This window comes from Panicum virgatum, chromosome 1N (assembly GCF_016808335.1).
Source record: "Panicum virgatum strain AP13 chromosome 1N, P.virgatum_v5, whole genome shotgun sequence".
NCBI lineage: Eukaryota > Viridiplantae > Streptophyta > Magnoliopsida > Poales > Poaceae > Panicum > Panicum virgatum.
The window spans coordinates 8,359,450-8,430,987 of record NC_053145.1 but is presented as its reverse complement, the minus strand read 5'-3'; the positions used below and the strand labels follow the sequence as shown (position 1 = coordinate 8,430,987).

The following is a 71,538-nucleotide window of genomic DNA, read 5'->3' as shown; positions in this document are numbered from 1 at the left end:
CACTTGTGATCTGTAGGTTAGTACATTTAGTTTATGTATTTTTCCATTGGTATTGTAGAGTAATTTAACTTAATTAGTGCTATAGTAGAACCATTTAAGTAGGAGTTTAATGATACTTTAGTTACGTAGTAGTAAATTAGTTTAGAAAATTAGTACTACGCATTTATTATTACAATTGCAGTACTATTAGAGACGTATTTATAAATTAATTACGATTTAGAATAGAATTTGACATATGTAGTATAGAATTTGAGTGTCATCATGTAGTTATGAATACTTATACGTTGTAGTTGAATTCCATACTTAGTTTTTACGGATTATTGAATAAGGTAGTGAAGTAAAGAGTATAACTCGATAAGTATTCTGTGATATACAGATATGTCGAGCAAGATACAGTTTCAAGTATTTTATGGTGACTACAATGTTTTGTATGGGCCAAATGGAGTAGACCTTTCTGCCTTTAAGTGCACATCTAGCGCCATAGATAAATCTCTAGAAAGGAGTTTTGGTTCCATATGTAAGTGGCTGCAGCGTGGGTTCCGTGTTGATCCGTTGACACATGTGATGACCGTCCAGTCTCTTGTTAATTGGGAGGTAGAAAGTGATTTATGGGAATTGATGATGATACACAGCACTGATGACTGACAGAAGTACATGCAAACAGCTTTAGAGCGTGGGTGGCATCTGGCCATTCTTGTTCAAATCCGGGAGAAGACACAAAATGAAATCCAACATGGTGCAGATCAAGCAACTCCGAGTATTCGAAGAGAGACCAATTATATTGAGCAAGATGAGTCAGAAGAGATAGAGAACCAAAATATGGGACCACAGGGCCTTGCTGATAAGGGAGAGAGGATACATAGCATTGTGGACGAGATGGAGGCAGAAGACCAAACCGCAATAGAGATGGAAGAATATGAGGGCTCATCTGATGACGAGCAGTACTCATTGCCAAAAGAGTGGAAGGAGAATGGTTTTGGCAGTCATGTCGCAGAAGACGTACGAAATCAGGAGTGGGAGTACAGAGGGAATGAGGTAGTGCAAGGTGTAACATATTCAAACATTGAATCCGTAAAAGATGCTGTGAGACTATGGGCAATATCATTGAAATGAGAATTCAGAGTCGTAAAGTCTGGCAGTAAAGAATATGAGGTGAAGTGTGTGAATGATGGATGTCCATGACGAGTACATGCATTCAAGGGAAAATGGAAGTTGAACTGGAAATGTTCCATTGTGACATAGCACACTTGTTTGCTGTCAGAAGTTCTTCCCTCGCATCGCAATATATCATGCGACTTTGTTGCAAAGCAAATATATGGGTTGATTATGGACAACCTAAATTATGAGCCAAAAATGATTGTTCGACACATTGAGCAGACTTACCAGTACACCATTAGTTATTTGAAGGCATGGCGGGCTAAACAAAGGATGTTCGAGATGCGGTTCGGCACATACGAGGCATCATATGATAACCTACCTCGTATGTTATCCCAGGTTGCTGCTAGAAATCTTGGAAGCTTTTATGACACATACCTCGTACCAGCCGTGACTAGGGGGCAAAGAATTATGCAATGAGCCTTCTTTTTCATAGGTGCTTGTGTTAGAGCATTTCAGTGTTGTCTTCCGGTGATCTGCATTGATGGCACATTTCTGACTGGAAGGTATAAATGTCAGATACTCACCGCAATCGGGGTAGATTGCAACAACCAAATAGTTCCGCTCGCATTTGCTTTTGTTGAGAATGAGAACTTAGACAGTTGGTATTGGTTCCTTGAACGAGTGAAGGTTCATGTTGTTGCTGCATGTCCAGATGTGTGCCTTATTAGTGATAGGCATACAAGTCTGCTGCAATCAATACTTAAATTGCAACGTGGAACTGCGACAACGCCTCTATTGTGGGCCGATGTCCAAAATAGGTGGTGCATTAGGCATATGGGTGCAAACTTCTACGACCACTTCAAGAACAAGGATCTTAAGAACCTATTTAAGAGGTTGTGCACCCAAAATCAATAGAGAAAATTCAATGCATTATGCAGATGCTTGATCAGTTGACTGCAGAGCTAGTGAAGGTAAGGGCATCAGGAACCGGCACGAGTCAGGCTGCAGAGGCTAGGGATTCAATTGAGAAGGCATTTTCACACTGGATTCGAGGTGCACCTAAGGAGAAATGGTCATTCTTTTATGATACCAACGGAATACGGTATGATATTCAGACAACGAACCATGCAGAGTGTTTTAATATGGTTATGCGTTCTTGTCGTGCATTTCCTCTTGTGTGAATTGTTGAGTTCATCATGTATTGGTGCATGAAGTATTTCAGAGAGCGTTACATGGCTGCAAGCATAAACATCAGCAACTTCCAAATTCAATTTTGCACAAGAGTGACACAATATATGCAAGAGAAGATTGAAAAGGCCAAACTGCACCGCGTCATATCGACAGGTATAATGGAGCATAGATTTGAGGTTCTATGCAAGGATAGAACTGGTCGTGGTATCCGTAGAGATAGGGTGGTACATGAGAGTTTGATTACAGTAGATGGCAAAGCCTTCTGCTCCTGCATGAAGCCTAAGTTATTGCATTTGCCATGCTCGCATCTCATTAAGCCATGTGCAGAGTCTGGATTGCAGCCGGGTGTATTTGTTTCACCTTACTTCAGTAAGGAAGCAGCTGTATCCACCTGGAGACACGAGGTATACGGGATTGGAATAGTGGGGTCTTTCATTCAGGATAATGAGAATAAGATATTTATTCCTGATCCAGCCACTAAGAAAGGCAAAGGCCGCCGTCAGACACGTCGTATTCGGAATGGTATGGACGAGTCCGAAGCAAGCAAGACACAAAAGCGTTGCAGCCAATGTGGAGCATTGGGTCACAACTACAAGAAGTATCCTCAGAATGCACTTCACGATGCTGCTGACGTCGGTCCTTCCGGAAATCCCAGAGATGGAGCACCTCCTACGTTCAGATGACCATCGGCGAGAATTGCTCGTAGAATGCATTCGGTGTCATGATCCACAATTGTATCGAACATATTTGTAATATGTAGTAATCGTGCGTCCAGTTTGTATGGAACATATCTGTAATGTATAAATATCGTGCGTGGAGTTTGTATCAAACCTATCTGTAATATATAGTAATCGTGCGTGGAGTTTGTATCGAACCTATCTGTAATGCATAAATATTACGCGTCCAGTTTGTATGAAACATATATGTACCTATGTGTTCTCATATATTTTTGAATGCAGGTATGGAGATGGACTCCTTGCTAGACCCAGTTATCGACTCGAGACACAGGTCTTACTTTGCAGCAGTTGAGCACCGAGCCCTAGAGGTGCTACGTCCTCGTCCACCCGGGGAGGCGATCTCTATACACCACGATTGGTGTGATAGGTATGCAATGAAATATTATTGTTTATCATTTATGTATTGGTCGGTATTCCTTTGTTTCGACAATTTTATTTATTGCAGGTTACGTGAGGCCGGTCTACTGACTCTGAGCCGTCTTGTCGAGGGTGGGCCTATTTAGCTCGACCGATCCCTCCTGACGGCGCTCGTTGACAGATGGAGGCCGGAGACACACACGTTCCACCTCCCGTGTGGGGAGATGACTCCTACGCTGCAGGATGTGGCCTACCTCCTCGGCCTCCCTATCGTCGGGGAGGCTGTAGGTCCGCGTGTGGTGGCGGCCTCGTGGAAGGATGACTTGGAGGCCCGTTTTTCCCTGGTTGACCGCGTGGAAGAAGCAGGTCCGATCAACCCGCACCCGCGAGCAGCAGGTCCCTCGAAGACCTGGTTCCTACAGTTTACAGTACGTATTCATTCCATATTTAAATTTAATTGTTACAATTCACATGTTCCATTGTCAGTTGAAACCATTAGTCTTAATTGTTTATGCAGCCTGCCCTGTTGGCTGTGGATGCCGACGAGTACAGTGTGACCAGAGGCTGTGGCTACCCGTGCACCATCAGGCCTATCTTCGCACTGCTCCGCGAATGCGAGCCTGTGGCTTACTACAGCCGTCCTGGTTTATGATATCGCGGTTGAGGCATTTTGCCCCTGGAGAGTCAGGAGATAGTTTGGGCAGCGCCAGGAGTTTCCGGTGCCCACCGCGTTGGAGCGTGTCAGTCGCCAGGACCACAGGTAATTATGAATGAACTTGGCTCATACATTCGTGTCGAATCTAACGATTCTTCGTGGTCCACTTTTATAGGTTGTCAAGGAGTGGCTTGCCGTGCTCTGATGATTGGCTCACCAAGATGCAGCCGTGGGTGGACCAATGGAAACAGGTAGACGAGCACTTGGTCTATCCAACAGGACCACACACAGACAGCTCCTTTAGGGCTTACCTCACCTAGTACTTACCCCGGACTCGGGCTCGTCTGGTTTATGTTGACACTCACCCGCAGCCACACCAGGCGAGGCCTCAGGATGGCTATGCCCGGCACCACGTGGAGGCACTAGCTGGCGCGGTGAGTCTCTTGATCATATTTGCATATATATATATATATATTAATATTCATAAGATAATTCATGTGTTTCTAACTGTTCTTTTACTGAATGGATGCAGTTTCGCCTTTGCAACATGATGGAGACGGACTGCTCGACTTACCTGACGAGGGTACGTGCCGGATCACCAATGACCCAGTTTGAGCAGACAGAGGCATGGTCGAGGCAGCGTGACCAGTTGCGTCAGGTAGTGCACAACTTGGGAAGCCGTGTGCAGTATGAAGACAGCCACGGGTCGTCACAGGCCTCGTCGTCGTTCCCGTGTCCATCGACCGTGCACGGGCCGACGTCGCAGTTCTTCCCAAGTGCAGGTAACGTACATATCTCTTTAAAATTAGATCAAGTGTTCCTACATATTTACTAATATCACAAACAGGATACGATCCAGCTACTGCGTTCGGCCATACTGGATTGTTTAGAGGGACAGCACCAGTTGGCGGACCGTATCCAGGGATGGTACCGGGGCCACAGATACCGGCCTACACAGGTTAGTTTATGTTTCGTATTTCGATTTCTACATGTCATGACGAAAGACACGAGCGTACGCTAACATCCGCATTTTATGCGTAGGATTCTACCCCGATGCGGGCGCCGGACCTTCTTCTTCCTCATTTCGACCAGATAACGAGGGCTTCACCTTAGACGACCTCGACAGCTTAACTCCAGAAGAGCCTGCCGCGCAAGGTGACCCCGATGTCTTGGGGTATTCACAGCTAGGAGGAGCACCACTTGGGATCTCTCAGCAGCAGACACCGCAGCCCCTTGCGCGTCCTGAGCGACATGTGAGGTCTCCGGATGTTCTCACCTACTCCGAGGGCCATATCCGTGCCCAGCAGAGGACTATTGATGTGAACTTGTTATGTTTGGGAGTTCCATAATGCTCATGAAATAAGGGAAGTTCTTGCGAATTTTTTCCGTGATTTAATAAAGGACAAGTTAGGTGCGGTAGGAGTTAGCGGCCGAGATCCCGCCGACGATGATGACGACTACACGCTCGAATATCTCAAAATAGGAACCATAGTGTATCTAGCTGTGAGTACGAGATCACAGGTTGCCACTGCTCAGCACGGCGATCACGGGTTTCGCAAATGTCGCATTCTTTGCCTAGACATATATGAAAAATGACGACAACCCAATAGCAGTGCCCTTCCACCATTTCAAAAAGATGTGACAACGCGGCAACCACACCAGCTCACCTTCAAAGCAGTCTCTCTGGCGAGGACGACGGACCTGTCAGTCTACAGCGAAGGTCTGTGGCGTGTAGTGGGGAAGGCGACATCTAGGCGCGATCGACCGAGCGACAGCAATGTAGTGCTGTGAGTCTGCATGCACAGAGATGCATCGAGTAGTCATTTCGAGAATCGAATCTAGCCTTTTCAGTGTTAGATCAGCTAGCCTCTTCACTGTGTTGTCATGTAGGCTTTTTAGGTGCATTTACACTGCACACTCCGGGTATCAGACCTTTGTGCGCCTATAAAAACTCCGAAGTTTGTGAACTCCCAGCAGCACTCAAACACCAAAGCTCATTGTATACCCAATGTCTGGAGGTGGGTCTAGCAGGAAGAATTACTACGGTTTTGGGAAAGGAAAAAGGGGAAGAAAGGGAGACCCCATAATATGGGAGGGGCCTCTTGGACCTGATTCCTTTCCGGAACCAGTGTTTGAGTTTCCGCCACAGCACAAAAGTGAATTTACCAATAAAACTCCTCTTCGACAATACGATAACCATAGAGAACCGTGGCCAAACTGCAGACATGGTGAGGACTGCTTAGTGCAGATGTGCACCGACGAGATGAATGGCGGTCGGCGTTTCTTTAAATGTCCACACGCATGGGTAATACTCGGTTGTTTCATTTTTTTATCTTCAATGAGACACCTTACATGAAATTTGTTTTGCAGTCTTCCGATGCTCCAGAAAACTGTGGTTTTACTAGGTGGGTCGATCCTGCACTAATTGATTCTATTCAGGAGTTCATCGAGTACCTCTAGATAAAGATCTTTGATCTGGAATGTAAGGTGAACCATTATGAGGAAGTGAGCGAGGGTAACAAAGACGACGAAGATGATGATTCCTGCAATGCTGCCGGTTCACAGGATGAACCATGCACTATTCCTTACTGCAACTACCCTTGTCACAAGAAGAAGGGCCCTGCGCCTCCGGCACCACCGCCTGCATCACCTACAATGGGTAGATACTGCGGAGAAGGCTCAACGCAGTTTGCTACGTGGGGGTACGGCTACTAGGACTACCCTAGTGGTAGTGACATGCTGCATCATTGTGTTTGTTGTGTGTTTTTTTAAATTACCTAAGGCATGTTAGGTTAGTCCGGAATCTGTTTACCGTAGTTTGCAACGGGTTCTGCCATGCCACTGCATGTGTGATGTGTGTTTCGTTATCGTTGTATTATGATGTAAAATTTGATGGTTCACATTATATAATGCATTTCTTAGTTCTTATTTCTTATCGTTATATTAATTAAATGTGTGCTTTTTAGTATTCTAGTGACATGAAAAGCTCCGAAAATATTAAGGACAAGTTCAAATATTTCATAGATTCCCGGCTACAACTGCAAATTAATGGTAAAAGTTACAACACACAGAGTCAAGCTCTCAACTGAAAATATAAATAACTAATTGCAATGGCTTGTGCACGCGACAAGGTAATTTCTTGTTGCATTTAAACCTACCATGTCTTATGGAATGTAAAATGCCGGGATTACATGGTACTACTCTACTGAGTGCACCGAGGATATTTGCCCTTCCTAATTGCTTCGGGGCCGGCTTCCTTCGCACGGCGTGCCCTCTCTCGCTTTCACTCCCTGTCAGCTTCACGTTCGGCCGCCGCCTTACGATCTACCTCCTCCATCCTCTTGCGGATCTCTTCTTGCTCTTTCTTGCGCTTTCTTGCGCTTCTCCTCTTGGTGTTCCTCGTGCTTCATTCGGCGCCAACGTTCTGCAGCCCACCTTGCTTGTTGTTCCATAAAGTCCTTTGCCTGCTGTGACTGCACAGTGTTGAACCACTGCATAAAGTCACAAAGAGGCGGAGAAGACTTTGTCCAACAAAAGTTAGAATCATAACTCAATGTTAGGTCACAAAGAAAAATAGTGTATGTTGTCCTGCTATCTTGGCCCGGTCTTTGCCGTATCGCTTAGGTGGATCAGATTCGTAGTTCTCACACATAAAGAATCTCATGCCGTAGTTATCTCCTTAAACCTCAGATTGCATGAACTTGCATAACGAACCGCAGAAGCACATTGGCACATCAATTCCTTCAGGTACGGTGGCTACACACTTGCTCCACGGAATGTAGGTTGATCCTGACGAAGACATTGTCGCTATAGTGTGGTGCGCCAAATGACGAACAATGATTTAAAAAATGCACATATCGTATACCAAATCGATGCGTGAAAATATAGGTACTGTCATAATTCTATTGTCTTATGCTGCAATATCAATAAGGTACTGTTATAATTCTACTCTAATGCATAATTAATTTAAAAACAAGTCTGTAAAAGTACTCAAATTGTAATACTAAACGAGTGTTATAAAGCACCAAATCTAATTCAGCTAATCCGCTAATTAAATTAAATTGTTATACAATATCAACGGATTCATACGGAAGTTACCGGTAGATCACAAGTGCGGAATTCGGCAGAGCTTCGCCGCTTTTCTTCTCCTCACCCCTCTCTTTTTTCCTGAATTTTTAGGCTCAAATGACAAGGGAATGGCGGCCAGGGCTTATATAGGTGGAGGGACCCTATCGCCCCTGGGGTGGGCGACAGGCCCCTGTCGCCCGTTGGGGGGGCGACAGGCCCCCCTTTCATTTTTTTTCGGCCATGGACCTCGTTGCAAATTTGAAGAAAAAATATTACATTTAGGGCCTGTCGCCCTCCCATAGGGCGACCGGGGGGTATTTTTAAAATTTTTCAAAACGGACCTATATTTTTGAAATTTTGATTTTTTAAAATATAAAAAAGAAAAAAATTCCGATTTCGAGGGCCCTGGCGTGCAGTTGGAGATAGAAGCCCTGGCTTGTGTCCACACCATCAGCTCCGGGCTACTGAAATCGATTTCCTGTGGTGCTTTGTGGATCGTGGTGCGAAAGCTGAGCTCGGATGCAGTGGTGCTGGTCGCACGCACGGCTCCGTTGCTTCGTTCGCCGGCGCCGCTAGCACTCCTTCGGTCGTGGGACACCTGCACGCCAGCCGACCATGCCGACTCTTAGGTCGGAGCTACCGATGCGGATGAAGCTACGGGCGCCGCAGCGATACGGATAATCGTAATAGCATATATATCCAATTAACTCTAAAATATATGGGGTATGTTTGGATCCAAGGACTAGAGCTATTTTGAGTTTAAAATAGTTTAAAATGGTCCAAAATCCTCAAACATAGAGTTAATTGTGGCTATTTACAAATAGTCTACCTCAAACAACTATTCTACCCAAAGAGTAATTATTTGAGCTATTTGAGTGAGTCCCACCGGAAAATTTATTTTTCTCCCCCGGCCACATTCAATCGGGCCTGCCTGTTGCAACAGCTCGCCCTCACGATGCATCTGAGATGAGAAATTTCGATATTTGACACTCAATTCGCAGGTCTTTTAAAATATAACCTTCTACATGCGAATTCTTTCTATTCAAGGGTTTTCATCAATTCTTCTCAAATTCTCTGGTTTTTCTTCTCATTCTCATTTTACACACCCCCTGAAAAGACCACATTGCCACTAGCCTGTCTCGTGAGGAATCGGCCTGGCCTTATCCCTCCCCGTGCATTTGTTCTTTCTCCCTCCTCGCTTCTGTCGGTGGAGCGTGGCCGGCGCTGCTCGCCTCCCTCCTGCCCGCGCGGCCGCCGGAGTCCGCCTCCGCGGTTGCCGCCCGAGCCGCCGGAGCCCGCCCCGCAGATGCCACCTGCGCTACTGACGTGAACATTTGGGTTGCTCGCTCGCGCTCGTGGCCGGTGGAGCGCGGCTCGCTCCTGCCCGCACTGCTCCCGCCGGTGGTCGACAGCGGCTAGCAGAGCCTGTCCCGCGGCTGCTCAGCTCTCCATCACGTCGGACGCCGCGGACCGCGCATTCCCAAAGACCTGGCCGGAGTTGCGCGGCCGCCGGTATGACGACCGGCTGCTGCGGTGCACAGCAACGCGAGTGCGCAGAGCTCGTTCAGCAGCAACAACGGCGCAGCTGCACGGACGCCCACGGAACATGAAGCGGCGGCGCTAGACTGGAACCAACAGCACTAGGCGGGGGGGCGGACAACGGCGTGCCCCAGCTGATGGACGGCCACGAGATGTGGTGCAAGGCTGCAAGCTGCTACGCAGGCTGCCCTCTAGCGAACGAGCATGATGCACATGGGAGGCTGGGCAGAGGATGCCGGCGATTGAGAAGGAGCAGAGCGAAGACAACAGAGACGGAGGACAGAGGCACACGGGAGAGAAAGGATAAGGTGAGGGTAATGTCGTCTTTTTATGGGGTTCTAAAACGAAAAAGAAGAGAAAAAACAGAGGAATTCAGAAAAATGGATGAAAACCCTTGAATCCAAAGAATTCGCGTGCATGAGGTTATATTTCAAAAGACATGCGAATTGAGTGTCAAATTGCGTGAGCCGTGTGGATTGAGTGTTAAATATCGAAATTTCTCATGGCAGATCCCATCCGCTGGCGAATGTCCGGCACCCTCCCGATCCACCGCCACCGGCAGTGAGTCGCCCCATCGCCTCCCCCCACGCGTGTGCCGCCCCGTCGCCTCCCCCCACGCATGCTGAAAGTCGCCTCCCCCCACGCGGGCCGCCCCGTCGCCTCCCGATCCGGACTGCCTGCGCCGCTTCGCCCCCACGAACCGCATCGCCGTCGCTGGCTCGGACCGCGGCAGCCCCTCATCCCCGATCGGATCTCCATGGACGGCTTCGACTTCTTATCTGCGAACATGCAGCCGTCGCAGACGTCGGCGACCGGCCCCGGCCACGCTCCTGCTCCTCGTGCCGGCGTGGACTCGTTCGACCTCAACTCACAGGTGCCGCTGGCCGAGAATTTCCCCCCATCTGCATGCGTACGGCGTGTTCCTCCAGGGCCACGGGGAGGAAGGAGCTGGGCTCGACGATGGCTCCGGTTACCCTCCCCCTCGCGCACCCTGGGAGTGCCTCACCTCATTCTCGGTGTAAGGATCGATGGACCAAGAGGGGGGGTGAATTGGGCCTTTTTCAAATTCTAAAGCAAGGTAAAGCAACCTTAACCTATGCAATACTAGTAGGGCACCAATTCACCAACCGGATAACTAAGCTACCTACACAAGCTAAAAGAGATAAAAACAAAGTAAAGCCTAGCAAGGTAGAGCTAAGTTATGATCTCTAAGTCAAGCTCATAAGTAAATTGCATGAAAGAAAATGCTTGAATAAAGAGAGTGGACAAGAGACGACCGGATTTTTCCCGTGGTGTCGATGTGTTGGCACACACCCCTAGTCCACGTTGTGACACTCACTAAGAGTCTTGTCACCTCCCATGTCACCGAGACTTGGGCGCTCACTAAGAGTCTCCGTTCACCATCCCGGCGTGGTGGAGCTCAAGCCACGTACAATCTTCTTCTCCGGGCTCCCACAATCCTTGGCAAGCTCCGCGAGAAACACCCCGATCACCAAGATCGCCTAGGTGATGCCAATCACCAAGAGTAACAAGTTAAGGCCTTCACTTGAGCAAGAACCGATCACCAAGAACGGATGCACACTAGCTTTTCTCTACTCAAGTCCTTAATCTTGCTTCTTGATTGATTGAAAGCACAAGTATGTGAATGATGAAGCTCAAGGTGGCTCTTGACTATGGTATGAGTGTTTGGATGTTGCCTGGTGTCAAGAGTGGGCGAAATGACCCATTGGAGGGGTATATATAGGCAGCTCACACAAATAGAGCCGTTGGAGAAAAGCTGCCAGAAAACTGCGTATCGCCGGTTAATCCGACGTTCCCCCCATTGTCATCGTCGGTTTAACCGGTGAATGTAAACTGCCTCTTCTGAAAACTAGCCGTTACAACTGGGGCAGATTAACCGACGTTCCATCGGTTTAACCGGTGAGTGTAGTTGTCCACTGAACCATTGAAAAACCAAGTCTCTGGACAACTGCACCGACGTTAACTCAAACCTATCGTCGGTTTAACCGGTGAGTACAACTTTTAAGTTCCTCTGAAAAACCATCTCACTGGTCAATTGCACCGACGTCTTGATTCAAACAGCGTCGGTTAATCCGGTGAATAGAACTTGAATTTCCCTGGAAAAACCAACTCTGGACCAATGCACCGACGTTAAATTCAAACACGTCGGTTTAACCGGTGTATTGAATTTGTCCAGACTCTGCTGACTTCGTTTAACCGACGTATAGAAAATTGAGACCGTCGGTTAAACCGGTGTATAGAATTTTTCTGATTTTGTCTTTTCTGATTTGAGTCTTGAGTGAAATCCAAATATTCTTGAGATATAGTTTGAGAACCACTTATTTGAACTTCTAGAAACCTGAGTGACCATAGTGTGCATCCATTTTCAAATGACCATGTCCATGCTCAAGTTACTAAGCCTTAACCCCTCTTAATAGTGCGATCACTACAAAACTATAAAACCTATACTAACCTAAGTGTCCTTCTCAACCTTGTGACACTTAGGACTAGAAAGATCCTTAGCCTTGACATATATATAAGTTGAAAACCGAGATCGCCTTTTAGAATAACCGAAATTGAGGGGCCTCTTTTGACATATGACCAAATGAGCGATAATGATCTATTAAGCTACACAAACTCATTAGTCACAATAATGGTTGTCATTAATCACCGAAACATACCTTGAGGGCCTAGATGCTTACAATCTCCCCCTTTTTGGTGATTGATGACAACACAAACATAAATAACGAGAGAGCGAGAAAGATAAAGCAGGATAAACACAAGCAAACTCGAAAGCAGGACCAAAGAGCTCAACGGCTCAAACGAAATCCATAGATATGTCTCAAAGAACGGCATACTCAAGCGACAAATGTACATATCCATGAATTAACACCAAATGAGATACAAAGAATCAAAGTCCTGATAACTCTGGCTCTCTCTAGCTCTGCCCTCCCCCTAACTCTGGTGCTCCCCCTAACACCTCTCCCCCTTTGGCATCAAAGCACAAAAAGGCGAGCTACGGGTCGTGCTGTCGTGGTACGGCGACGAAGCGGTCCGGGTCGTCGTCGTCGGACGGAGAACTCTCACCCTCGGTGACAGACGGAAGCTGCTGGTCTGGGTCTGAGCTCACTGGGGGGGTGACTGTCGTGGAGGCTCTCGTGCTGGCACTGCCTGGTAGAGGATCCGTAGAAGTCGTAACCGGGTCAGCAGAAGAAGTATCAATATCTGAAGAGGTGACTGCTGAGGCTGCCGGCTGCGTCGACTGTGGAAGCAGGGACTCCTCTACTGCTCCTCCCCCTGAAGGTGCTGCCTGAAGTGAGGAGGGGAGGGCGACCGACTGAACCGCTGGCGGTGAGTCCTGAAAGAGTGTGGTCGCCGGCAGTGGTGAAAAGAGCGGACGACCGGCAGACCCAAAGAGTGCTGACATCGAGAACGTGGTCTCCGGTGTCGCTGAGGTAGCTGGAGCTGCAGTAGGAGCTGGAGGAGGAGGAGCTGGTGTGACGGCAAGCTGAGGTGCTCCAACACCCTGAAGGCCTGACTGTCCTGGCTGCTGCGGGGCGAGTCCGGTGTGAGAGTAAAGCTGTGAGATCATCCCGAACATCGCCATCATCCCCTGCTGCATCTGCTGAAACTGAGCGTCTGTCCTCTGTGAAACTCTGTCGATAAGCCTGACAAAACGCTCCTCGGTCGCAGCCCGCTCTCGGGCGGCCTCTCTCTGTATAGCAGCAATCTGGGCCTCATGGGCTCTCCTGGCCTCCTCCTGAGCAAGCCTGTCCTCTCTCTGCTGGGTCACGAGCTGCTGTAGTAGTGAAGTGAGCTCGGACGGCTGAGTCACCTGAGACTCAGAGACTGTAGCAGCTGCTGAAGTCGGAGGTGCTGGCTGTCCTGAACCTCCTGCCTCGTGATCGTGACTGGCTGGGGCAGCTGAAGGAAAGTACTCAACGTCGTCGGAGGAGTCTGACTCAAGCTCAGACCAGTGAATCTCATCATCTCCCCCGGGAAGCTGTGCCTCTGCTGCTAGGAGTGCCTCATCCTCCTCTGCCACTCGTGCCTGAACCTCCGGTGACAGTCGAGCCATCGCTGCTCTATCTGCGTGTCTGCCCCTCCTCCTGTCCTGTGGAGCTGTGGGTCGGTAGACAGGGAACCTGGGAGCCTCGTCGTGACGGTAAGGAGCACTGATGGGTGACTCTGCTGGCACTATCATAGAGCATATGTAACTGATCCAGTGCGCATAGGGAAACTGTCGCACCACACCCATCCCGTCTGTGATCACATCCTCTATCTCAGCCAGAATAAAGTCAACTATGTCAAACGGCTCGTGAGTGAGGATGTGTAGAAGCAGGAGCTGCTGCAGTCCCGTAAACCCCTCTGGGTAGCCACTCCTCGGTAACAGAGTCCTCCGGAGTGCCATGTGAACAGCGTAAGCCTCTGGGGTCAGCAAGCTCGGCACTCTGGCGTAAGAGGCTTGGAACGGCTGGCGGAAACACTGAGTGATCGCCTCGTGAGAAGGAGCAATCCCGCCAACCATCGCCCTGCGGGGTGGATCTGAGTCCCCGTAAACCCTCTCGTGCAGCGAGACGTCGACCAGGTCAACTCCAAGAATACCAGCAATGGTCGCCCTCGACAAACCAAAGTCCTGCCCTCCAAACATGAAGTGTACAGCTCTGCGCTCGGGGGCTATCCAAGCTGTAGCGTAGAACACTCTGACCCAGTCCTCGATATAACGGTTCTGCTCCATCTCTAGCAGTCTAGGCAGACCTCTGAAATGAGCAAAGTGTGCTCTCACATCTGCTCCCCCTGCGGCTGTCCTCAGTGAGACCCAGTCAAGAACCCTGTGCTGAAAGATCCGGTGGCCCCGCCTCTGGTAGGTCTCGTAGAAACTGGCCTGTAGCAAAGTCCAGAACCTCCTGTCGACTCTGCTGTCTCGGGTCACCGGGAACCAGACCTCCTCGTCAACACTCCACCTGAGTCTCTTGACCTTGGCCGCATTGGCTCGGGTCAAGTTCTGGAGCAGCACACCTGGCTCCAGACGCACAACAGTGTCCATACAGAACACTGCGCGCTCGGCCTCTAGGGCCTCGGCTCTACGAGCTGCTGCTACTGCAGCTGTGGACCTGCGAGGCTCCTGTGGCTGGTGACCTCCTCGCGTCCTCGGTCCAGTGCGACGCTCGGTCGCTGGTGAAGTCTCTGCTGCTGGGGATGTCTGCCGAGTGCGGCCAGACCGTCGTAGAGTCGGTGACTCCTGTGTGCTCTGCCCCTGAGACTGCTCGGACTGCTCTGCCTCTGAATCTGAATCTGCAGCTGTATCTGACTGACCTGACTCTGCTGCTGCTGCTGCGGCTCTGGTGGCCCTGGCACCTCTCACTCTGCCCATGCCCCTGCCTCTGCCTCTGCCTCTGCCTCTGGGGTCCTCCCTGATCTGGAACGGACGAGCGCGGCCTGATGCCTGCTCCTCGGCGGCCTTGGCCACCATCTCGGCCTTCTCGGCCTCCTTCTCTGCACGAGTCCGCTTGCGAGCGGGCTTCTCGACCACGACCTCCTTTCCCTTTCTCTTCTCGCGACCCATCTCGAACAAGCAAATTGTCGAGCACCTGGTGAGCGCTGATCGGGTGCTGCTGCGGCGTGGAACTGCGGCTGCGGCGTGGGGCTGCGGCTGCGGCGTGGTGCTGCGGCTGCGGCGTGGAGCACGGCGGCGCTTGGAGCACGGAGGCGCGCGCGGCTGGCGTGATGGCGGCGGCGGCGGCTACGCGCGCAGGCGGCGGCGCAGAGCGTTTGCGCGGGCGGCGCCGGTGCGCACGGGCGGCGCTGGGCGAGCGCGAGGGCGCGGCGGCGGCGACTCGACGTGCAGGCGAGCGGCGGCGAGTGGTGGCGGCGCGGAGGGAAGGCGGCGGCGCGAGAGGAGCGAGTCGAGCGGCGGCGGCGTGAAGGAGTCGGGCGAAACAGAGGCCGGCAGCGCGGGCAAGAGACATATATGACAGGCGGGCCCACGATTTTTCTTAACGCCGGTCGATCCGACGCCTAGGTTTTGATCACCGGTTGATTGCGTCGGTGTAGTTCACCCGAGGCTTCTGCAGATCTGAAACTGAACGCCGGTTGAACCGATGATGTCAAGAGTATACTCGTCGGTTGATAAATCAAAACATCGGTTGATTGCTAGGTCTGATTTGCATTTACTATCACCGGTTGATCCGATGGTCTGACTTTTGTATACGCCGGTTGAACGCCTGAAACTTGACTGAGCTGAGACAAAACTTAGTAACGCCGGTTAAACCGATGATGATGCTCCATTGAACGTCGGTTTAACCGGTGAAGCCAAAAACCCCACACTCAGCTCACTCTTCTATGCTAAGTCCAATAAACTTATAAAATTCAAATAAACTCAAGTCAATGGACTTGCATAGGCGACTTTACCCCTCAAAATAAATAGGATAGCACACTTGCTTAAATAAATTTCTTTTCAAACACAAGGAAAAGCCGCAAGAGAGACAAAACGCCAAATAAAATGTATGAGCCATGTCATAGGAATATTGAAGATAGAAAGCTTCAAACTCATCATGACATTGCTCACTAGGCAATAACGCACCTAACACTTTGCTCTTTTCACTTTTCATGAATTAAGATCTTGTATATGAAAACAAGTCTCATTTTCATCAAGTGATCTCCTTTGTGACCCTTACGCATGCAATGATGATGCAAACTACAACCACATGCGAAAGTATAGTAAACATGAAGTGCACATCTAGATGACAAGAAATGCATAACAATAAATTAAGATCTACTTGTCAAGTTTGAACCCACGGGAAGCTTCTTCATGATGAGCCTTTCTACAAGCCTAGAGGAAAAACAAGTGGACCACCACCTCTAGCTAAACCCTTGCTCATCACTATCTTACCATGGTTAGACAAGTGTCCTATATGTATGCATTTTTCTATATGACATGGCAACTTACATGACGTTTGCCGCATCTAACACATTGAGCTCATTTCTTAGCCTAACAAAGGTACTCTCGTCTAAAGGTTTTGTGAATATATCCGCCAATTGCTCCTCGGATCTCACACCTTGAAGGGAAATGTCCCCCTTGGCTTCGTGATCACGCAAGAAGTGATGGCGAATATCAATGTGCTTTGTGCGAGAGTGTTGAACTGGATTCTTGGCAATTTTTACGGCACTTTCATTGTCACAAAGGAGTGGGATCCTATCTAGTTTCACACCAAAGTCCAAAAGGGTTTGCTTCATATATAGGATTTGGGCACAACATGCACCGGCCGCTATATATTCCGCTTCCGCGGTGGACAAAGCCACGGAATTTTGCTTCTTACTCGACCAAGAAACTAGAGAACGCCCAAGCAAGTGGCAACCCCCGGAGGTACTCTTGCGATCCACACGGCTTCCGGCAAAATCCGAATCCGAGTATCCCAAGAGATCTAAACTAGCGCCTTTGGGGTACCACAAGCCTATGCTAGGAGTGTGCTTGAGATACCGAAGGATCCTATTCACAGCCGAAAGGTGTGACTCCTTTGGGTTAGCTTGAAAGCGGGCACACAAGCACACACTAAACATTATATCGGGCCTAGATGCGGTAAGGTAAAGCAAAGACCCTATCATAGAACGATAGAGGGATTGATCAATCGGTTTACCGTCCACATCCAAGTCGAGATGCCCATTTGTTGCCATGGGTGTCTTGATTGGCTTGCACTCATCCATCTTGAACTTCTTCAAGATATCTTTGGTATACTTTTCTTGATGGATGAATGTCCCTTCCTTCATTTGTTTGACTTGAAAACCAAGGAAGAAGGTCAATTCGCCAATCATGGACATCTCGAATTCCCTAGACATCATGGTAGCAAACTCATGGCTTAGCAAATCATTAGTTGAGCCAAAGATAATATCGTCAACATAAATTTGACAAATAAAAAGATCCCCGTTGACGTCTTTTGTGAACAACGTGGTGTCCACCCTCCCGATCTTGAAGCCTTGCATGATTAGGAAGTCACGAAGCCTCTCATACCAAGCCCTTGGAGCTTGTTTGAGCCCATAGAGTGCCTTGTGCAACCTATAAACATGGTTAGGATTCCTCGGATCTTCAAACCCGGGAGGTTGCTCAACATAAACAAGTTCGTTAATAACACCATTTAAGAATGCACTTTTCACATCCATTTGATACAACTTAATGTTATGATGTGAAGAGTAAGCAAGAAGGATGCGGATAGCTTCAAGTCTTGCAACCGGAGCAAAAGTTTCACCAAAATCCAAACCTTCGACTTGAGAAAACCCTTTTGCCACAAGTCTTGCTTTGTTGCGTACCACCACCCCATGTTCATCTTGCTTGTTCCGAAAGACCCACTTGGTGCCGATGATGTTCTTGTCTTTTGGAGGAGCTTCGAGAACCCAAACTTCATTGCGGGTGAAGTTGTTCAATTCTTCTTGCATGGCCATCACCCAATCCGAGTCCTCAAGCGCTTCCTCTATGCTAGTGGGTTCAATACAAGAAACAAACGAGTGATATTCGCAAAATGAAGCATGTTTAGAGCGAGTTCTTACTCCCTTTGATGGACTACCAATGATTTGACCAATTGGATGATCCTTGGAGATGCGACCATGCTTCACTAGCGGTACTTGCGTGGATGCTTGTTGGGGTGGATCATGGGTGACTTGTGCTTGTGGTGGAACGTTTTGCTCTTCTTGTTCTTGGACTTGGGGTGTTGGCGTTGGCACATCTTCTTGAGGTTGTGTATCATCTTTTTCTTGATCTTCATCCATTTGGGGCGCCGTGGAGGTGCTTGGTGTAGATGAGGAAGATCCTCCCCCTTGATCATTGTCTTCATGCACCTCTTCCGGCTTGATATCCCCAATGGACATCTTCTTCAAAGCTTCATCAATCTCCTCATCACCTACATTTTCATAGCCAACAACCTCCTCTTGGGAGCCATTAGATTCATCAAACTCCACATCACATGTTTCTTCAACTAACCCGGAGGTTTGATTGAATACTCTATATGCTTTGGAGTTTGATGCATAACCAAGAAAGAAACCTTCATCACATCTACTTTCAAACTTACCGAGCCTTTTCTTCTTATAGATGAAGCATTTGCAACCAAAGACTCGAAAGTATGATATATTTGGTTTCTTCCCGGTGATGAGCTCATATGGAGTTTTCTTGAGGAGTCGGTGAGGATATACTCGGTTGGATGCATGACACGCCGTGTTGATTGCTTCCGCCCAAAACTTCTCGGACGTGCCATAATCATCCAACATTGCTCTAGCTAGGGTGATGAGAGTCTTGTTCTTTCTTTCCACCACTCCATTTTGTTGAGGCGTGTAGGTGGCGGAAAACTCATGCTTGATGCCCTCTTCATCGCACCATTCTTCAATCTTCATGTTCTTGAACTCGGTGCCGTTGTCACTCCGGATCTTCACAATTGGGGAGTTGTACTCCCTTTGAGCTCTTCTTGCAAATGTCTTGAAGAGTTCCGGAGTTTCACCCTTATCGCCTAGAAACATAACCCAAGTGTAACGTGAAAAATCATCAACAATTACTAGGCAATAGAGGTTACCACCAATGCTCTTGTATGTAGTTGGACCAAAGAGATCCATGTGAAGTAGCTCGAGCGGCTTGGAGGTAGACAACATCGTCTTGATGGGATGATGTGTTGCAACTTGCTTCCCGGCTTGACATGCTTTACATAGCTTGTTCTTGTCAAAGGTGACGTCCTTCAAGCCGGTGATCATCCCTCTCTTGTGGGCTTTCTTGAGGTTGCTCATGCCAATATGAGCAATTCTTCTATGCCAAAGCCACCCAAGAGAAGACTTGGTGAAGAGGCATGTCATGGTGCTTGTTTGCTTTGAAGAGAAATCCACCAAGTAAATGTTGCCATGCCTAAACCCCGTGAATACCAATGACTTGTCTTTTTCATGAGTTACTACAACACCATTCTTGTCAAAGGCACACGTTAGTCCAAGATCACACAATTGAGCAATTGAAATAAGATTAAAACTAAGTGCTTCTACAAACAAAACATTAGAAATAGATAAATCTTTAGAAATTGCTATTCTACCCAAACCTAAAACTTTTCCCCTTGAGTTATCACCATAGGTGACGTGTTCATGATCGCCGGGGTCTTCAAGGGAGGTGAACATGCTATCATTGCCGGTCATGTGTTGAGAGCAACCGCTATCAAGTACCCAATGTTTTCCACCGGCTTTGTAGTTCACCTACACACATGAGAATTCACTTTTGAGTTTTAGGAACCCAAACAAGCTTTGGGCCTTGCACATGTGTGACAAGAGCTTTTGGGACCCAAAGTTGCTTGGGGAGCTTCTTCTTTGACTCCTTAGTGAGTTTGCCAATGAATTTGGCCTTCACCTTGCCCTTCACTTTACTCAAGAGAAAATGGTTATTTTCAAACATTGAAGAGTAATTCTTGGGTAATTTAGGAAGAGGACGTGATGGTAAAGTGCACTCCCTAGTGTGGTGCCCGGTGACTTGGCAATGTTGGCAATATGATCCAACTTCCTTGATGAAGCTAATCTTGATCTCCGGAGAAGGAGTAGTGCCTTGATTTGGCTCCGGAAATGAACCAAGACCTCTCTTGCCATAGTCACGTGCATTGTTGAAGAGAATTTCCTTGTGGATGTATTCTCCTCTTGAGAGCTTCTCCACACTACTCTTGAGGCTTGCCACTTGATCCATCAATTCCTTTTCCCTAGAAGGTGTAAGCTCGGGCAAAGCAGTAGTAGCATTTGCATTAATGAGTAGGTCATCACATGAAGTAGAAGCATTGACCTTCTCAATAGTTTCATGAGCAAAGTTCTCAAGACTTGGGTCAATTGCTTCATAGGCAAATTCAAGTTCTTGATACTTGTGAGCCAACTCCCTATGCTCTTGTTTAAGCTTTTTGTGGCTCTCTTCAACTTGCTTAGCAAGTACAAGTGACTCATTGTGCTTTTTGAGCAAGTCATTGTACTTGCCAAGCAAATCGGAGTGGGCAAGCTCTAACTTGGCACGAGTGCTCTCAAGAACCTTGACTTTGCCCTTTTCCCTCTTGATGACGGATGTATACTCATTAATGAGATTAGCAAACTCATTAGGGTCAAGCTCATCATCACTATCATTTTCACTCTCACATACCTTAGAGTTACCTTTGGCCATGAGGCACATTGGAGGTGGAGGTAGTGATGGTTCTTCATTTGTGAGAGCGATAGTGACTATGTCTTCTTCATCACTTGATTCTTCACTTGATGAGACATCGGTCACCCACTCTTGCTTTTCCACCAAGAAGCTTCTCTTGGTGTTGCCCCTTTTCTTTGGGAAGAGCTTGGTCTTTTTGTCATGGCTCTTCTTCTTCTCAAGCTTCTTGTTCTTGTTTTTCTTCTCATCTTCTTCATCATCGCTTGAATCATGGCGATGTTTGCCTTTGTTATCCTTCTTTCTCTTGTCCGGCTTGGGGCAATCGGGAGAGATGTGTCCTTTTTCCCCACAATTGTAGCATGTTTTGTACTTGACATCTTCCCTATACCGGAACATCCTTCTTTTGGGGTCAAAGTTGTAACCCTTCTTTTTTATCTTGTCGCTCAAGCGTGTGAACTTTCTCATCATGAGAGCAAGTTCCCCATCTTCTTCATTATCGGATGAGCTTTCATGATGATCTTCTTCTTCATTGCTTGAGCTAGATTCTTGCTTGATCATCTTGAGCTTGCGGTGCTTGTTGACCTTGGTTTTGAGAGCAATTGATTTGCTTGTTGTTGGCTCTTCTGTCATACCAAGGATACTCATTTCATGAGCGCGAATTTCGCCCACAAGCTCTCCCACTTCCATTGTATCAAGATTCTCCTTTTGAAGCATAGCATTGATAATGTTGTACTTGGGCTTCGGAAGGAGCATGAGAATCTTGCGGTTGATGGAGCCACTGTCAATTTTGGAAACTTCAAGAGCATTAATGTCCTTGACAATGACATTCAAGCGGGAATACATATCATTGCAATTTTCATGAGCAAGCATTTTAAAAGAATCATATTTAGCTCTAAACAAGTGATATTTTTGTTCACGGACTTTTGTGGAGCCTTCATGAATTTCAATTAGCTCTTTCCATATATCACTTGCTAAGTCCATGCCATTTACTCTAGCAAAGACTTCCTCACTAATGGCTTCGAAAATTGCATTTCTAGCCTTTGCATTCCATTTTAATTGCTCGGCGGTGGGAGTTCCGGTGAATCCGGTCTTAGTGGCCAACCACACTTCGGGGGCAATCGCATCAAGGTATGCGGCCATGCGAACTTTCCAATAGGCAAAGTTCTTGCCCTCGAAGTGAGGCGGCGAACCACCCATCTTGGCCATAGCTCTAGGCGGTGAAGCCTAATGATCCAAATGAGCAACGAGGCTCTGATACCAATTGTAAGGATCGATGGACCAAGAGGGGGGGGTGAATTGGGCCTTTTTCAAATTCTAAAGCAAGGTAAAGCAACCTTAACCTATGCAATACTAGTAGGGCACCAATTCACCAACCGGATAACTAAGCTACCTACACAAGCTAAAAGAGATAAAAACAAAGTAAAGCCTAGCAAGGTAGAGCTAAGTTATGATCTCTAAGTCAAGCTCATAAGTAAATTGCATGAAAGAAAATGCTTGAATAAAGAGAGTGGACAAGAGACGACCGGATTTTTCCCGTGGTGTCGATGTGTTGGCACACACCCCTAGTCCACGTTGTGACACTCACTAAGAGTCTTGTCACCTCCCATGTCACCGAGACTTGGGCGCTCACTAAGAGTCTCCGTTCACCATCCCGGCGTGGTGGAGCTCAAGCCACGTACAATCTTCTTCTCCGGGCTCCCACAATCCTTGGCAAGCTCCGCGAGAAACACCCCGATCACCAAGATCGCCTAGGTGATGCCAATCACCAAGAGTAACAAGCTAAGGCCTTCACTTGAGCAAGAACCGATCACCAAGAACGGATGCACACTAGCTTTTCTCTACTCAAGTCCTTAATCTTGCTTCTTGATTGATTGAAAGCACAAGTATGTGAATGATGAAGCTCAAGGTGGCTCTTGACTATGGTATGAGTGTTTGGATGTTGCCTGGTGTCAAGAGTGGGCGAAATGACCCATTGGAGGGGTATATATAGGCAGCTCACACAAATAGAGCCGTTGGAGAAAAGCTGCCAGAAAACTGCGTATCGCCGGTTAATCCGACGTTCCCCCCATTGTCATCGTCGGTTTAACCGGTGAATGTAAACTGCCTCTTCTGAAAACTAGCCGTTACAACTGGGGCAGATTAACCGACGTTCCATCGGTTTAACCGGTGAGTGTAGTTGTCCACTGAACCATTGAAAAACCAAGTCTCTGGACAACTGCACCGACGTTAACTCAAACCTATCGTCGGTTTAACCGGTGAGTACAACTTTTAAGTTCCTCTGAAAAACCATCTCACTGGTCAATTGCACCGACGTCTTGATTCAAACAGCGTCGGTTAATCCGGTGAATAGAACTTGAATTTCCCTGGAAAAACCAACTCTGGACCAATGCACCGACGTTAAATTCAAACACGTCGGTTTAACCGGTGTATTGAATTTGTCCAGACTCTGCTGACTTCGTTTAACCGACGTATAGAAAATTGAGACCGTCGGTTGAACCGGTGTATAGAATTTTTCTGATTTTGTCTTTTCTGATTTGAGTCTTGAGTGAAATCCAAATATTCTTGAGATATAGTTTGAGAACCACTTATTTGAACTTCTAGAAACCTGAGTGACCATAGTGTGCATCCATTTTCAAATGACCATGTCCATGCTCAAGTTACTAAGCCTTAACCCCTCTTAATAGTGCGATCACTACAAAACTATAAAACCTATACTAACCTAAGTGTCCTTCTCAACCTTGTGACACTTAGGACTAGAAAGATCCTTAGCCTTGACATATATATAAGTTGAAAACCGAGATCGCCTTTTAGAATAACCGAAATTGAGGGGCCTCTTTTGACATATGACCAAATGAGCGATAATTATCTATTAAGCTACACAAACTCATTAGTCACAATAATGGTTGTCATTAATCACCGAAACATACCTTGAGGGCCTAGATGCTTACACTCGGCCATGGCTAGGCGACTCTGCCTGCATCGCATGGTCGCCAACTTCAATTCGACGCATCGTCATCGGCGGGAGGCGGCAGTGGTGGAGGCGGCGACGGCATGCCGCCATGGCCTACCCACGGTGGAGGCTCGTCATCCGGTGCAAGCGACGGCGGATGAGGGCGCGCGAAGGTCACTTCGGCTGGTCGGCATTGTACGCGCTCGTCCTCGTCGAACCGTTGCCGCGCGAGCTCGCGTGGTGGCCGGGGTGGCCGTGCAGCAAGGGGTGCCGGCCATCCTCGAGCTCCCGGCGGCAACTACATCGGCGTCGATGAAGAAGAAGGATACGAAGAGGAGGCCGTGGACTTAGGCAGCTCCGGCGGCCCTCCGATGATGGAATGATCTGAATAATGGTTATTTATTGCAATTGTGCTTAGAGCAAGTGCAAGCAGGCCATTAAAATGGAAACCAAATAAGTGGTGAAGGGTACCAGGCTATATCCAAATGGTTTTTATGCCAAAACTGGAAAGAAGCATGGTCGTGGGCAGCTAAAAAATCAAATTGGCATACTTAGAGGCACTTACTCTTTTTGGCGCTATTTACAAGTACACACTGGTTTAGGGAGGAAGCCAGATGGAAGCATTGATGCTGATTCAGATTTCTGGCGTACGCACACAGAGGTAAATTCCATCCTTGCTTCCTGAACATCATCTTGACCAATTGGCCTTGGCATGATGAGCTTCTTGAACATCAATTCTTTCTTCCTGTGTTGTTCACTAGTTTGCTAGTACTACTGTCCTTCTAATGGCCTTTTTCCCTCTTTTTTATTAAAAAAAGATGCACAGCTCTCTGAAGTCTGAATGAACCATGTAAAGAAAATGCAGTATTTTGCTCTGTCGACTGTCGGTTGCAGTCTACTTTCTGAACTTTCTGAGCCTTTCTTTTGAAAATTGGCTCCACTCTCTGAATTCAACCGAGCAACATAAAAAAAACAACACGCCAACTTCAACATGCCTATAAGTTACACATCATATTATGCTTAGTTTTATGTAGTGACCTGAGAGCTTAATTTAACAAAGAGAAATATGTCGGGTAGCTCCCACAAGCATTTCTGAATGCAGTATTTTGGAGGATTTTACACTTTTGCCAGGGAATGCCATCCACTCCTAACCATGTCTTTGCAGTAGATTTCTGTGTTGGCTACTTGCCTAATTGCCTAAAATTGTATTTTGTCTTAGTACTTTCATACATATTTGATTGACACTGCCATATTTGAATCAAACTAACTTATCTGTGCCTGTGCATTTGTACATAACAAACCATGGCTGAAGAAGTTGAGATGGGTCCTCCAGGAAACTTGGATCTGCTAGAACAAACGTTCAGTTCCAGTACCATTGATGGAGGTGGTGCCTTTGTGCCTGGAGATGATTATGGTGCTGCCCAAGAAGGTGCTGAGGATGCATGGTCCAAAGAAGCATATGAAGAAGAGGACTTTCAGGAAACACCAAGAAGTACTAGTAGTAGCCAAAAGAGCAGTGGCAAGAGGTCAATTGCCAGTACTACCAGCACTGGTGAAAGTCCAGTCAAGAAGAGCAAAAGCCCAATGGTTCGTTATGTGAGGGACATGTCCATTACCTTCAAGCAGGCCGCGCAAATCAACAGTCAGGAAATGAAGAAACGTGCTAGTGACAAGCATGGTTTTTAAGGCGTCGCCTAGGCGTCCGAGCGGAAAAAAAGCTGGGCATCGCCGTCGCCTTACCATTCCTCGCCTTGGCCAGCGTTCCAGTGCCGCCCCACCAGGGGACGGAGCTGCGCCGCCGCCTCCTGTCCTTCCTCCTCCTCCCCTCCTCCTCCTCCTCCTCCTCTGGTCTTGCATCAGGCGGAGGCAGAGGCGGGCGGCAGAGGAGGCAGAGGCGGGCGACGGAGGAGGCAGGGGTGGACGGTGACGGAGGAGGTGGAGGCGGAGGAGGGTAGCGGCAGCGACTGAGGAGGAGGAGGAGGCGGCGGGCAGGCAGCGGCGGCGATGCGGTCGGAGGAGGAGATGCAGAGGCGGCGGGATCTGAGGAGATGCAGAGGCGGCGGGATGGGGGATGGGCGGCCGGTAGGGTTGGTGATAAGGTGGAGCGCGTGAGGGGGTGAGGGATGGGTTCAATTGGGTTGGGTTGACTTGATGGGGCTGTTTTGCACCTCTAGGCCCAGTGATCCTCTATTTTTTCTTTTCTTTTACAGGTAAATGTATGTGTTTTAGAGGTAAATAAGGCGTCGCCTCGCCTCACTGCCTTATCGCCTAGGCGTCCGAGCGGTGGCGCATCGCCTCACCTCGCCTTACCGCTTTAAAATCCATGGTGACAAGGATGCCTTTTCAGTGAGGAGGTGTCAACAGCTAGCTTTTGATTGTGGTGTTGAGCAAACAAGCGAGGCTGCCTTTGCAATGGCCAAGATGTTCCAAGACCCCTTCCAAAGGGAGTTCTTTTATGGCAACTTGACACCTGAGTTTAGGCTTAGTTACTTCAAGAGATGGTGCAGGGAACAGGGTTTGGAGTAGTTAGGATGGTACAATGAATCTATTATGTGTGTCATGTGTTGGACAACTATATGTTTGTGCTGTCTGTGATGTGTTGGACCTTTCATGTGTGTGTCATGTGCAGAATCTTCTAATTATTATGCTAGCTATCTCACTGTTCTGTGTGATGTTAATATTATTCTCACCTTGTATGTGTGTGTTTCTCCATTGGACCAATTGTTCTAAGTTCCGACTGTTTCCTATTTGTGTTTAATCAGGATGAGGCCAATGAACAGATGCATGTCGAAGAAGCTGACGGAGGAAGCACATCATCAAGCGAAGATGAGGTTATCTCTATGTGCCGCAAGAATTTGAAGATGGCTACAGATTTTGTTGTGCAATTGGTCTCTATCTTGGGTATGTACTCTGATAACATCTTTGTCAAACTGCCACCTAGATCACTATTTGCCCGAGAAAGTGGTTTGGAATGGGTCCAAAGGACTTTAACGCGAGATAGTTCTTGGTACAAGATGGAGTTGAGAGACCATGATTTAATAGGCTGCATAATACTTTGGTGGAGTCATATGGTTTACAGTCAACAACAAAGATGTCATCTGTAGAGGCTCTTACTATGTTTTTATGGGTTGTAGGAGCACTACAGTCAGTTAGACAAGCAGAGGACCATATTGTTAGATCTTTGGAGACAGTAAGTCAGACATTTGATACAGTTTCTGACTTGTGTTCTTAGATTAGCACCTGACATAATTAAACCAAAGGACTCGGAATTTTCTGAGGTGCACTCTAACCTAGAAAGTCCAGATTTTTTTGCCACATTTCAACAATTGCATAGGAGCAATATATGGGACTCATGTCAAGGTTGTGGTGCCAAAGAGCAAGAGGATTCAATACTTGAACAGGCACAACGAAACCACACAGAATATGCTTGCATTTTGTGATTTTGATATGAGATTTACCTTTGTGCTGTCGGAATGGCTTGGTTCAGCACATGACATGAGAGTGTTCAAAGATGCAATGACAACTCATGTTCACAAATTTCCACATCCACCACTAGGTAAACAAATGCAAATGGCTTACAATTCTTTGTGTCATTTCCACAATTGAACCATGTGTCTCATTGTGTACCTGAATATGTAGGAAAGTATGATGTGGTTGATGCGGGGTACCCAAACCGCCGGGCTATCTTTCACCATATAGATGTACGTGGTACCATGTGGAGCAATGGCAAAACGGTCCTCTGCCTCAAGGTATGAAAGAAACCTTTAACCATCCACATTCAAGAGTTAGGAATGTCGTAGAGAGGTCTTTTGGAGTATTGAAGATGAAATTGAGGATTTTATTGAAGATGCCAAAATTTCCAAAAAAATAAACAAACTAGAATAATTGTTGCTTGCATGACTCTACATAATTTCATTCGGGAGAGCAGAATTGCGGATAGGGAGTTTGCTAAGTGTGATGCCAATGCAAATTATACACCAATGCCAACACAATATGAATCTGAATGGCCGGAAGATGAATCTCTTGTTGAAGATAGCAACATGAATGGTTTCCGTGATGAATTGGCATATAATTTGTTTCATGGCTTGTAATATTATTTACATTGGTTTCATGAAGGACTTGTATGTTTGTGGGAGAACATCACTTGTATATTCCGAGTGAGACAATGTGTATGGACAAATTTAATATGTTTAAATAATATGTACACATGCTCGATTAATATATGCGCGTGTGAATCGGATTTCATTTTTGCATTCGTGCATTTCACTTAATAATGCATTTGGAATGATACGCTCTGCAAAACAATACATGCTGAATGTTCACATTACGGAGATATCACTCACGTTACGTGCAGGACATGCGTACAACAGCATAGCACAGGAGGGTTGGGCAGAGCACATCAGCCACACGGAAGGCCACGGCGTAGCAAAGCAGGGTAGGATCTGGCAGGAAGAGGGGTTAGTTGGATACAAATGATTGTGAAGGTACAAATAGCTCAAAATAGTCCTTGGATCCAAACATGTCAATAGCTATTTTATTGGAGGGCTATTTGCTTGAGCTAAATAGCTCTAACCCAAATAGTTCTAGCCTTTGGATCCAAACACGGCCATGGTGTGGACAGAGACGCAAGTGGTGTGATGATTCTTAAAGGCAATTTTAGGACCAGCCTTCGAGGGAGCCCAAGCCCCCGAGAACCTCTTGCAGTTCTACTTGGAGAGTGGTTGATCCTGAATGTGAACTTTGATGTGTTTAATGGATTTTTTAGTCATGTAGAGAACAGAACAAGGAGGTAAATCTACGCCCATTCTTTTATGCTTGTGCCACCTAATTTGTTGTTGTATGCATAGTTGCATACCAGAAATCAAATGAATGCTCTTGATACTTTGCATGAGTGTTATAATATATATTGGTTTGGGAGACACATAGCACTTAGCAAGTGTACGAGGCGGAAAAAAATCACATATTCACATAGCCTGTTCCTACACAATAATTTCAGCTACTTCTAGTTCTTCTTTCATACCTTAAAGTGAATCTACAACTCATCATATTAAAACTTTAATTATTATCATATATTTAATTATTATCATGTACCGAGAAAGGAAACAGCGAATCAGGAAAAGCGTGCTCATGCCAGCTTCAAGACAGGTCTCTCATGCAACCTTACGCGCAACTCGTCAATTTGCCGCTGAATGTCCTGTTTGAGTGCGTCGCTGTGTCCCTTCAGCCACACTTCATTGAAATTCCTGCTCAACCTGCCTAGATTAGAAATCTGAAAAGACGCCCCCCTGGAGCAGTGAACCTTGAGCACCTCAATTTTTGTAGGAGATGTGTTCATAGTAAATGTTGTACGTAACACGGAGCTGCATTGAATCTCGACGACCGGGGCGGAGAAATCGCCAATATGGAGTTCACCATCTTGAATTGGTCTGATACGAAGATGATGCAAGGGCAGGCCATATGGCTTTGAGAAGCGAAGCTGTTGCAACTCCTCTGGCTTCACTATAGTCAGATCAAGCTTGAATTTTTTCAGATTGTCAAGCTGCTCGACCCAAACTAGCAATTTTTGTACATGCCCGTACAGCTTAAGGCTATTTAGGGTCTTCGGTGGCTGGGGGATGTCATCCAAACCATCCAAGTTATCATCCTTCTCGAGTTCCACTGATAAAGATTTGAGATGAGCATGACCATAGATGGCACAACAAAAGTCCTTGATGTTTCCCTTGTTGATGCCGGACACGCCGAGCTTGCGCAATTGGGTAAGCTTCTTGAGCTCCTCGAAGATGGACTTCCCACGCGAACCATTCACATTGACAACACCGAAGGTATGCAAGGCGCTTAGCTTTCCGATCTCTACTCCGCCATTATCAAGCCCACCTCTGCACAACTTGGACAGCAAGCTGGATACCCTAGCACTTGGCCTTCTGCATGACACTGATGAGCCCGCTGATGGTGGTAGGACCAGGGCTTTGCTATCGGTACCCCCTTCTGTTGCTGTTGCTTTTGTTGCTGGTAAGTTTGTGACTTGTGCTGATGATGATGCCCTATCCTCACTATCTGTTGGTAGGACATCGCCTTTATCCCAATCCCATACTTCACTTTTGCCAGCACGAATGTACTGTAGCTTCTGTAGCTTTGTGATAAATAGTGGCAACTTTACTATGGATGTGTCTCTGATATCGAGAGTCTGCAGTTGCCTCAGACCACCCATTGAAATCGGCAGACAAGTAACCTCTGAACATCCTCGTAGGGAGAGAAACTTTAGTCGAGGCAATAGCTTCCCAATCTGCTCAAGGTCACCATTAGCTACACCTAATGCATCCTCAAGATCTAGCACCCGAAGAAGTCTCATATTGATATTGCTAGAGATGAAGAATGACATCCACTTCCCGAAAACAGTTAAGGACCGCAGCCGTGAAAAATCTATGCTCCCAAATACAGTCTTGTCTCTGTCCCAGTTGCTCCTTATGGTGAGGTGTTGTCCCGTGCGTTGCGAGTTTAGGCTGCAAGATCCCTCCAGTGCAAAGACAAGGTTATCTTCCATTGGCCGTGAGATAATGTATTCATGGAAGAAACCATTGATTTGACATAACACCTTGCTCGTTGACTGCTGCTGGATTATGCTCAAGTTGACGAGCTGAGAGAGGAATTTTTCCCCATTCTCCTCAGAAGTACCACCGTAAGTGTCCCTGCAGTAACCCTCTGCAATCCACCGCCGCAGCAAGCGCCGCCGCCTAATGTCCTTGCCCGCAGAAAAGATTGACAGATAGTAGATACATGGCTTGATTGAATCTGGGCAAGCATCAAAGTAGGACTGCATCCAAGAAAACAGGGTCCTTAGACTATGGAATCTTGGTTCCGTCTCCAATGTGCCCATACAGTTGTCACTCAGAGACTTCAACACCGTTTTGTCTGAGCTGCAAACTTCACCTATGGCAGCTATTACTTTGGGCAGCCCGCCACACCTGGCGACGATACATTGTGGTAGTTTCATCTCTTCACGAGTTAATTCCTTACCTTCCCAAATTATCTAAAATTGACAAATAAAACAAATTATGACATAAATAGATATTCAATTCGTAGATCATGCTAATTCGAGTACTATTAAGCTCCAAAAATGTTAAATTAAAGTGTTCAGTTGAATTCATCACCGACAGCAAATTCAAGGTTTCATTGTCAGGATTACCATTTTAAGCAATGTTTTTGGGGGAAATTTTGCAATTAGCCAATTCTTGCAATAAGTTTCTTTCTTAGAGAAAGTAATGCAATTAGTTCAACAACATCGACACAGGGTTTAGTTGCAGCGGCATCTCAGCAATTGGCATAAACGGTCAAGGAGTTTTTTACCCAGGCACATAGGTGGTGATCCAGTCTACGGATTGATAATTATTAGAGTGCCTATTTTCTCCCTTTTTTTTTGTATAAGGTTATGTGCCGTCGAAAATTTTCAAGCCTTGTTGTATCACCTTGATGTAATTCTAATTGAAATTAATAAAATCTCCCCTTTCGAAAAAGGATATGAGGGAGGAGCTTTGATTTCGTAAGGGTGTTTCTAACACGTGGCGAGATGTTAGATTTTCGGTTGATGTGGTGGTAAGAGAAGATGGAAAGAGAAGTGAGCCAATAAAGCTTGTCGAGTTTTGGAGTCCATGGCTATGGAGATCTTCAAAAAAAAAAGGTGGCAGTTTAGTAATATGCTTTGTTTATAATAAGTTGTTTATTTAATTCATCATTTTTTCTTTCATACACGGTTCTTTTTTTTAAAAAGCCAGATATTTCACACTGTGATATATAGTGGCCAAAATATTACAATATTCCTTTATCTAAAAAGAAGTTTGTCGCTATGATCGCTCAAAACTTAGACTGTATTTCTCTACACCCAATATCTTTGGTATATTTGGTACACCCATGGAATGTTGTAGATCTACTTATGCAGTATACACTATGGTAATAGGTGCGGGTTATGAAATAAAGCAGTTTTTTATGTCCATAAATGCTATCTGTTAAGGGTTTTCTACAAAGGCTGAGTAAATTAGATTGCATATATACAGAGATAACCATTGAACTTGACAGTGTATCTGTTAGCTGTTACTTTCAGAACTCACTGGCACGCCCCCGCGTCGCTCCGGCCTGGGGCGGCACGGGCGGCTCACCAACCCTAGCGCCGCCAGCCCGCCTCTCGCTCCCTCCTGCCTCGCCGCCGCCAGAGCTCCCCGGCAGAAGCCCGCTCGTGGGCAAGGACGGCGGCGGCGGGGAGCTTCCGCCTTCTTTTTTCATCCACGTCGCGTGTTGGAGGCAGGCCGTGTGGTGCTGATGGCCGGCGGCTCCGGCGAAGGCTACTGCCGAGGCGTCTGCAGATCTGGCACCGCCTTGACCTGATCTAGGCCTCCTGTGCCCGGATCTGGCGGCTGCTACAGCTGTGGAGGACGCTTGCGACGACGACGGAGTGTGCGGTGCAGGGCCGGCATGTGCGTCCTGTGCTTGGCGGGCCTCGATGCGTCGGGCCTCGATGCGTCGGGCGGCGTCGCATTGCCTGGCGGGAGCCCCGCTCTCGCGGCATGTCGCGGCGGGGCAGCGGCGTGTGGGTGCACGGCGTCGACGCGGTTGTCTAGCGGCAGCCCACGTCAGAGCACACGGCCGGTGAGGTGCACCGCGGGCGCGCGTGGTGGAGCGGCGGCGGCAAGAGGCTTGCAAAGCGGGCTGCGGCCGCGCACGGCGGCGTGCTGCCGGGCATGGACCTGCGCAGTGGCGTAGTGCTGTGGCCGGGGGTGGCATGCACGTGGCCTCCTCGACGGTGCCATGGAGGTGCGGCTGGCGGCGGCCTGCGCCGCGGGCCTGCTCAATGGCAGTGGAGGGAGGTTGTGAGGAGGCAGCGTGATGATGCGAGATGGCCGCGGCGCAGGGAGGCACGGCGGCAATGCCAGCCCCGGGAATGCTACTGTGCTTTGCCGGGATGTGGGCACGTAGCCGGGACGGGATTCTCAGGGCGGAAGCCTGCCGGCGGCGATGACGACGTGCCCGAGGGCGTCGTTCCCCTATTGTGGGCATCATCTTGAGCCTGTCCCTGCGGCATAGTTTCTCTGGGTGAAAACCCTGTCCACTCGTGGGACAAGCGACGGCAGCGCCATTGGCGTTGTTACCTTCTTGGAGGTGTCGTTGGTGGAGACCCATCTTGGCTAGCCGGTGGATGCCTTAACGGTGGCTTGGCGGGGCAGCTCGATGCAAGGGGCAAGCTCGAAGGGGGTTGTTGAATTCAGCGGTGGCGACCAAAATCATGTTGGAGGTCAGGGGTTGTCGTATGAGCGTTGGTTTTGGGCTGCTTGCAGCGGACCGCGGCGGCTGGCATTGCCTGACAATCGTCAGTGCGGCGTGGGACTGCGTCGAAGGACGGCGCTTGCGGCACCAACGTCATAGGACAACTTGGCTTGCAGCGGACTACGGCGGGTCGTTCAGCTTTGCTCGGCGACTTCGGTGTGGTACATCGTCGGAAGACGGCGCTAGCGACAACTTAGTTTGCTACCATGGTGGCGGTGGCTAGTACGCGGGCTTCGCAACGAGATGTTGTCATCCGGAGGGTGTGGTTCGGCTGTCAACGGAGATCGTGGAAGCGGGGCATCATTGTTCTTCATCTTGGTGGCGACATTATAAATGAATCCGCGACTCGGAGTACTGTGGCGGAAGTGGTGAGGCCCCCGCGTGCGGTGTCTTCGGCGAGGTGACTAGAGCGAGGAGGAGTCCAACGGCGGATGTGGCGAGGCCCCCGCATGTTGTGTTTTTATGGCGGCGTCTGCGAGGCGGCCTGCGTGCGGTCCGTGTTCGGTGATTCCACCCTGCCAGTTGACGTACGATGTTGCAACGGCACTTCGGCGACAGGCCCCGCATGGCGGTGGTCTTCTCGGTGCAGTGCTGTCCATTCCTTTCGTTTCCCTATCGACTTGGGGCCATGGCTCGACGGTGACTTCAGAAGATGAGAAAGGTTGTTAGCTGCCATGGCTATGCTTCTTTTCTGCCTCCGTTGCCTTGTATATTGTCTGAGTCGATGTCCCAATCCGATCGGACTGAGTTGTCTCGTTTGAGACATGTGGTGTGGCTTGTGTCGACGTCCCAATCCGACCAGGCTGAGTTGAGTCGAGTTGAGTTTGGCGTGTGTTGAGGTCCTAATCCAACCCGCCGGTGTTGTTACCGTGACGTTTTTCTTTTTTCCTGATTATGGCCTCCCAGGGACATAATCTTGTATTTTTTCTGCTATATCAATAGAAACGCACTCGTCGAGTGTTGTTCGTTCAAAAAAAAATAATGTTGGAGGTACTGATTTAGACACCTTTTTTTTTGCGAAACCAGATTTAGAGATTTTGATGGCGAATATTTTTATTTTTATATGCATAAAGGAATGGAGATTAGCAAGACTGATCAATGCTTATGAGTAAAAAACACACCTTTTCCAAGACCGCATCATCAGCTTCGAGACGTCTGACGTTGAGCACTCGGTTTTCATTATTTTCCACACAATGCGCTGCAACTTTTGCTTCATTTGTGATGACAATAATAGTGCCTTCAGCAGGCTCGGATAAGAAGGTGGCTTTGATCAAATCCCAGTCTTGCGTGGAGCGCAGACCATCGATGACAACCAAGCATTCTTCTTTTTGAAGAAACTTACAGCACTCTAGAATTGGGTCTTGGCCTTCCATCATGCTAACTGCCGCATTTTCCTTGGCTTGAGGATCATCGGAATGGAAATCAAGAAGTAAGCTCCAAGAAAAGTCAGTCAGATCGAACGGATCGGGAACATCCACCCAGCCAAATGATGATGTCAAGTTGTCTGATGGAGAGAATCCACTAGAACTTATGGCGTTCATCGTATAGCTTCTCTCTAGCTGAAGCAATCTAGTGTAATAAACGCTCATGACGAGAGATGATTTCCCAACACCGGCAATCCCCCATACCGAGACCACACCCTGATTTTCCAGTACAAGTTTAGTTAAGCGATACCCCTCCTCGCGCCCGACGAGTTCAAATTTCTTCATCCATTCAATTGCCCTTTTCCTTCTTTCGGACAAAGATATAGATTTGTATTCCTGCAAGATACAGAATTGTTAAATTATCCCCTCAGGAAGGGGTGAAAGTGAAACTAAAGCTAAACCGGGGGGGGGGGGGGGGGCACGATGAACATAAATATATAGCGCATAATTCCTGGATATAAAATTTCAAGAATAAAACAGAGGGTGAGTACCTCTGTTGCACGGATACGTCAGTTTAGTAGCGTATCGCGTATCCGATACGTATCAGATACGGATACGTACCGGATACGCGATGGATACGTATCCTCCGAGTATCCGAATTATTATTATTATCGCGATTATTGGATACGTGGGCCGATACGTATCGGGCCTGAGGATACGGCCCAGCCCACTAAGAAGGCTCCTTATCTCCCCGACGCCCAACCTGCCGCACTCCCCGACGCCCTGACGCCCTAACCTCCTCGCGCCGCATCTCCGCCTGGGGACGAGCCTCCGCTCGCCGGCCGCCGGCCACCGGCGACGAGCCTCCGCGTCGGCTCGCCGGCGACGAGCCTCCGTCCCTTCTCACCCGCCGGCCGCCAACAACGAGCTTCTGCCCCTGCTCGCCTGGTGACGAGCCTCCGCCTTTGCTCGCCGGCCGCCGGCCACTGGCGACGTGCCTCCGCGTCGGCTCACCAGCGACGAGCCTCCGTCGCTTCTCACCCGCCGGCCGCCAACGACGAGCTTCCGCCCCTGCGATACGGATCCAAGCTCCAGCGAACTCCCGTGAGCTAATCCTCTTCCCTGTTCTCGATCTCCTCTTCTTCTTCAGTTCGTGGCCGCTTGTTGCTTGATTTCTTTGCTCCCCACTTCGTCTTCATGTCCCCATTCTCGATCTATTATATTTCTGCAGTGCAGACGCGCAGTTAGTGACTTCTTGTTGCTTGATTGCTTGTATGCAGTAGATGGCATCCCCAAATATGAGTAGTGCTAGTGCAGGTGCAAGTGCAAGTGCTAGTGCTAGCATAGGATCTGAAGCCACACACACAATAGACATCAAGGCTCCACTTTGGGATCATGTCACCATTCTGGAGAAGGCTAAAACTGGTGGAGGAAATACTTTATGGCGCTGCAAGTATTGTACAATGGAAAAACTGAGTAGTTACACTAGAGTTGAAGCTCATTTGCTGCAGAAGGGAAGACTGGGAATAAGTAAATGTCCTAATGTTACATATGAAATGCTTAGTGACATGAGGAAGGAAGTTGAAAGGTGCAAGGATTTGGTGGAAAGATCGAAGACAAGAACTGTTTCTTTGCCTACTGCTCCTTCCTCAAGCAATACTGCTGACACCAACAAGAGGAACAAGAGGGGGCCTGTTTCTGCATTGGAAAAAGCTTGGGCATTAGAAGACCGTAAGCACTTGGATGCTTTAATTTGTAGAGCAATTTATTCTGGAGGGGTATCTTTCAATTTTCTGAGAAATCCATACCTTCGAGAAGCCTTTGCCTTTGCTTACAGCCGCAACATGCAAGGTTATTTGATTCCTGGTTACAACAGAGCTAGGGAGGGACTTCTGAAGCAAGAAAGGAGGCACCTAGAGACTTTGTTGGACAGCACAAAGAGCACATGGGCTGAGAAGGGAGTCACAATCTGCTCTGATGGTTGGTCAGATCCTCAGAGGCGACCAATCATCAATTTTGTTGTTGTTTCTGACAAGGCACCTATGTTCTTGAGGGCTGATAATTGTGAAGGTGAGTACAAATCAAAAGAATACATTGCTGAAAAGTTGAAGGGTATAATTGAAGAAGTAGGTCGACAAAATGTAGTGCAAATCATTACAGACAATGCTGCAAATTGCAAAGGTGCTGGTCTCATAATAGAATCTGAGTATGACAACATATTTTGGACACCATGTGTTGTGCATACCCTCAATCTTGCTTTGAAAAGTATATGTGAACCTAAAATACGAGACAACCCTTCTGATGAAGAAATGGTTGTTTGGAGGGAACTTGAATTTATGCATGATGTTAAAACTGAGGCTGCTCTGATAAAGAATTTCATAATGAATCATGGCATGCGGCTTTCAATGTTCAATCAGTTCAGCCGTTTGAAGTTACTTTCTATTGCTGAAACAAGATTTGCCTCTGTTGTATGTATGTTGAAGCGGTTTGTTGATGTAAAAACAGCCCTCCAACAAATGGTGATTAGTGACAGATGGAGTGTGTACAGAGAAGTCAGAGATGATTCTCCAACTCCAACAGCCCAAATTGTCAAGGACTTGATACTTAGTGATGTATGGTGGGACAAGGTGGACTTCATTCTTAGGATTACTACTCCTATATATGAAATGATTCGTATAACAGATACCGACACTCCATGTCTTCACTTAGTTTATGAGATGTGGGATTCAATGATAGAGAAAGTGAAGAAAGTTATATATCGATATGAGGGCAAGCAAGAAGATGAATCATCAGACTTGTACTCAGTTATTTATGACATATTGATTGCTAGGTGGACAAAAGGAAATAATCCACTTCATTGTTTAGCTCATTCACTTAATCCAAGGTACAAAACTACAAACTACCATTGCAGTTGCAGATATTATTGATTTCATTCACTAAAATCATAATGCCATATTGCAGATACTATAGCAAAAAGTGGCTTGAAGAAGATGTTGGCCGTGAACCACCCCACAAGGATAAAGAGGTATAAAAAATGAGGATGGTTTGCTTTAAGAAGTTCTTTCCCATGCAAGAAGAGTTGGCTAAAGTAAAAGAAGAGTACTCAAGATTCTCTAGTTGTTCAGAAGAATTTAATGATCCTGACTCAATCCATGATAGATGGGCTGTTTCCCCTATGACTTGGTGGACAAATCATGGACAATCTGCTCCCTTATTGATGAGTTTGGCCATGAAATTGCTTAGCCAACCAGCCTCATCTTCTTGTTGTGAAAGAAACTGGAGCACCTATAGCTTTGTCCATAGTGTCAAGAGAAATGCCTTAACTCCAGAGCGTGCAGAAGATTTGGTCTTTGTGCACTCAAATCTGAGGCATCTGTCAAGAAGAACTGAAGCATACAAGTCAGGAGAGACAAGGATGTGGGATGTAGGAGGGGATTCTTTTGATTCACTTGGTGGTATTGGCATTCTTGAAGTGGCTGACCTGTCCCTTGATGAACCTGAATTGCAAGTTGTGACTTTTGGTTTGGATGCTCAGGAGGTTGATGTTGTGGAAGACAATTAGACAAATGAGGAATAGGAACTTGCTGCTGCATGAATTGCAAACCTGAATAGGCTGAATGCCTTTTATTGCTTTTCCTAAATTTGAGACTACTATATTTGAGACCTTCAGACCTGCTGTTCTGTAATAATAGTACACTTAAGTAGTTAATTGTGAGGTTTTATTGCTATCAGTTTTAAGTTTAGACCTGCATTATTTCTTTTTATTTTATTTTTTTAAATATTAAACGTATCCGTGTATCGGGTTTTTTGGGAAATTGGAGTATCCGCGTATCCGTATCCTTCCGATACCGATACGCGTATCCGTATCCGTGCAACTTAGGTGAGTACATCTCGTGAACTACGGGCGTGGCGTGCTGGACGGACCGACGGCTGCGCGTGTGGCACGCCGGGATGGCGTGGTCCGTGGTGGCGGTGGCCTAGAGCGACGGCCGCGGCGATGGCCGAGGCAGAGTGGGGCGTCGCGCGCAGGGATGGCGTGGCGCGTGGTGGCCAGGGCTCAGAGCGATGGCCGCGTCAGGGGGCGTAGAGATATGGCTTGGCTCGCGGTAGCGGCGCCGTAGAACAACGAACGGCGAGGTACGGCGAGCTGCACCAGTGCAGCGAGTCTGCGACGGCCGACGAAGTGGCCTGGCGGTCGCTAGTGAGTGCTGGCGCTGCTGGCGGTGAGCAAAGTGGAGGTGGAGATATGGTGGCATGGCGCTCGAAGGCGCGGCAGCAGCACCCCGGAAGGGTTGTGGTTGTGGTGCGGGAATGCGATGCCGCGCGCGCAGCGAGGGGTTGGGATATGTTGTGGGCGAAGGCTATCTTGGTGGTGTGTAGGGGTTGTCGCATGGTTGCCGGTCAGCTGCTTGTAGCAGACCGCAGAGGTTGGCGTTGCTTTGCAACGGTTAATGCGGCGTGGGATTGTGTCGGGGGACGGCGCTTGCGGCAACGATATCATGGGACGTCTAGGCTTGCAGCGGATCTGGTGGGTTGCTCAGCTTGGCAAGGACCACCTGGTGCGGTACAACATCAGAAGATGACACAATTGACTTCCTTGGCTTGCTGATATGGTGGCGGTGGCTAGGTGCGAGGGTGAAGCAACAAGGCGAAGTCGACCAACGGCAAAAGTTTGGCTATTAGATAGAGATCTCAGGGAGCAGGGCATTATTGCTCACCACCCTGATAACAACATAAGAAATGGATCTGAGGCATATGGAGTACTGTGGCATGCACGACAAGGCCCCCGCGCGTTGTGTTGTCGTAGTGGTGTTGTAAGGTAGCCTGCGAGAGGTTAAGATCCGGTGTTTTTCACTCCATCAAGAAGAGTGTGATGTTGCAGCGGCGTCGCAGCGAAGTGTCCTGCATGGCGGTGGCCTTCTTGGTGCGGGGGTGTCCAGCTCCTTCGATTCCGATTGAGATAGGGTCACACCTATGGTTTTTGACGACTACAAAAGTGGACTGTGGGTGGGTGGTAGTGCTTCAGTATTGCTGCTGTCGTCTAGTGGAGGTGTGCGGCTACATTGATGTTCCAATCCAACCGGTTGTTTTTTAGTAGAGTTTGAGTGAAGTCGCGTGGTTGTTTTGATGCCCCAATCCAACCGGTCAGTATCATTTTCGTTGTTGTGGTGTCCAGTCTGATGTTGTTATTTTTTAATATATAATGGGTAGCTCTACTTTCTGATTCATTTTTTTAAAAAATAGCTTGTCTATTTAACCATAGAGTAAATTCCCTGTATGCCATTGAAAAATTGAGATGATCCCTTATGTGCCATTGAAAATTAGCTGATCCCTTCTATGCCATCGTTTTTAATTTTCCATCCCCTCAATGCCATTGCTGTTAACTCTCCCTAACAGATCCGTTAAAGCTTATGGCGAAAAGACCAAAATACCCCTTCGTCACCTTATCCCCCGATGCCAACAGCTGCGCACGCAAGGGGAGGCCCGTGCAGCCGCGCGTGGAGGGGCCTCGCCGTCAGCAGATCCGCCCCGTCGTGAGCTCCCTGTGGTGCACGGGGGCCCTTGCAGCCGCGCGTGGAGGGGCGCGTGCCCGAGAGGTGCCCACGCGTCCTTAGCTCGCGCCGACTGTGGCGGAGCTCTTCCGCGCCGGCCGCGGCGCCGCCTCTCCGCCCGGCCTCGGCTCCGCCTCCGCCCCGTCTCGCCGCACGCTCGTCCCCGGCGTGCGCACGGCCCGCACCGGCGGCGGCCGGCCTCTCGCGGACGGCACCGGCCCGCACCGGCGGCGGCCGGCCCCTCCTCTGCTCCCTTCGCGGGCAGGCGGGCGGCGTCCACGGCGAGCGCGCGCGGCCGGCGGCAACGAGCACGCGCAGGGGCGGCGAGCGCGCTCGGCCGGCGGCGCCGAGCACGCGCGGCCGGCGGCGCCCGGCGGAGAGCGAGTGCAGGGGCAGCAAGTGCACGCGGCGCTCGGGCGACGTCCTCGCCGCTCCCGGACATCGCGCGGCGCTCCTCGCCCCCCTCTCCGGCTCGCGGCCTGGCCTGCCTCGCCTCCCATGGCCAGCGTAGTGGCCTTCGCGGCGGCCTGCCCCGCCTGCGTGGCGCGGCACGACCTGCGCGGCGCGTTCGGCGCGGCGGCGGCCGGCCTGCGGCGGAGGGCGGGCGGCGCGTGGCCGCAGCGGCGAGGTGAAGATGTGGCGGCGGCTCCTCCCTCCCCCTCGCCGGATCCAACGCAGCTAGGCGGCGGAGGCCCCTGCTCCCTCCGTCGGCGCGCTCGAGCTCGAGCTCGAGCTCGGCCACCGGCGCCCCTCCTCCCGGCGGCGCGCCCCTCCTCTCTTGCCGCCGGGCGGGCGAGTGCGGCCCTCCTCCCTCGCCGCTGGGCGAGCTCCACGCCGCCGCGCGGGCGGGCGAGCTGTGGGCCGGGCGAGTGCGCCCCTCCTCCCTCGCCGTTGGGCGAGCTCGCGCCGCCGCGCGGGCAGGCGAGCTGCGGGCCGGGTCAGCACGCCCCTCCTCCCTCCCCGCTGAGCGAGCTCCGCTGCCTCCTCGCGCGGCGCCGCCCCTCCTTGTCCTCCTCCCTCGCCGCGGGGGACCCCGGCGGCGGCGAGCTCCGCCGAGCTCCTTGAGCCTGCGCGCGCCTCGCCATGGCCGCAGATCCGCGCGGCGGTGGAGCTCGATGGCCGCTACCTCCCCTGCGGCCGGCGGCGGCCTCATGCGCAGTGAATCGAGGCGGCGAGCACGCGCGGGCGCAGCCGTGGGCGTGCACGAGCGGCGAGCGGAAGGCGGCCCGCGTGCGTGCGCGGCGGAAGGCGGCGGGCGGAGCGCGTCGAGGCGTGGCGGGATGGCGGCCGGGTGAACTGCGTCGAGGGGCGGGACGCTCGGGGAAAAAAATTGCGGTGAGGAAACGGAGGGGTATTATTGTCTTTTCCCGTGTACCTTTTAACGGATCTGTTAGATAAATTAACGGCAATGGCATAGAAGGGATGGAAAATTATAAATGATGGCATAGAAGGGATGAGGTAATTTTCAATGGCATAGAAGGGATGGGTTACATTTTTCAATGGCATACAGGGAATTTACTCTTAACCATACCTCTATGACGTCGGGAACATTTGGAACTTTGTGCCATGCCCTATGTCTCCCAGGCCGGCTGTCAGGGACACCCTCACAATGCACTGCAACTTCTGCTTCATTTGTGATGACAACAATAGTGCCCTTAATGGGCTCCGATAAGAAGGTGGCTTTGATCAGATCCCAGTCTTGTGTAGAGCGCAGGCCATCGATGACAACGAAGAATTCTTCTTTATGAAGAAACTTACGGCACACTTGAATTGAGTCATTGCCTTCCATCAGACCAACTGCTGCAACTTCCTTTGCTTGAGGATCATCGGAATAGAAATCCAAAAGTAAGCGCCAGGAGAAGTCCATCAAACTGAACGGGTGGGGCACATCAACCCAGCTGCGCCGTTCACTTATTTCACTTCCATAATACTCCTTTCTAAGGAAAGCCTTTGCCCTAGCAACTACATTCTCACTTGCCGCCAGTACACCACATACCTCCGCATCTGGGTTACCGCCAACTCTTTGCGTTTTCAACATTCCTCGTGAATCAGCATTTCTAAATTTGTTGGTCCATTCAAGTGCATCTTTCCTTCTGTCATAGAACAAGCGGCCCTTGTTGATGCATCGTCTAAGTCCATAGTGCCAAGAACCCTGCAAGTAATAAAATACAGATTTAGTAAAATTTAAGAAGAAAGATGCAGCAACACAAGCGTCCGCGAGTGTTATACTACCTTATTTATCAAGGTAACAATGGCTGTCTCCACTTCCAAATCTTTGACGTTGATCGCCTGATATTGGTGATCCTTTACACAATGTGTAGCCACGGTTTCTTCATTTGTAACAACAAGGATGCAACCTTTAGTAGGTTTGGATAAGAACTTGGATTTTATCAAGTCCCAGTCACCCATGGACTGCAAACCGTTAATAACCACGAGGCAGTCCTCCTCAGACAAAAACTTGCAACACCGCTGAATTAGCCCTGGCTCTCCCATCGTGCCAACCGCTTTGATTTCATTGGCTCGAATGTCATTTGAATGAAATTCCAGAAATAGGCGCTGAGCAAATACCTTCAAATCGAATGGGTCCGGTACGTCGACCCAGCTGTGCCGCTCAAATTCCACTCCATCAAACTCTTTTGACCTGTTCATTATGCCCTTGTACAATTTATCGACGAGAATTGATTTGCCGTCATCAGCTCCCCACACGGATATCACACCACGATGCCGTAAATGCCAGTTAAATTCACCCATATCACTTCTTGTCTGCATGGAAGAAATCATCCGATTTGATAAGTTAGATGATCCAACTGCAAGACACGAATAATAAATATCCTGTCCTCCCCGGGCAAGAATCAGGGTGACACAAAGCAAGCTAAGAGAAGCCCCGTCGAATAATCGGGTCCCATTTCGAACAAAGAGTTTTATAGATTTGGGATCATGTAGACTGATGTCTATTTTAGTGCCCTTGGCTTACAAGATCCTTTTTCAAAAACCCTATAAAGGATATTTTTCCTCCACCCTTTGCTGAGTTCTATTCTTGGTTTGGTTGCTACTAGTCCGTCAACTCATGCCCTTGCACATGCTAGAGTCTTTCAATAATATTCCGTTCGTCCCAAATTATTAGTATTTTTGGCTTTTCTAGAAAAGTTAAAACAACTAATAATTTGACGGAGTACATGATTATTAGATAATCTTGAATAATTTAACACCTACACCTAATAAAAATTTGAGAAGACAAGGTTGAGAAGAACCCTTTTATAGCGATAATGAGTGGTTTTCGATGAGAATTGAAGTGCACACTTTCGATTGCTTTGCTTTGAGCGTGTGTTGCATCTTACTATTACTAATATTGGAGCCTTCTTTGAAGCATCTTACCATTATTAATATTGGAGGCTTCTTTGAAGTCTCCACATGAAGCATAAGGAGCAAAAGTGTGGGAACGCAACCTGTTAGCTCTTGGAGTAGGGAGGATCTTTATCTTATTCTTTGTAATCTTAGCCAAGAAGAGCCTCCGCTGCCTCGAGTGTTGGTTGGACTTGGGTGTTGCAGAGTGAGTTGGTGAGGTAGTCGACCTGGGAAGTATGATACTTGGCATAGGCCGCCGCTGTTTCGATCACGTTGGTGAAGTGTTTGTCCCGGGAGGTGCATCATCTAGCATAGGGTGCAGTTTCTTTTGGTGCCGGGTGTAGACCCGGGCGGATCTAGGAACCAGAGGTGAAGTCCGAGGCAGGAGCTGAATTCACTCCAGTGCAACCGCCTCAGAGCATGGTTTATAATCGCGCCGGCTGCGGGCTGGGATGGAGGTCATGATTGTGGCGGGTCCCATTAGTTGCACCAATAGAATGGGTTGCAGAGCCTCTCAGCCCGCTTGCACCGGAGCTTGACGAGACGCCCGATTGCTTCTCTCTCATGTGCCACATAGACTCTCAGCCACTTTGAGGAATGTTGAGTACTCTATCCTGCTTGTGATAAGTGAATTGTCAACCGTGCGGTGTGATCGTGCGCTTGGTCTTTGGATTGCAGGTACACGGGCGTCGAGTGTTGACGGGGAGCTGCCGTGGAGGTGCTGTGGCCGATGGACCGTGCGGTGGACGGTGGTGAAGGGCAGCCGGGACCGGAGCTCGAACCGGGCGGCAGCTGTGGCGTCCACTCCTGGATCGAGGGCGCAAGCGGCGACAGAAGGCGGGTTTCTTGGTTTGCGCCACAAAACCAAGGAGGTGGACGGCGGTTGAAGACGCCAAGTCGTGGAGGCACGGGCGTCGGTCTCGGGACTGACGGAGGCGACGGGCGTCGACGGCGTCTAGGGCCTCGCTGCGGGCGAGGAGGTGATGGGCGTCGGGCGGCGTCTAGGGCCGTCAGAAGGCCGAGGCGGGAACGGCGTCTAGGGCAACGGCGTGGAGGCGGGAATCTTCCCGCGCGTGAGGTTTTGGCGGTTTTCTCAAAACCGGCCACCTACCCGGGTTTCGCGGACCCTCCAAAACCGCGGACTGGATCTTCATTAAGACGGCGGCATCGTGGAGAAAACTTCGTTCCGAAGAAAGAACCTCGGCCGTTGGATGAGATCGTGTACAGGGGGTGCTGCAGGCCAACCGGTCTGACCGGTCCCTGGCACCGGTCTGACCGGTCTAACCAACCGGTCTGACCGGTCCAGCACACTGGTCTGACCGGTCCCGCGAGTATAAATACCCCTTCACTTGTGTTAGGTTGATTGCGGCTTTTGTAATCTGTTCGTGGACTCTTCTGTTCTCCAGGCCGCCGCCTCTGTGTCTCCCTCCCTCTGTTCCTCTCTTTAGAGTAGGATTTGTCCATGGATTTGTGAGACTTTGTATTGGATTTGATTGGGAAAGGAGGCCCCATCCTCCTTGTGCCCTCTGGGCTTTTGAATCAATCCAATTCTGTCCATCTTGTGCTTTTTGTGATGGGTTTTTGTTTCGATTTTGATGCACTTGATTGCAACGTTTCGTAGAGCTCTTTGGAGTGATTCCCGTGCTTCTAACTTCGTGCCAAACTCTCTGGAATCTCGAGCTCATCAGAATTGAAGTTCTTGAGTGTTTGAGAAAACCCCAATCCCTTTTGATCTCCCCCATAATTCTCAAGATTCGTTGATCTTTAGGACGAGATCTCTTGGGGATACATTCTTGGGGTAGAAATGAAGCAATCCCCCAAGTTTCATCGATTTTCGTGGTCGTTTGGTTGCGATTCTTCGTTTGAATCCAAGTTTTCGGGGGTTTTCTAGGTGCCACTGGTCAGACCGGTAGGCAAGACCGGTCAGACCGGTCTGCTCGCATTTGAACTGCCGAGACCGGTCAGACCGGTCCAGTGCACCGGTCAGACTGGTCCAGGCAGATTAGTTCTGCAGCTTTCCAAATTCGCTTCCGATTTGCTTCGTGGTTTCGCTCCCTCGTTCGAGGCCTTTTGTGTTGGTTTAGCTTTTCAATAGCTACTCCAAACTTTGGTTAGAACGCTTGAGGGCTTGGGCGATTTTGGGACATAGGCCGACGATTCGAATTTCGAAGAAATTTTGATCGGGTCCCATTCACCCCCCCTCTGGTCGCCGGCTTCGGTCCCTCAATTGGTATTAGAGCTCGGTTGAGGTTTTCAGTACCTTAACCGGTTCGAAAATCACTTGGCGACCATGGCGAGTCTTGGTAAGATCCCGGTGTTTTCCGGCGAGGACTATGCCTACTGGAAGGTTCGCATGAGAGCCTTCCTGCAGAGCATGGGAGCCGATGTCTGGGAGATTACCATGAACCACCTTTACGAGGTGCTTGCTGTTCGGACCACACCTCTCCAGGTGACCCAGCACGAGGCAAATGCCAATGCTGTCAATGCCTTATTCGCTGGCGTTTGTCGTGCGGAGTTCTCACGCGTCCAGGGTTTTCAGGAAGCCCACAAAATTTGGACGTGCCTTGAGAACTACCACGAGGGTACACCTCAGGTGAAGGCCAGACTGTTCGAGACTCACCGGCGTGAGTACGAGAACTTCACACAGGAGCCGGGTGAGAGCATTGACTTGATGTTCAGTCGTTTTCAGTCGATTGTGAACAAAGTCTTTGCGAACAGATCTGCTGGTGCCCTTGAGTACACAGAGCACGAGAAGGCCCTTAAGTTGCTTTACGCACTTGATCGCTTTGTGTGGGATCTCAAGGTGAACACCATCATTGAGTCTGCAAGCTATGAGACTCTGACAGTGAACAAGCTTTTCAGCAAGCTCAAGGCCACGGAGGTGGATAACCAGACATGAGCCAAGCTCAATGGTGCCCCTCCTTCCAAGAACGTCGCTCTTGTGACTGGCCCAGGTGGTGGATCGGGCTCTAACGCTAACTCTGCTCTTGGCTTTTCTCTTGCCTCTTTGCCTTCTGTTTCAGATGAGCAGCTGGAGACGCTGGGCGACGATGACTTGTGCCTCCTGATCAGCAAGTTCCAGCGCGTCTACCACAACAGGCAGAGGAAGATGAACCCCGGGTGCTACAACTGCGGCGATCTGAACCACTTCGTTGCCGATTGTCCCAAGAAGTTAGGCGGTGGCCAGAACAACTCCTTCGACTACTACCGCCACCGTGACCGCGACGAGGGAGGCTCCAACAAGGAGCGTCGGCGCCACAAGCACGGCAGTCGTGATCGGGGAGGATGCTTCGACAAGGAGTCGCTCAAGAAGCGCTTCCAGTACAAGGCCAAGAAGTAGGAGAAGGCCTTCCTGGCGCAGCTCAGCGACCTTGACAAGAGCTCCGACACCGACTGCTCTTCTTCACCAACCTCTGACGACGACGACAAGAAGAAGAAGAAGCGGGACAAGGAAGCCACCAGCTTCATCGGCCTTTGCTTGGCGGCCGGTCGGCGCAAGAGCTTCTGCACCATGGCGGGCGAAGCCAATGGTGCTCGTGCGTCTTTGGGTGGACATGCTACACCGACGCACTCCGGCTCTTCTCCTGGATCCGAGAGCGATTCAGAGGTAAACTCCACGATCGACCTGCTTGATACAAATGTTAGGGAGTTGTACGCCGCTCTCGACAACCAGAAGAGGCTGCTTAAGGAAGCAGCCAGAGAGCGTAGAAAGCTTAGGGCTGAGCTGGCTTGTGCTAGGGAGAAATCTAGTGAGGATGAGTGCGCTGGCTGCATATCTCACATGAATGATCTTGTTGCTCTCCGTGCCAAGCATGATGAGAACGTCGCGAACCTAGATGTTGCTAAGACTTCGCTTTCTGATGTGTCTCACGAGCTAGCCAAGGCCAAGCATGAGCTTGAACTTGTCAAGGACGCTCCCATTGTTAGTGATGTGCTTGAATGTGATGAATGTCCTATCTTTAAGTCTGATCTAGCTTCTTTGCAGTCCAAGTTTGCTACTGTTGTTTGTGAACTAGAGGAGCTTAGATCTAGGACTGCTTTGCTTGGCGCTTGTAAGTTTTGTCCCACGCTTAGGTCGGAGCTAGAGGAGAAGAACGCTTTGATCAAGTCTTTTGGAAAGACTAAGGTCGTAGAGTCTAGCCCACCTATTGACTGCTCTGTTTGCCCTGGTTTGATTGCTGATCTGGATAGTCTTGCGGTAGAGAAAGCCAACTTAGAGAATGAGAATACCTATCTTAGGGCGATTCTGAGTTGGGTTTCTAGCAGTGAGTCGCAGTTGGTCATGATGATTAAGCAGTTCAAGCGTGGTGATGGGTTTGGGGTCGGTTACACATACACGAAGTCAGACTTTGACAGGTTGTATGGTAAGATTGGCAAGGCTGCTGGAAACACTGCTAGCACAAGCACACAGCCTTCGCTTGTTGACCCCGCGGATGGTGTGCTTAAAGAACCACCGAAAACACCTCCGCAGAAGCAGGTTTGGGTTCCAAAGCCCAATGCACTGAGGAACCCCCTCGACACGCTCCCTGCTGCCACAGCCCAGGTTGCCCAGAAGAAGAGGGCTGCTCCTCCCCGTCCGCAGGCTAGGCCTCCACCTCCCAAGCGTGAGGTGAGGTACCACTGCGAGTTCTGTGACAGGGAAGGTCACCTGGAGGAGTTTTGCTTCAGGAGGAAGTGGGCTGTGAGGAGAGAGCAGGAGAGATGGAACACAGACATGTACTCTGCTCGGGTACATCATCCTTCTCGGCGTGGTGATAGGCGAGATGCTAGGGCGCACCGTGTAGGTGGAGGTTAGGGAGACGGTGGTGGTTACCGTACTCCAGCGGGTGGTCGCTTTGCCGGTCGTGCTCCTGGTCATTTTCAGTACGGCTATGGACCACGGGACCGAGGTTTTGGAGGAGGTTTTGAGGCTCCACGCTTTCCTCGCGGTAGTGTTCGTCAGTCACGCGGTAGACGGGACGGGGGATACGCTTTGTCTGGTTTTGCTAACCCTTCTGTAGAGCAAATGGCTCGACACTGGTTTGCTTCTCACTTTGCTAACCCCAGTGTTGAGACATTTGCTCACCCTTTGTCTCACTACTGATGTGCAGGTCGGAGGCTTGGAGAACAGGTGGATCATGGACTCCAGTTGTTTGCGCCACATGACCGGAAATGACAAATGGTTCTCCAGCCTCACCCCGATGCGCTCAAAGGAGTACATTGTGTTCGGGGATAATGGAAGAGGAAAGGTACGTGGACTTGGCGCTGTTCAAGTTTCTGATCGCTTTACCCTGAGAGAAGTTGCTTTGGTTTCGAATCTTGGCTTTAATTTGCTCTATGTGTTGCAACTTCTTGATGAGGGGTTTGAGGTTCGCTTTAAGGAGGGCTGTTCGCGTGTTCTTGATTCCAGAGGAGATTTGGTTTGCCGGATTACACCTCGCGATCGAGTTTTCTTGGTTGACTTCTCTGGAACTCTTTTTGGCCCTTCTCATTGCTTGATGGCTGGTCCTTCTTCTGATTTGTGGAAGTGGCATTGGAGACTTGGACATTTGAGCTTCGATTTGTTGTCGAGACTGAGCTCACTTGGCCTGATCTGAGGATTGCCCAAATTGAAGTTTGAAAAGGACCTTGTTTGCCATCCGTGTCGCCACGGGAAGATGATTGCTACTTCACATCCACCTGTTAATCAAGTGATGACAGCTCACCCTGGAGAGTTGCTACACATGGACACAGTTGGTCCTTCTAGGGTGATGTCTGTTGGTGGGAAGTGGTACGTGCTTGTGATTGTGGACGACTTTTCTCGCTATTCTTGGGTCTTTTTCATGAGAACCAAGGATGAGGGTTTCGAGTTTGTTCGAGACTTGATCTTGAGGTTGAAAAACGAGTTACCCCAAGCCATGAGAGCGATCTGCAGTGACAATGGCACAGAATTCAAAAACACTCGTTTTGACGCCTTTTGCAGTGATCAAGGGCTCGAACACCAGTATTCTTCTCCCTACACTCCACAGCAGAATGGAGTTGTAGAGCGGAAGAATCGGACGCTGGTTGAGATGGTGAGGACGATGCTCGATGAGCATAGGACTCCTCGCAAATACTGGGCTGAGGCGGTTAACACCGCTTGTTACGTGTCCAACCGCATTTTCTTGCGTGCTTTCATGCACAGGACTTCTTATGAGTTGCGGTTTGGACTCCAGCCCCGTGTTGACCATCTCAGAGTTTTCGGTTGCCGGTGCTTTGTGCTGAAAGATGGAATTCTAGATAATTTTGAGTCTCGCTCGTCTGACGGTATTTTTCTCGGTTATGCTTCTCACTCTAGAGCGTACCGTGTGCTGATTATTGATACTAACATCGTCAGAGAGACTTGTGAAGTCACTTTCGACGAGACTGCACCGTGCAATTCTTCTGTCTTTGAAGTTGCAGGAGATGATGAGCTCGGCACCTCCATCTTTGAAGATGAGGAGGAAGAAGCTGCAGATGGCGAGGCTGAGGCTACCACACGTGCTGTGGACCCAGTCGTCTCTGCCACGAGCTCGGACGATGACGACGGCCCCGATCCGACTACGTCTACTTCCCGGGGGCTGTTCAAGGAGGTGACTCAGGCTTCACCAGCTGTACCTGAGGAGACACCAGCTTTGGTTGAGGAGGAGGCGACTTCGACACGGGAAGCACCGCGACACATTCAGCGTCGCCATCCACCTCAACAGATGCTAGGTGATCTCAACGAGCGAGTCACCAGGTCCAAGGTAACAAGTATCGCTGGCTTTGCTCATTCAGTGTTTGTTGCCTCTTTTGAGCCCAAAGATATTGGACATGCTCTTTCTGATTCTAATTGGGTCAATGCCATGCATGAGGAACTTGAAAATTTTGAAAGAAATCAAGTTTGGGTTTTAATCGAGCCTCCACCTGCTTGTAATCCCATCGGAACGAAGTGGGTGTTTAAAAACAAGCAGGGTGAGGATGGTTTGGTTGTTCGAAACAAGGCTCTTCTTGTTGCCCAGGGGTTTTGCCAAAAAGAGGGTATTGATTTTGAGGAAAGTTTTGCCCCTATTGCTCGTTTGGAAGCTATTCGGATCTTTCTTGCATTTGCTGCTTCCAAGGGTTTTAAGGTTTTCCAAATGGATGTTAAATCTGCCTTCTTGAATGGTTTTATTGAAGAAGAGGTTTATGTGAAGCAACCCCCTGGTTTTGAAAATCCCAAGTTTCCAAACCGTGTTTATAAACTTCAGAAAGCTCTTTACGGTTTGAAACAGGCACCTAGAGCTTGGTATGATAGATTGAAAACCTTTTTGCTGGCTCAGGGCTTTAAAATGGGATGTGTTGATAAAACTTTGTTCCTCATGCGATCTGGCACTGACTTTCTTTTAGTTCAGATATACATGGATGGTATTATCTTTGGTGGCTCTTCTCACACTCTTGTCTCCAAGTTTCCTGAGCAGATGTCTAAGGAGTTCGAGATGAGCATGATGGGTGAGCTGCAGTTCTTTCTCGGGCTGCAGATCAAGCAAACTCCTCAGGGCACTTTTGTCCATCAAGCCAAGTACACTAGAGACTTGCTGCGGAAGTTCGACATGAGTGACTTGTCTCCTCAGCCGACTCCGATCAGCACATCTACGGTGCTTGATGAGGACTTGGACGGCGAGGCGGTGGACCAGAAGGAGTACAGGAGCATGATCGGCTCTCTCCTATACCTGACGGCAACGCGACCGGACATCCAGTTCGGCGTCTGCCTCTGCGCGCGGTATCAGGCTTCGCCGCGCACCTCCCACAGGCAGGTGGTGAAACGCATCTTCAAGTATCTGAAATTCACCCCTGAATTTGGTCTTTGGTATTCTGCGGATTCTTCTCTGGTTTTGGTGGGATTTTCTGATGCCGATTTCGGTGGGTGTTGGTTGGATCGCAAGTCGACATCCGGCACTTGTCAATTTCTCGATACATCTTTGGTGTCTTGGTCCTCTCGCAAGCAGGCTAGCGTAGTGCTTTCTTCCACAGAAGCTGAGTATGTTGCCGCTGCTAGCTGCTGCTCCCAGATACTTTGGATGAAACAAACCTTACAGGATTATGGATTGAGTTTTGGTAGGGTTCCCATCTTTGTAGACAACATGTCCGCTATTAGCATTGCAAAGAACCCTGTCCTACACTCTAGAACCAAACACATAGATATCCGATTCCATTTCCTGCGAGATAACCATGAGAGAGGACACATAGACTTGATCCATGTCTCTTCAGAGAGGCAAACCGCAGATATCCTCACCAAACCGCTAGAACAGGACACCTTTGCTCGCTTGCGAGGGGAGCTTGGGGTTTGTTACCCCTTTTGATCGCTGACTTTTGTTTTGGTTAGCTTGGTAGGTCTTTGTTTTGCTTCTCTTGGTTTTCTAGGTTTGGTAGTTGCATTTGTGCATATGCATTGTACATGTTTGCATTTTGTATTGTCTCACTTGCACTAGCATTCTTGTATACACTGCTATGATCTTCTAGTACCTGCTAGTGTGAGTCGATAAATTCGATCTTGTATAGCTTGCTCCAATGTGTATATGACATCATCTGAGTTAAGCTATTTTGATTTGAAAATCTGAAAACATGATCACCCTGTCTTGGCTACTAGCATGTTAGGGCGTGTTGATATGCTTTGCTATCTTATTCATGCTATTGTGGCTTTTCGTTCAGCAATTCATACTTGAAATGATTTAAATCTGATAAAATTGCATGAACTGTTCTTGAAATGGATTGAAAAGATCCAGGTGGGATTGCTTGTCGCACTGATCGAGCTTTCGGGACGGCTCACTTTGCACTTGTGAGAACCCGGGCAAGACTGTGCATGACTGAAATGAGTGCTTTAAGCTTCTTATTGTCTTTTGGCATAGGATTGGCCTCGTTGCTAAGTGAAGTATGACAAGCTTTCAACCCCTGGCATTAATAATTGCTTGCTAAATTTGATGGAAAAATGAATGTTAACAACATCTTTGGCTGGTTTGGCTCACCTGTATGAGTTTGAGTAGCACTGCTTTTCTTTCCCTACTTGTTAGTGCTAGATCATGGGTGATGCTTTTATTTCTCCTAAACTGAACTTGCCTAGCTCAAGACTGATTTGATATACCCTGTTGAGCTAGATGCAGGTCCTGTTTATGGATGCACACGTGCTTGTGACTAGATGTAGGTCATATCCTTGTATCCCAGAATGCTTTCACTTACACCTCCTGCATTGCATTCATTGCATACCATCTGTTCAGGGGGAGTTTCAGCTTCAGGGGGAGCTTTAGGTCTTTTTAGGTTTGATGTGTGCATGTGCCAACAAGGGGGAGAATTTTGAGAGAAGTGATCGAACAAGGGGGAGAATTGTTTGATTTTTGAAAAACTTGTTGTGTACAGGGCTTTGAGAGTGCATTATTTTGGGAGAGTTGCACCTGTGAGAGGGAAAAACTTTACTTGGGGAGTTTCTGCTTTGTTCTTGGCTCCTGGTTTTCCTCGTTTTCCCTCTGCTTCTTGCATGACTGTGTCGAGCGTTACCTCTGTCTTTGAGGAGTCATGTTTTGGCTTTTGATCGATTGCGTCGAGCCGTTGCCCTTGTCTTAGGGGATCGATCTTTGCTTGAGTAAGTGACTGTTCTTGCCTTTCTGAGCTTTACGTCACTTGCTTGAGTTCTTCTCTTTCGTGCTTCTTTGTTCTTCTCTAGTTTCACTTCTCTTGGTTCATTTGGGGTGTGTTGACAATGCACTCATCAAGGGGGAGATTGAGGAATGTTGAGTACTCTATCCTGCTTGTGATGAGTGAATTGTCAACCGTGCAGTGTGATCGTGCGTTTGGTCTTTGGATTGCTGGTACACGGGCGTCGAGTGTTGACGGGGAGCGGCCGTGGAAGTGCTGTGGCCGATGGACCGTGCGGTGGACGGCGGTGAAGGGCAGCCGGGACCGGAGCTCGGACCGGGCGGCAGCTGTGGCGTCCACTCCTGGATCGAGGGCGCAAGCGGTGACGGAAGGCGGGTTTCTTGGTTTGCGCCACAAAACCAAGGAGGCGGACGGCGGTTGAAGACGCCAAGTCGTGGAGGCACGGGCATCGGTCTCGGGACTGACGGAGGCGACGGGCGTCGACGGCGTCTAGGGCCTCGCTGCGGGCGAGGAGGTGACGGGCGTCGGGCGGCGTCTAGGGCCACGGCGTGGAGGCGGGAATCTTCCCGCGCGTGAGGTTTTGGCGGTTTTCTCAAAACCGGCCACCTACCCGGGTTTCGCGGACCCTCCAAAACCGCGGACTGGATCTTCATCAAGACGGCGGCATCGTGGAGAAGACTTCATTCCGAAGAAAGAACCTCGGCCGTCGGATGAGATCGTGTACAGGGGGTGCTGCAGGCCAACCGGTCTGACCGGTCCCTAGCACCGGTCTGACCGGTCTAACCAACTGGTCTGACCGGTCCAGCGCACCGGTCTGACCGGTCCCGCGGGTATAAATACCCCTTCACTTGTGTTAGGTTGATTGCGGCTTTTGTAATCTGTTCGTGGACTCTTCTGTTCTCCAGGCCGCCGCCCCTGTGTCTCCCTCCCTCTGTTCCTCTCTTTAGAGTAGGATTTGTCTATGGATTTGTGAGACTTTGTATTGGATTTGATTGGGAAAGGAGGCCCCATCCTCCTTGTGCCCTCTGGGCTTTTGAATCAATCCAATTCTATCCATCTTGTGCTTTTTGTGATGGATTTTTGTTTCGATTTTGATGCACTTGATTGCAATATTTCGTAGAGCTTTTTGGAGTGATTCCCGTGCTTCTAACTTCGTGCCAAACTCTTTGGAATCACGAGCTCATCAGAATTGAAGTTCTTGAGTGTTTGAGAAAACCCCAATCCCTTTTGATCTCCCCTATAATTCTCAAGATTCGTTGATCTTTAGGACGAGATCTCTTGGGGATACGTTTTTGGGGTAGAAACGAAGCAATCCCCCAAGTTTCATCGATTTTCGTGGTCGTTTGGTTGTAATTCTTCGATTGAATCCATGTTTTCGGGGGTTTTCTGGGTGTCACCGGTCAGACCGGTAGGCAAGACCGGTCAGACCGGTCTGCTCGCTTTTGAACTGCCGAGACCGGTCTGCTCGCTTTTGAACTGCCGAGACCGGTCAGACCGGTCCAGTGCACCGGTCAGACCGGTCCAGGCAGATCAGTTCTGCAGCTTTCCAAATTCGCTTTCGATTTGCTTCGTGGTTTCGCTCGCTCGTTCGAGGCATTTTGTGTTGGTTTAGCTTTTCAATAGCTACTCCAAACTTTGGTCAGAACGCTTGAGGGCTTGGGCGATTTTGGGACATAGACCGACGATTCGAATTTCGAAAAAATTTTAATCGGCTCCCATTTAAACCCCTCTGGTCACCGGATTCAGTCCCTCACACTTCTCAGTCAGTCATAATACATGCTCTCGTGGCAGTCCTTCGTGGGGATCGGGACCAGACTGCCTCCAAGGTGGGCTACCAGGCACTGGCCACATGATCATGTAGCAGCACAGACCGCGGAGGGACCATCAAGAGTGCAGTAGTGGGCACGCCATCAATGGTAACCAACACTGGAGGCGCCCCGGGCACAACGATGGTGGTCATAGTTGCCGACGGATCAGTCATTGAAGTCACTGCCATGGTGGCCGCAGCCACTAGTGAAGAATCAATCGGCGAGGTTACTGCTGACGTGGTCGCAGCCACCGGGGAAGCATCCACTGTAGGTGTGGAGGGCACGCCATCGACGGCAGCCAGCACCGGAGGCACATCCTCCACGGCTAGAAAAGCAGGGGTCACGGCCTCAGTAGTCGGACAGACAGCCACAGTGTAGGGGGCGTCAGGGTAGCGCCCGCCACTGGAGTCGAAGTGGGCGAGGCCTCCGGGCCGAGAAGTGGGCTTAGGCTGACCACAACAGAGGGAGCAAGAGCAAATAAATTTGCTCCTTCCTCGTTTTCTACGTTTTTTTCTGTCTACAGTGCCAAACAGTACATCTATAATATCAAACAGTGTATTTGCTTCTTCATTTCCTCCTTCCACCGTGGACAGTCTTAAAGTTGTCGTCCGCACAGACTGGGTCCACAGACAGGCTGGTCGATGATGCCGAGAAGACCAAGGTGGCATGGGGAACCGTAGCCGTCGCCGCCACAGTGCTGAAGGATCCGAGGAGCCCAACATAACTTCCCGTGTCGCAGACGCTTCGAACTTCCCGCATGGAGCCGCCCGGGGGACATGGTCATCAATGTTCATGGCGCTCGAAGCGGCACCTTGGCCCCCGAAACGGCTTTGGGCCTTTGAATAGTCGGGCCCCCTAGCCGCACGTGGACTGGGGCACGATGGGCCCCACTAGGTGGGTTGCCCGCCGGAGCATACGCAGTGGATCGCTGAACCAACTGCCAGCGAGGTCAGTAGTCAGAATCTGCCAGAGCTAGAGGTGGTGGTGGGGGAGGAGCAGATGGTCGTCCAGAGTTCTCACTGAAAGTGATTGGGTGTTCTAGTCTAAAAAGAAAGGAAAATCTTAATATTTGGCTCCAACTAATTTATACAAAATTTAAAATAAAACAAACTATCTAGATGTGCAACTACGATTCACCTTAGTGAGAAACCCTCATCCCAAAAGAGTTTTGCAACCTATAATCAATCCTAACAAGATACTACACTAAAAAAGTAAAGGCACACAAGTTGCAATATGAAATGCGGAAGTTAAAAGAGAGGGATGAGAGGAAGCGAACTCTCGACACGAGGATATATCCCGTGGTTCGGTTTGCCACAAAGGCGCCCCTACGTCCACGTTGTTGAAGCACTCACGAAGAGTATCGTTTCTCGGCAATCAAGTCTCTTCCGTGAATACAATCACGGTCAGCTTGATCCCGATCTTCACTAAGGGAGATTGCCCACGAAGGAGGGGTCTCCGTCCCCCGCACAATGTCGTCGACGCCGCTCCACACCAAGCCGGAGGGTCGTTGACTTGCCGGCGAGCCACCAAGGCTCCAAGAATGGCCGGCGCACCAAGATACAAGAATGGTTCACTCTAGAACCACAGCACAAGGATCTAAACCTTACTTGATCACTCACTCAAGAGCTAATCTTGCACTAACACTCACAAAGCTTGTGCTAAGGACTAAGAATTTGAACTCTATGCTCTTGGATGGCTTGGAGGTATTCTTGGATGTGTGTGTGATGTATTGAGTCTCCAGCCAGCTTTAAATGGCCGGGGGAGCACATATATATAGGCCACCAACTCGAACTAGCCATTACTAGCCGTTAGCCAGTTTCTGCGTAGGCATCGGAACTTCCGGTGCTTCGGCATCAGTTCTTCCGGTCACTCACAAGCTGAAACTAGCCGTTGGCTTCTCTGACTCTTCTGCAGCTGAGTTGGTGACCACCGATTTAACCGATGACATGGTGTCGGTTCAACCGGTGCATCTTGATCTCCATGTAGCCGTTGCCCTTGCTGACGTCATTGCTCCGACGCCTTGCTCCGACGCTCCACCGGTTCAACCGGTGTTGAAGGCTTGGCTCTTGTGCGCTTGACATCGTATCTGGAACATAATACATTGAATGCACCGATGCCTCTCTTGACACCGTCGGTTCATCCGGTGCTTCACTTCTTTCTTCATTTGATCTCTAGAGGCACACAGACTTGTGCCAAAGTCAGGGCGTCGGATCTTCTGACAACCATCGGATGCACCGATGCTATGGGCATCGGTTCTTCCGGTGCTACTGGTTTCAGTAGAACTCCTCCAATTCAGCGTTTCTTTGAGTTCTTTCTTCGTGTTTTGCTTTGCATGACCTTTTTACTTCATCCCTGGGATTTAGGAATGTTCACTTAACAAAACCATTAGTCCCATTGATTGCGTTTCATACAATCACCAAAATCATTCGAAATGGCTTAAATGGTGCCATGTTCGTTACACTCACCGAGATTTGCACTGGATAGCTGAGAGAGCACTTCTCTTGCACCTCGGGCACACCCGCGACCTCAGGTTTAGGGAGCTCCATCATGATCAGAGGAGGAATATCGTCCAAATTGGAACACCACGCCGTGAGTCGAAACACATCACGTTGAACCACCATGTCAGGGTGGACGACACAGTGGGCGCAATAGTCGCTTAGCACTACTACAGAATTCATCATCACAAACACTTTATCACCGCCAGTTTGGTTTGAACCGGCGGTATTAGACTATCACCGCCGGTTCTAGTTGGAACCGGCGGTGATACGAGAGTATCACCGCTGGTTCGTAAAACAACCCGACGGTGATGCCTGGTGAGACATCACCGTCGGGTCGTAACATGACCCGACGGTGATACGAGCTCATCACCGCCGGTTCGTGTTACAACCCGACGGTGATGCCTTTCCCATTTTTTTTCTCTCCCGATCCCTCTTCCTGTCCCACTCCTCTCCTTAGATTTTTTCATGAGTCCTTATCCTTTGCCCCCACCGATGCCCCCCAGAACCTGCTTCTCCTCTCATCCCCATCTCCAACCCCCTGCGCCCCTTCTCCTTCCCGTCCCCGTCGGCGCGCGCAGCAGTGGAGGCGCGGGTAGCGGCAGCGGCAGCATGGGCTCGGTGGCGCGCGCAGCAGTGGAGGCACGGTAGCGGCAGCAGCGGCGTGCGCTGCAGCTGCGGTAGCGGTGTGGGCTCGGTGGCGCGAGCTGCGGCTGCGGCGGCGTGGGTTGCAGGGCGTCTGGCAGCAACTTGGGTGCGCAGCTATCGGCGAGCGGGGGCGCTGCTCCCCCCACCCTCTCTGGCAGCGAGGGCCGCTACTGCAAGTGGGGCTACGGTGGCCGCAGCACGGACTGCTACTGGCACCTGCGCCTCCCTCCGTTCGTCCCCCTGATTTCCTTCCTTGTTCCTCCCCCTGATTTCCTTCCTTGCCCACTTCCTGATTCAAGTTTTGATTTGGATTTCAGGTCAGGATCCATCGATTTGGATTTGGCTATGGACGAATGAGTTTTGGATTTGCCTTTGCTCCAATCCGCTACCCGGCAGCGCGCGGAGGGCGAGCGCGCGGTGGTGCGGTGGCGCTGCATCCTAGCAGCGGCAGCGGCGCACGAAGCAGCAAGAGGAGCATATTTTTTCAATTTTTTTTTGATTTGTGACGGGGCAACACCGCCGGTTCTGGAACCGGTGGTGATGCTTTGCACTATCACTGCCGGGTCTTGAACCGTTGGTGATGGCCCTCTTCATCACTATCGAGTTAAATCCAACGCCTCCCCAAACCGGCGGTGATGACTATTTTCAACCGGCGGTGATAGGGGTTACTGGAGTAGTGTAGCAACTGTGTAGTAGTTTCCAGCTCACAAGCATGTGATGGTATGCCACAGAACTCGATTTCCACCTTTGAGGATAAGGCCGCCACTAAGGTGTTTTAGAAGCGCGACCACCGCAAGACATGATGCGACCAGGAGGAATGCATAAAGACTGGCCCTCGATGAAAATTCTTGCGACGAATAGATCGTCAGGTGAAATCAAGAGGAAACATGCATGTCCAAGATTATGGATGGACAACAAGTCCTCCTTGATCTCAACCCGATAAGCAATAGAAGAGCAGCAGGGTTGTTAGAGACCACCGAGAGGATGAGGGCATGCTCGGCTAGACGATCTTCACGTAGGGAGATACTAGCCAAGCGGCAAATCACACGATGAGGTGGAGGAGGCAGCTCACCCTCTGAAACCCGACGTTCATCCTCACCGAAGGTGCCACAGCCCAAGAAAAAAAAGGAAGAAATGAATTTTTCCCTGCCGGGCCCACCCGTCAGCCTCCTTCCCTCTCCCCTCTCTGTTTTGCCTCGCCGCGCGCCGCACGCGTCGCCGCCGCCGGCCAACCCCGCCACGTGCCGGCCATCCTCGACTGCCGTGACGCGCGCGTCCTTCACTCACCTTTATTCTTCCACGATGACACCGCGGCCTCATCCTTCCCTTCTCCCCGCAAACCCTAGCCCCAAATCCCCATTGTTGGCGCCGCCCCCGAGCTCCTTGCCGCCGCCGATTCGCCGCCCTCGGTGAGCCTCTCACCGATTCCTTGCACGGGGAGCTCCCTCTCACCCTCCTCCTCCGATTCCGACGCTCACCCGGCCTTGGGCTTCGTCGTGCAGGGCCGCTGCCACTCGCCTCGGTCCACTGCCGCCCAACGCCGCCGCGCCGCCCGTCCGTTGCCGTTCCTCGCCTGCGCCACCGCCGGTGAGGCTCGCCGCCACCTCCTTCACCCCATGCGCGCCTCCCCTGCCCCGCTTCGGCTCCGCTTCGCCGCTTCGCCTGCCTTGACCCGGCCTGGGTGCGGCGCCTGCCCATGGGACCCACCTGTCGGCCTCTGGCCTGGCGGGTGTGGCTGCTCTCGGGTGGACCTAGCAATTTTTGTTAGGGTTTCTTTAGGTTTATTTGTGCTGCAATGTTGATAAATGCGTAGAAAATTCTACAGACCTCGAAAAAATGCGAAACTTGTTTTGTTGGATTCATATCGCTGAGATATACTTAGGAAAAATGTTGTTTTGTATGTTTCACTACTGTTTGTTAGGGTTTTAGTGTGTTTTTGTTTGCTCTATCCGAAAGTGGTTTAATATAGAACTTTGTGCAAGAAAGTGATAAAATGGCAAAACCAGTTTGGTTAGATTTGTTTTCATGCCCAGTATCTAAGATAATTTTCTTGGATTTTTTTAGATAAGTTTGCATGCCTTTCCCGATTTATCTTGCTTAGAGTTGCTGAAAATTGATCTATTTATGATTACTTATAGGAAAATGCTTTTACTGCGAAACCAATTTTCATGAGTTCCTTGTTTAGTTCTCTGCATGCTCAAATTGTTTCATGATTTATGCTTGCTGTTTAGTTTATTCCTTAATTCTTGCATCGCATTCATGCATTTTAGTGACCGAGCCGTCGGAGGTCGAACCCGTGGAACCCACCGAGTCCGTGGAACCTGAACCCGGAATCCCGTTCGTGGTCGAACCTGAAGTTAACCAAGGCAAGCAGCTAAGCATAATCCCTTGCACCTATTTAATTTGATTAGTTTAGTTATCTCACTTGGGTATTGTTGGGTTATATATATACTATGTACGTATTACATTCTTGTACCTATTTTCATGCATTCTCCTTCCTTGATTCGTTTATTCATATCCTTGGCACCAGTTAGACAGTTAATAACTAAATATGACTAGATGCTTAACCCTGCTTAGAATACTCATATTGCTTGCTAGAAAGGAATGGTTTGGAGTATCACACTTACCTGATTATCCTTGATCGCACTTGAGCATCTGGGGCAAGTGGAGTGCAGTATCGAGATTCGAGCTTAATGTTAGGGCCTAGAGAATGAAGTCACATGGGCATAGTCCGCTTGGATCGATTAAGGACCGAGTGGACGACGTCGGTTTTGAGCACCTTTCCGTGCTACCACATATCCAATATAATGGTACGGATAAGCCAATTACCTTCTTTGACTTGATCATTGATGTGCAGTCCTAGATACGTGGCTACGGGCTATGCAGAGAGGCTTAGTGTGTCCCCAGGTGGGTGTAGGAAAGTTTAGAGACGTCCCTGGTGGAACTAAGTCTCTACTCGTAAGCTAGGTGTGAGGTTCAATGATCGAGCCTTGTTGGGAATGGCTGACGCGAGTATCCCCTTATCCAACTCTGGCCGGTTGGGTGAGTCGCATGGTCCTTGCGTCGTGTGGGTAAAGTAGTACACCCTTGCAAGGTTTTAATCAATTCGAATTGCCGCGCTCTCGGTTATGAGCAAGCTGTTTAACCCATGAACTCCTCATAGAATATCGTTTATGATGGGTTTGGTTCATGTTACAGCTATGATCAGTTATGGATTATATTACTCTCTTAATCAACTAAAAGTGTTTGGGGTTGGGCAAGATCAATTAATTCTGATAGGTGATAGTGTAGAGAGCTAATACTTATGCAATAATTACTTAACCTTAAAGCTTTTACTTGAGCCATTGCATGATCCTTGTATATGTAATTGCGTAAGTCTTGCGAGTACCTTTTGTACTCTGGTTGCTTTCTAAACCTTGTTGCAGGTGAGCCCAAAGTGGTGTTCGGCCACTTCTACCCCACTGATCCAAACGCGGGGGAAGAGTAGGTCATGGTGGCTGTAATGATATCCTTGAGCAATGCATCATTACTTTAGTAAGTCTTTATCGTAATCGAGCTCCGTGAGAGTATGTAAATGCAATAAACTTTACGTTTCTGTTTAATATGACTATCATGAGCCCAAGGCTTGTAAGTGAAGCTTGAAACCCACCTATATTGAACTTGTAATATTAAGTTTCGAACTCTGTTTTTGTAAAACTGCTCTTTGTGGTCCTTTGGTGATGTATTCGTTTGTAAACGGTATGTTTATATGCTGAATCCTGGGCGTATGTTGGAGCACATACAGGGACTACCGGATTTGATATTATTTTGGATGAATGACGTGTCGGTTATTCGTGTCTCTAGATGTGGGATAACACGTGGCACGCTCTCCGGCAAGCACGTGTTAACTCCCATCTGGATGATAATGACCGGCGGTTCGTTTAAAATAGTATCAAATTGGGCGGTTCTCACAGAAGGTGTAGCATAGATCACCAGAATCCTTCGGGGTGGGCGAGGGTGATGAAGTCGGGGTGCTCCAATTGTTGTGTCGCTTGCGGGAGCGCCGCCTACTCTGGCCAGACCCGGCAACGCCCCCAGGAGCGACCATGGAAGCAGCTGGTGTGGTCACCGAAGGAGCTTGGTTCACCAGCAGCAGTGCGCATGCGATCGACTGTCAGACGGGTCTGGGATGGTGGCCCCTCGGAGGAGCCACACGCCATTCTAGGCAAGTGTATGTAGCTTCGATGACCCGTAGCCTGTCACCGAAAGCATCGGACGCTGGAACGACATGACGCCACGCTTTGATGAGAAGAGAAACAAATGAAGCACTTTCCACAGAGGTCAGCAGGTACGCGTCATTGAAGCTAGCTCTCCAACCGACGGGACTCCTTACGCATACGGCGACTGATCACAAACCTCCAACCATCCGCGTCAGGTCCGGGGTCGCGCTGAGGTCTCAGGGAGTCACACAGCTGCAACACAAGACGAGGAGACACCCCGCCAGAGCACGCCGGAGTGGGTGGAAGTGAACCTGCTGGCGCCGCCGGGTTTGGAGCGGTAATGCTTGCCAGTAGGGCCTCCTTGAATGTGGGTAGGGTACACCACTGCCAAACAGGGGGGGGTATCGTGACACCAGTGCAGCTCCTTGCTGCGGCCAGGAGAGAGGGAACAGGCTACGGAGGTGGCCGCCAGGATCAAGGTGAGCGCCGGCAGGCTGGTGGGGCTTGTGGCATCAAGGAGAGGAGGGGATGAGGGTGGGAGAGGTGGAGTGGGAGGTGAAAGAGTCGCCATAGCATACCTACTTGCTTACTAAGTGAACGATACTAGGTCCGAAGGAAGGATGAAGTACAAAACTGTAGCAAAGCAAGAAATGAAGAAAGAGCTTAAAGAAATATAGAATTGGATGAGTTCAGCATGAAGCAAGGCACCGGTTAAACCGACGTCTTGAATTTAGTAAGCGTCAGTGTACTTAACTGTGCATTGTTGAGGCCAAGTGAAGAAGAGCTAGTGGCACCGGTTAAACCGACATCAACTGTCAGTTAAACTGACATCATGCATCAGTGCAATGCCAAGGCAACATAGTTATCAAGTCAAGAAATGACTGAGGCGCCGGTTAAACCGCCACTGTTGAAAAGAGGTGTCGGTGCATTAGTCTGACCATCGTCCAAAGAGCATGTCAAGAAGCAAGTGACGAAGCCTTCAACACCGGTTGAACCGAGGTGCGTTGGTGCAATAACGTCAATAATCCAACGGCTACTACGCACATGTCAGTGCAGACCCAATGGCTATATCTGAGCAGGCTGACCGGTTCAGCCAACACTATGCAGGTTTTACTAGCCGTTGGAGTAACAACTCTGTTGAGTTGGTGGTCTATTTATACGCCTCACCCCGAATCATTTGAGCTTGCTGGAGTCTTGAGGAACCCCAAACACACCAGATAATGTCTCCAAACCACCCTTAAGCTTAGTGATCACATCTTTAGTCCTTAGCACATCTTTGAGAGTGTTAGTGCTAGGCTAGTTTGTGAGAGAGTAAGAGAGAGCAAGGTGTTGCGCCTTGTGTGCTGGTTCTAGAGTGAACCACAACTTGTATCTCGATGTGCCGGACCCTTGGAGCTTTGGTGGCTCGCCGGCAAGTTATTAACCCCTACAGCTTGTTTGCTTGGTGTGGAGCGACGTTGACGGCTTTGTGCGGGGGACGTGGAGACCACCATCCTTCATGGATAAGCTCCTTAGTGGCAAGCGAGATCAAGGTGTCCGGGAAACTTAGCGTGAGCCTTGGTGGCCTAGCCTTTGTGGCAAGTTAAGGGTTTCCGGAAGAGACTTGATTGCCGAGAAGCAATACTCTCGATTAAGTGCTTCAACAACTCTTTACGTTTCCGCAACTCTTCTTACAACCTGTGTGCCTTTACATTCTTAGAGTAACATCTTGCTAGGATTGGCTATATGTTACAAAACTCTTTTGGTATGAGGATTTCACACTAGTTGAACTACAGATGCATATATAGATAGCATAATCTAGTTTATGTTTTATGCAAACTTCTTGAAGCCGTAGGTTAAGATTTTAAGTTTGTCTGATTCACTCCTGCCTCTCTTAGGCTATGAGCACTCGATTCCTTATATTGTGTTTTCTTTCATCTCCATAGAAACTAAACATTTTAGACATATCAACCTTTGACCCGCCAATAATTAAAAAAATTAAGTAGACAGTATATTTAGAACTTTAGCCTGATATGTGTGCTTCTATCATAATACAAATGTGTTGCATTTAACTATAGAAAATAGTTCGTGATCAAAATTGTGTTTCGGAGACCATGCCAGTGTGCAAAAATGTTGTGCTTATATGGACATGAGAGAATATAACAAGTGTTTAGGATGGTACGAGATCTAGATTTTAAGTCTAAATAAAGGATGAGGACATTATTGTACAAGTACTAGCTAGATTTGAGATCTAAACGTGACTATCAGAATTTATTAGGGGTGCAAATAGGTATCCAAATAGGTGGGGTATTCACCGTTCCTTTTTAGTTTAAAAGTTTGTACTAGTTTCGCAAAAATGAGCTTTAGAAATAAAAGAGGTGGTGGATATCTAAAAGGTACCCATTTGCACCTCTAGAATTTATGATGAAAGTAAGGAGTAAATATAATTATGCTATGCTATCGACCAATTATAAGCTTACCTTTTTGGAGAAGGCACAAAGAAATTGTTGTTGCTGAGATAACTGTCTGAGCTCTGATACTTGGTATGGCTCCCCTGCGCACAAAAGGGCAATCCCTAACTGCGGGGTCGACACGACTATCCGGCTACCATTCTTACGGTCTGGCAGGTACGTTCTGATCACATCCCACTCTGCCACCGCGAATACATCTTCCAAGACGACAAGGTACCTTTGCTCTGTCATTTGCTGCATGAGCTTAGCTTTGATTGAGTCGTCCTCCGTAGCCTCTGCTTTCATCCTTGTCCACAAATTCACATCTACATCTGCTTGGTGAGAGCTTGCATAGAATTGAGTCAGCAAGCTCTTCACGAACTCATCGTGGTTGAAGGGATGCATCAGCTTCACCCAGGCGCGGCCTTTGAATTCTCGGCAGATTTTTGGGTCACAATAGGCCTTCCTAAGGATGGAGGCCGTCCCAAGATCACCTCCTGTACCTCCCCACACGGAGATAACATTAAGGTCATCATCTTCACGGTCGATCAACTCTTGGAGGTTGGTGAAGTTGCGCCGTAGCTTCCCATTAGCCTCCCACACATCGGATAGGCTCCGGAATGCTGATCGGTAGGTGGCATCCGGCTCCTCTGCCGGTGGCGTGGCAGCGGCAGGCTTGATGGCGTCGCGGATGGGGAAGTAGCGCGTGTGTCTCAGGCTCACATCCTCGACCCTGGCCTTGAGCTGCTTGATCTCGGCGACCGCCACGTCCAGGGGCAGCGGTGGTGCGCGGCAGTAGAGCGTCTGCCACACACGCCGCAGCCACCCCCAGGGCGACTTGTTGTCAAGGTGGACGACGAACTCGACGCAGTCCTCCACGTCGAAGGCCAGGTAGCGGAGCTGCCTCACCCAGGTCAGCTCCACTTCGTTCCCGGCGCGCTCCCTGTTGGTGACGCGGAGGAAGGACTGCATCATCTCGAACTCGCCGGTGATGAACACCAGGTCGTTCTGTACCTTGTCCTTGAGCCTCCTCTCCTCCTCTACCGCCGTCTTGACCAAGCTCAGCGTCCCCTCCACCGCCGTCTTGGTCAACCCAACAGCGAACTCCGCCATTGTTGCCCTCTCGGTTTCTTTGTCCTCTTTTGTTTGTGTTTGTGAATACTGAATACTCTTGTGGCGACGGGTTGAGATATATGGTGAGTTGGTGACACACCAGCTCAATTCAATGAACCTGGCTATAAGAATAATAAAGAACACCACGTACGTTCTCACATGGGTTTCATATATCGATAACGATGTAATATCAAACAAAAGGAAGAGGACGTAAGTGATCACATCCGAGGCTTAAATAAATTGCATGATTAGAGTGTTTGGTGCATGTGAAGACCTTAGTGGACAGAGAGTGTGTGCGCGCTCTACCTTGACCTAGCTTAGGAGGCTTCGGACCTTTCCGGTGGGTGACGTTGATAACCCTCCGATTGGTGATGTAGAGCGGCTTCAGCAACTCGCACGTCAGGGGATGCAGTCACCCCTTTTTTAGCGAAGAAACTCCGTAGTGGATGTTGTCAAGGTGACGGGAGCGTGACTCTGGCCTAAGTGCTAATGGCTCATTCCTTGCTTGGCAAGAGCTTTTCTGACGAGCCTAAGGTGGTCGTGACTAGGGGAAACTTGGTAGCCGAGAACGCTCCCTTTGTGGAGCTTCAACATAAATTAGAAGGACGCATTTTGCCCCCAAAGCTGTTTTTGCGGGTGACCGCAAGTTTGGAGAGACACAGTCGATTTTCATCAATGCGGTGGACCCCATACCCACGTGATGTTATCAATTCCTCTGCCGACCACCTCTCTCTCTCTCAGATTCCCTTTCCCCTCTCTCTTTTCTCGTTCTTCCCCAGATCCGCCCCCAGGGCGAGCGGCCCGATGCCGGGCTCCGACCTCAGGGGAGCAACGCGGCAGGGAGGTGCGGCGGCGACGGCAGCGCCGCTGCGGCGCTGGGAGCTCCGCCCCCCAGCGAGCCTTCTCTTCTCTAGATCCAGCGAGCGCTGGGGCCGGCGGCGCTGGGGGAGCTCCGCCCCCCAGGGCGAGCGGCGGCGGCGCTGGGAAGCGGCACGGCGGGGAGGCGCCGCGAGCCGGCGACGCCGGTGGCGGCGAGCCGGTGGCGGGGAGGAGGCGCCACCGCCGCCGGTTTGTTTTTTTCTTTTTTTATATAATCTGAACAATTTTTTTCTACCTCATTTTGTTTTGATGTAATTTTTATCTAATTAACTTTTGCACAATATTTTTCTCGTTAATTTTTCCTCTATCTCTTCAAAAAAAATTTTGAAAATTTTCCATCTCTCTTGAATTTTTTTTTGAAATTTTTTATCCTCTCTAAATTTTTTCTTGAAATTTTTGTTAATTTTTTTTAGAAAAAGACAAAACTTTACTAAAAAAGGAAAAAAATAACGGTCTGAAAATCGACCGTAGGAACCCTTCCCTACGGTCGACCGTAAACTATCCTACCCCCATTTTGCCTACTAATACCATAGGATACATTGTTGCATCTCTTCCAAGGAGCAGCTTTCCCTGCTTTGATCCCTTTGCTTACCATACATAGCTTCCACATGTTTATGAAATGGGAGGGGCAAACCCTACTGATCGATATATCAAAATGGAAAATGATTCGTTCAGCTGCAGTTACCTGAGGCTACTGTGGCAGCAGCTTGTCCTCACGGCAACAACTACTCCCTCCGTTCCAAATTATAATTCATTTGATTTCTTTATCCCAATTTAATCCCTCATCTTCTTCAAAAATGTATACAAAATATCACTTCTTTTATTATGACTTACTTTATTAATAAAAGTTCATAAATTTGACTATGTTTGTTGCACATATTTTTTGAATAAGATGAGTGGTTAAATTTAAGATAAAAAAATCAAATGAATTATAATTTAAAACGGAGGGAGTACCACAGATCCCGCATGAGCGTCGGTTTAAAAAAACAACTGCGGGTTTTCAGTAGTACCATGTCAAATACTGAACACCGCCGGTATAGTTTGATGGCATTTTCACCGTGGTTTAATACAAGAATTGACGACGTAAATAGCATTAACATAGTTTGTTCTATACAGGAACTGACTCCAAAAATTACTTATTTGTGCAGTGAACTCTATTTGAACACCTTATCTATAATTATCACCTTTCCCATTGGTTCTCGAGTAGAAATACCTTATTTGATCGGTTTAGGATTCTAACACAGTCCTCATCACTCCAGTTTTGCAGTACGCGGTCGCCCTCCATCCACTTGGCCTCGCGCTGACCATCCAGACTCCTCGTCCTATAAAATTTATCTGAAGGTGACATGATCAGAGTGGTCTGTTGTTGTTGTCGTCGTCGTGATGCACGCAGCTACTGTTTCGCCTGCTAAGTATAAATTGTACAAAAAAATCTATTCCAAGATGCCAAGAGCGCTCTGTAATTTTGAACCCTTTTTTTCCATGACATGTCTTTTTGGGAGAGGGGGCGTGACAGAAAGAAAATGACGGGGACATAAAAGTCGTGGTAGGTGGTGGGCATTATTGGTGATAATCTTGGACTTGCATCGGAAATTTGTGGTTCTTCTTATTAATATAAGCAAGAACTTGTCCGGATCTTTGAAAAAAAGATTGGAAATTTGGAAGTATGCGTGGCCGCCCGAAGGTGTCGAAATGTCAGAGGGCCTCGAGCACACGGGACTGACACAATAATCTACGATGGGTGGGTGCATGCCAGCATGAGGCGTTGCCTAGTTTTTATTTAACAAATATAGCTTGTTGTCAGCTTATTTTGATTTGAACAGAATTGAAAGCTAGAGCTCTTTTACAATGGTTGGTGGTGCCTCTTGATGCCTCCCAAAAATAATTAATTTAATTAATTTGAGGGGCGGAAGGGTACTGTTGTAATTCGCCAACCCCCCCCCCCCCCCGAAACCCCACGCCCCCCTCCTCCTCGCACCAAACCCACGCCCGGGGCAACTGTCCTGCCTCACCCAGTCTCCCCTGGCGGATCGCCGCCGCCGCAGCCGCCGCCGCACCCTTCCCTCGGCCCCGCCTTTGCTCTTTGTGTCGACCGCCCTTCCCTCACTCCCGCCGCTAAAGGTCGTCGCCCTACTCCGCGCGAGTAGGGTTTGGACGCCGCTGGTTGTGTTCCTTACTACATTGCCGCCTGCGCTTGCTTCGTCAGCCGACAGCTACCTCGTTTTTGATCATCTAGCCAAAGGTACTTGGACGCCGCCTTCTCTTGTTGTGTGCCTTGTTTTATGATTAGATGATATCTTGTTCAAGATGGTATTCAATGATTGTAGCGAAATTTTTTGTTCGTAGTCTGCATTCTCAAGTGACAGTAATTATACCTCCTGCATGTATAAGAATTGTAACCCTTCATCTGTTTGTTCCATTAATGTATATGCCTCAATCTGATTGGCTTCTTGATTACAATTGAAACCCTTCTTTAGATTAGTGTCCTATATATTTGTGCATCACAACAATATAATGTCATTAGCACATTTTATATATAGTGGTCTACAATATATATATTTTGTCTATCATCATTCTCTCTACAGTCTAACTTGTATAACTTCACAGTACTAACATGACTGTAATAATATTGTTCACTTCATGTAATTGGTCTGTATTGTACATACATCTTAAAGTTTACTGGTTTTACTTTTTACTAGTTCTGGTTTATATTACAGTTCAAACAAGTGGCTATTGATATGTTGCCTTTGGCTCTGCTGCATCTAGTTCTCTTAGCTCTATTGTATCCAGTTGCTTATGCCTTTTTTGAGTTTTCCCTATTTCTCTTCATCTAAATCACCCTGAAATTTGTATTAGGCTAACTATATGTGAATTATATACATCTCATTGGTCTTTGGGTTTTATACTACAATCTTTGATTTCAATGTTTATGCAGCATAACTGGAATTATTCAGTATACTGCAATCATTAATTTGTTTAATATTGTTGATGGATGCAGGAGGAAATGGCGGATCTTGAGGCTTTACTGGAGTACAATGAAATTGTTAGGAAGATGTTCGCAAACGAAAATGAAGGATTTCAATTTTATAACACATACACACTTGGTAAAGGATTTAGTGTGAGGAAAAGCTATATTGAGTGGAACAGTGAGCACACTGAGCTAACCCTTCGGAGGTATGTTTACAGTCATCAAGGTTACCGTGAAGAGATCGAAGTACGTGAAGAAGGAGATTAAGAAGCAGAGGCCACAGGATATAACTCGTGTTGGATGCCCTGCAAAATTTGTAATTGCACTGAACAGGAACACCGGGCAGTGGTACGTGAAGAATTTTATCGATGAGCACAACCATCCGCTGGTTCCAGCCGACCTTGGTTGCCTGCTGCATTCACATCGAAAAATCAGCGATGCGCAGAAAGCTGAAATTGTGGAGCTGGGGGTTGCTGGAATCCGCAAACACCAGATTTTTAAAATTATGAAAATGTAGTACGGTGGGTAAGACAAAGTTGGCTATACATCAAGGGACTTGTATAATTTCTGCCATCTCTATAAGCAGGATATAATTGTTGATGGTAATGCTCAAACAGTCATCAGTCACCTGAAGGAACGACAAAACAGAGATTCTGAGTTCTTTTTCAAGTACATGACTGATGGGAAAAGACACGTGCAGGGAATGTTCTGGTGTGATACTCAATGTATGCTTGATTATGCAGCATTTGGTGATGTCGTTGTATTTCATAGCACCTACAAAACAAATCGGTACAACCTGCCCCTTGTGCCTTTTGTTGGGGTGAATCACCATCACCGCACAGTTCTTTTCGGATGTGGAATTATTTCTCATGAGAATACTGAGTCATATGTGTGGCTGCTGAAAACATTTACCGAAACTAATGCTCAGAAGCATCCTGTTTCCGTGATCACTGATGGAGACCTTGCTATGCAGAGAGCAATCAGTGTGGTGTGGCCAAATTCACCGCATAGGCTACGCGGATGGCATATTGAGTTGAACCTAGTGCGAAATATTCACAATGATACACTGAAGGGTGCGTTCAGGGTTTTTTTGTATGACCTTTGCTCCATAGAAGAGATTGAGAGGAAATGGCAGGTGTTCCTGGCTGACAATAAGGTCAAAGAGGACTCGTGGCTTTGTCAAATGTAAATGTATGAGGTGAGGCAAACCTGGTGTGCTGCGTATCATGTAGATCATTGCTTTTTAGGATTGAGGAGCAACCAACGGAGTGAGAGCATGAACTCTAGGCTTCAGATGAAACTGGTGTTGACACCGGATTTTGGTAAATCCAATGTAATAGAAATTATTAAGCAATCGGCTATTCGTGTCAATATGAAAGCCGGTAGTCAAAGGTTGTTATCAATGAAGCCGGGAGCTTGCTTGTTGGAAATTCATACGTGAAAGCAAGGGAAGCAAGAAGCTAGCAGGAGCTTACATGCAAGTATGTGAGGTTTATATGTAAGGGCAAGAAGCTAATAAGACTTGCATGCACATGTGTGGTTACATCACGTGAAGAGTATTCCTTAATCAAATATGGTTAGCACCTAGCCGGATTATTTTATTATTGATTATGGAGGCAAGTCATGGCAAAGGAAGCTTCGCATACAAGAAGGCCAGGAGCAACACGTGCATGGCAAGATAATTGAATAAAGGAAGCATGTTGCCGCACGGAAAAAGGTCCAAGCTGATCTTACATGCAAATTTACCTGTTAGCGGATAGATCGGATAGCGGATAGATCGGCAACCATGGTTAACAGTTCAACAGCCACAGCATGTGCTTCAGCAACCGCAGCCAATAGTTTATCTTTTACAAAAGCCAGCAAGCTATCAGATACAGACGTTGGTCCCTTCAATGATGAGTTATCAACCACAACAGTCAGGCGGTTACCAATCACAGGCATCGGCTTATCAGTTGATGAGTATCAACGAACTACATGGCCAAAGTGGACAACGAAGATAAAAGAATCGAGTCTGAAAATTTGAATTCCCGAATAACTGATAAATCAGGAGACATGGATTATAAAGTACAAAATTCGGTTAACAAATTCAAAGACGAAGACCAATTTGGAGAAGAACAT

At 48.8% G+C, this 71,538-nt stretch overlaps 2 protein-coding genes and 1 long non-coding RNA gene across 3 annotated transcripts; 2 read left to right on the top strand and 1 right to left on the bottom strand.

Annotated features, from left to right (window-relative positions):
* Positions 1–28,589: 28,589 nt before the first annotated feature.
* On the bottom strand, positions 28,590–66,084 carry LOC120655012 (disease resistance protein Pik-2-like). The gene is made up of 5 exons (XM_039932732.1): positions 64,491–66,084; positions 42,184–42,714; positions 41,483–42,103; positions 34,157–34,795; positions 28,590–30,750 (listed from the first exon to the last, which is right to left on the bottom strand). Exons 1-5 carry the CDS (start codon positions 65,571–65,573, stop codon positions 28,849–28,851), a joined length of 4,776 nt encoding a protein of 1,591 aa, XP_039788666.1. The 5' UTR covers positions 65,574–66,084; the 3' UTR covers positions 28,590–28,848.
* Positions 34,978–38,137, top strand: LOC120655013. Its single transcript, XM_039932733.1, has 2 exons — positions 34,978–35,503; positions 35,680–38,137. The coding sequence occupies exon 2, from the start codon at positions 35,683–35,685 to the stop codon at positions 37,324–37,326; it is 1,644 nt and encodes a 547-aa protein (XP_039788667.1). The 5' UTR covers positions 34,978–35,503; positions 35,680–35,682; the 3' UTR covers positions 37,327–38,137.
* LOC120655014 lies at positions 65,323–68,298 on the top strand. The gene is made up of 2 exons (XR_005667249.1): positions 65,323–65,462; positions 67,712–68,298. It is a non-coding gene; the product is annotated as an uncharacterized LOC120655014 (long non-coding RNA).
* Positions 68,299–71,538: the final 3,240 nt, after the last annotated feature.

Excerpts from the sequence above, each read along its gene's own strand:
- LOC120655013 (XM_039932733.1), top strand. The coding sequence starts at position 35,683 with ATGGCATCCCCAAATATGAGTAGTGCTAGTGCAGGTGCAAGTGCAAGT.
- LOC120655012 (XM_039932732.1), bottom strand. The coding sequence starts at position 65,573 with ATGGCGGAGTTCGCTGTTGGGTTGACCAAGACGGCGGTGGAGGGGACG. Across the intron at positions 42,104-42,183 it reads TTGTTACCTTGATAAATAAG|GGTTCTTGGCACTATGGACT; the intron begins GTAGTATAACAC and ends TATTACTTGCAG. Across the intron at positions 30,751-34,156 it reads ATGATGCGGTCTTGGAAAAG|ATAATTTGGGAAGGTAAGGA; the intron begins GTGTGTTTTTTA and ends TGTCAATTTTAG.